The sequence below is a fragment of the Magnolia sinica genome, chromosome 4 (assembly GCF_029962835.1).
Source record: "Magnolia sinica isolate HGM2019 chromosome 4, MsV1, whole genome shotgun sequence".
NCBI classification, from domain to species: domain Eukaryota; kingdom Viridiplantae; phylum Streptophyta; class Magnoliopsida; order Magnoliales; family Magnoliaceae; genus Magnolia; species Magnolia sinica.
Window position 1 is genome coordinate 72145607 of NC_080576.1, and position 72089 is coordinate 72217695.

The 72089-nt window shown below is 40.9% G+C and overlaps 2 protein-coding genes across 4 annotated transcripts; one reads left to right on the plus strand and one right to left on the minus strand.

Annotated features, from left to right (window-relative positions):
- Positions 1-12981: 12981 nt before the first annotated feature.
- On the minus strand, positions 12982-49292 carry LOC131243210 (uncharacterized). Of its 3 annotated transcripts, none has more exons than XM_058242382.1 (5): positions 49029-49287; positions 15274-15525; positions 15010-15153; positions 13824-14570; positions 12982-13343 (listed from the first exon to the last, which is right to left on the minus strand). In XM_058242382.1, the coding sequence occupies exons 1-5, from the start codon at positions 49134-49136 to the stop codon at positions 13107-13109; spliced, it is 1488 nt and encodes a 495-aa protein (XP_058098365.1). In that variant the 5' UTR covers positions 49137-49287; the 3' UTR covers positions 12982-13106. The 3 variants fall into 3 exon arrangements, with proteins under 3 accessions (XP_058098365.1, XP_058098366.1, XP_058098367.1); XM_058242383.1 differs by having other exon boundaries at positions 13200-13610; positions 49029-49292; XM_058242384.1 differs by lacking the exon at positions 12982-13343 and adding an exon at positions 13468-13711 and having other exon boundaries at positions 49029-49291.
- Positions 49293-54083: 4791 nt separating this feature from the next.
- On the plus strand, positions 54084-55022 carry LOC131244167 (uncharacterized). Its single transcript, XM_058243814.1, has 2 exons — positions 54084-54401; positions 54486-55022. The coding sequence occupies exons 1-2, from the start codon at positions 54084-54086 to the stop codon at positions 55020-55022; spliced, it is 855 nt and encodes a 284-aa protein (XP_058099797.1).
- The last annotated feature ends 17067 nt before the right edge of the window (positions 55023-72089 follow it).

Consider the following 72089-nt stretch of genomic DNA (forward strand, 5'->3'; position numbering starts at 1 on the left):
CAAACAAATCCATTTTCTACCATCGAGAACACACGCGGTAGTAAACAAATTGTGAATCGAATGGGCTCGCACGGTGAACTGACCAGCGCTCATGGGTACTGAAGGTCTCCACCTTCGTGGATGACGATAAGTCAGTGTGCCTTTACCCTAATCCATATAGGAGTGTAAGTGTACCATACATATAAGCTCTTAGTTCAAACTTTTAAAAGATTTTACAAATATTTTCAACCGTTAAATTTTTATTTTAACTATTAAAATAGATTTGTTTGTACTTGATGATGATCTGATGGTTTAGATTTGATCCGCCACTTGATAGATTTGATCCACCACTTGATCTACACAGGCATTGGGTCTATGATGGATGGCAATGATGGTGGAGGGATTGGATCATATATGGATACATGGGTAAGGCGAGATAATAAAATTCCAATATAGTGGAGGATATGAAAGACTGTGGGGTATTGAAGTACCATAACTGGTGTTTTCCTAAACTCTTAATTCTCCTTCATATACATAAATCATATTCCAAAGAGAGAAGTCCTTGTAGATAACAAAGAGACTTAGACATCCCACCCCTTAGGCATCACTTGCAGAGAGAGAGAGAGAGAGAGAGAGAGATTCACACCTCCCATTCCTCCGTGTCACATGTCTCACACATGTGGGGTCCATTGTTGGAAGACCAAACCAAAACGGTGCAATCTCAAAGACAGTAAATGCTGAAAGAAGATTCCAGTAACTGGCGTTCTCCTCCATGCAACCGTTCAGTTCCTCCATGCGACTGCTCGATTCCTGATGCAAGCTGTTTAATATTTTATTTTGGTTTTTGTTACTGTAGTATATACTCTGCCCCTGTAGTGTATTTTAAATGGGCATTTGTGTCTTTTCACATTAGTGGGAAAAGTCTATATAAGGGAGCTCTTGTAAGACAGCTCTAAAAAATCAAAGGAAGAAAGACAACAAGACTTTGTTCCTCCTCTATCAAGGGTTGGATGAATCAACCTTTGAAAAGAGCAACATCAAGCAAGCAAGCTTGGGATACTCTTGGCACCATCTTCAAGGGTGTTGATCGAGTGAAGCAGGTTTGCCTTCAAACACTAAGAGCCAAGTTCGAAGCAGCGCACATGAAGGAAAGTGAAAGTATCTCTGACTACTTCTCACGTCTAATTGTTATTATTAACAATTTAAAAAGAAATAGTGAAAAAGTTAAAGATATACGTGTCATTAAAAAGGCACTGCGATCTCTCACAACCAAGTTTGAGCATGTGGTTGTAGCGATCGAAGAATCAAAGGACTTGAAAAAACTGTCCATTGAAGAACTGATGGAATCGTTGCAAGTGCATGAGCAACGAATGCAAAAGAATGCTGGTTCAACACTTGAATATGCCTTAGAGTTTAAGTTGACTCTAAAAGAACAAAAGAATGGTCATACACAACGAGGGGGTCGTGGCACTAGCAATCGTGCAAGAGGCAGAGGGCGTGGATATCATCCAAACCATCAACAAAATCAACAAAAGTTTACCAATTTTCGTGGAAGAGGAAATGGTAGAGGCCGATTCACACGTGGTCGTGGAAATACAAAGAACGTTCAATGCCACAATTGCAAGAAATTTGGCCATTATGCCTCTGAGTGTTGGAGTAAAGTGGATCAAGATGAACGATGCAACTATGCTGAAGCATCACACCATGAACAAGAAGACTCCACACTCCTCCTTGCACAAGAAAAGGCATGCGAACGACCAGATGTGTGGTATCTCGACACGGGTGCAAGCAACCACATGAGTGGTAACAAAGAACTGTTTGTGAAACTCACAGAAGGAGTTCGTGGCGACGTGAGTTTTAACGACTCATCAAAGGTACCTGTGATAGGCAAAGAAAAAGTTAAAATCTATCAGAAGAATGGTGAGCCAAATTACATCTCTAATGTGTTTTACGTACCAAACATGAAAAATAATATCCTCAGTATCGGCCAACTCCTTGAGAAGGGGTATGTCATACACATGGAGAACTGTTCTCTCTCTATAAATGATGCTCACAGGAGACTTGTGGCTCAAGTCCAAATGGCGAAGAATCGCATGTTTCCGCTCCATATTAACACAAAGGCTGAGAAGTGTTTCTATGGACTCGTAAAGAATGATTCATGGAGATGGCATCTTCGCTTCGAGCATCTCCATTTTAGTGGCCTCAAACTCTTATCCTCATCAAGCATGGTGCATGTCTTGCCGGCTATTGAAGTTCCAAAATATGTGTGTGAAGCGTGCACACTCGGCAAGCAACAAAGGAACTCCTTTCCAAGTTGAGTCTCTAGAAGAGCAAAGGAACCACTTCAGTTGGTTCACATTGATATTTGCGGACCACTTGAAACACCCTCTCTTGGAGGTAATAAATACTTTATTACCTTCATTGATGATTTCAGTAGAAAACTTTGGGTGTATTGCATCAAAGAAAAATCTTCTGCTTTCACTATCTTTAAAATTTTCAAAGCTCGTGTCGAAGTTGAAAGTGCTCACAAAATTAAAGTACTCAGATCTAACAGAGGTGGAGAGTACACCTCAAATGTATTTCGAGATTTTTGCAGGGAACAAGGCATCAAGCAGCAATACACTGCAGCCTACACGCCACAAGATAATGGAATTGCGGATCGGAAGAACCGCACCATCCTCGATATGACAAGGACCATGCTGAAGGAGAAAGGCCTGCCGAAGAGCTTTTGGGCAGAGGTAGTTGCATGTGCTACCTACCTGCTCAATCGGTGTCCAACCAAGAGCATCAGAAACATGACACCACAGGAGGCATGGAGTGGCTACAAACCGAGTGTAGCGCACCTAAGGATCTTTGGGTGTGTTGCCTACGCTCAAGATCCAGAAGCAAAAAGAAGGAAGCTTAATGATCGTGGCGAAAAATGCATCTTCATCGGCTACAGTGAAGGATCTAAAGCCTACATGCTCTACAATCCACTAACCAATAAAGTAATGGTGAGTAGAGATGTGGTCTTTAGTGAGGAAGAAGCTTGGATATGGAACAATGAAGAATCGACTAAAGATATTCTAGTCGAAACAGAAGAACATGAAGAAAGGCGTGACCGTCAAGAGAAAACGCCTGCAACACCTTCTTCGGTCGCATCATCAATACACAGAAGTCCAGGAGTACTTTCCATCACTCCTAGAAGTACTCCATCAAGTCAAAATTCAACCAGCTCGTCCTCACCCATGACACCTATAAAAATGAAAAGCTTAAGCGACATCTATGAGCAAACTGAAGAAGTCAATCTTTTTTGCCTGTATGCAGATCATGAGCCTCTGACATTTCAAGAAGACATAAAAGAAGAATGTTGGAGAATCGCCATGAAAGAAGAAATTCATGCCATTGAGAAAAATGACACATGGGAGCTGACTACACTTCCTAATGGCCAGAAAACTATTGGCGTCAAATCGGTGTACAAGATCAAGAGAAATGCTGATGGTGAGATCAATCACTATAAGGCAAGGCTCGTAGCAAAGGGCTATAAACAGAAGTACGAGGTAGACTATGAAGAAGTCTTCGCTCCTATTGCTCGCCTTGACACTGTGAGGATGATTATCTCCCTTGCAGCCTATCAAAGTTGGATAATATACCAACTAGATGTGAAATCTGCATTCCTGAATGGAATTCTAGAAGAAGAGGTCTATGTTGACCAACCTGAAAGCTTTATTATGTAAGGGAGGAATACAAGGTGTATCGACTGAAGAAAGCCCTCTATGGGTTGAAGCAAGCTCCACGTGCTTGGAATGCACGCATCAACAACTATCTTTAAGAGAACGGCTTCGCCCAATGTCCATATGAGCATGCAGTTTACATCAAGAAGAATGCTCATGGTGATATGCTTATAGCATGCCTGTATGTTGATGATTTGTTGTTCACAGGAAACAGTCAACCGATGTTTGATGAATTCAAGAAGGCCATGTTTAAGGAGTTCGAGATGACCGACGGAAGTCTGATGTCCTTTTTTCTAGGCATTGAAGTGAAGCAACAACATGGTGGCATCTATATATCTCAGAAGAAGTATGCCAAGGAATTGCTTGAAAAGTTCAAAATGGCCAATTGCAATGCTGTAAGCACGCCTGTAGCAACGGGCTTAAAACTGACAAAGGACGGAGAAGGAAGAAGCGTTGACTCGACTATATTAAAGAGTCTGATTGGAAACCTAAGGTACCTCACAATCACAAGGCCGGATATCGTCTACAGTGTTGGACTTCTAATTAGGTACATGGAAACACCAAAAGAATCACATTGGCTAGCCACAAAAAGAATCCTCAGGTACGTCAAAGGAACAATGGAATTCGGTCTTTTCTATCCATACAATGATGAAGCAATACTATATGGATACTCAGACAGTGATTGGGGAGGTAACCAAGATGGAAAAAAAAAAAAAAAGCACCATTGTTATGTATTCTATCTCGAAACGACTGCTTTCAAATGGAATTCGAAAAAGCAGAGTGTGGTCGCCCTGTCCACATGTGAAGCAGAATACGTAGCAGAATCGTCCACTGTTTGTGAAGGAATTTGGTTGAGAAACCCACTAAAGCAGCTGAAGCATCCGCAGGAAGGATCCACAGTCATATATGTGGATAACAAATCGACAATCGAACTAGCCAAAAATCCAATGCAGCATGGAAGAAGCAAACACATTAATACCCGATATCATTTTTAGAGAGATCACGTAAAACAGAAAACGATAAAATTAGAGTATTGTCATACTACGGAACAGGTGGCGGATATTTTCACAAAGGCATTACCAACAAATGCATTCAAACGACTAAAAACGATGCTCGGAATGAAGTCAGTTTTGGTTTGAAGGGGAGTGTTGGAAGACCAAACCAAAATGGTGCAATCTCAAATACAGTAAATGCTGAAAGAAGATTCCAGCAACTGGCGTTCTCCTCCTTGCAACCGTTCAGTTCCTCCATGCGACTGTTCGGTTCCTAATGCAAGCTGTTTAATATTTTATTTTGGTTTTTGTTACTGTAGTAAATACTATACCCCTGTAGTGTATTTTAAATGGGCATTTGTGTCTTTTCACATTGGTGGGAAAAGTCTATATAAGGGAGCTCTTATAGTCGTTTGAAACTCAACTCGGTGAGCTTGAAAGCCACGGTAAAATAGCAAAGTTCCTCTTCTCCGGCTAGTACAGCCATCATCCACTACATAGATAGCTCTTCCGTCTTCCTTGCCCTTACTCTAAGAGCTAACATGTGGCTCTCATTCTCTCCTTCACCTGGATAGAATAAGGGGAGACTTTCTGATTGAAGGAAAAACATCAACAAAATAACAGTTCATCAGCAACATTGGCCAAGTAAATCCTAGTCATTGGATTTTTTTTCTTTCTAGAAACCTGAGAACATATGCATGGGGATCCTTAGTGTTCTAAGATCTAAAATTGGTTTTCTAACATTTATATTTTCAGTTGCATTTTGAAAAAACCAAACAATGATAGGTCCCTGTTCCATCTCCCTGAATGAAAATCAGCTTGCTCAATCTATTAGGCAATGGCTTTGTGGAATACTTGTGATATACATTGAGATTGAAGATCGTACACAAAGGATACAAATATCCTTTTAGATGTCAATGAGGCTCCCATTTTCCACCACCCACATACTGTCTTCCCTAATGGCATTCAATTGGTTTGATATTGCTTTCATATGTACGATTGAAGAGAAAAATCCATACATGGCCAAAAGTTAGTACCTTCGAGGTACTTGTTCCTTATTGTATGGGCCCATGGTTCATCTTTGGCAGTGATATCTTAAACTAGGGCTGAAAGTCAGGCGGGTTTGGTTGGGTCCGGTTGGTGCTAACCCTAGCCCAACCCAAGGTTCCTATACCTCAACCCTAACCCAACCCAAGCCCAACCCAAGCGGGCTCGGTTGGGTTGGTCGGGTGGATACATACTAATATTTTTGTTATTACATTAGCCTATTATATTTCAATACACGTCTTATTTTTTGTATCTATGATTTTATTAAATATATATTAATTATTTATTGTAAAGAACTTCATTTTTTCTAAACAAACAAGCTAAAATATATATTTGGGAGGGAGGAATCCTGCATATCTTGTTAGCTTGAGTCATCAGAAATGGCATGGACCAATGAAACCCAACGGCATTAGAATTTCCTATGACTTCAAAACAGACTATCCGCACTCAATTACAATTTATAACTTATATATCCATGGGTTCAGGTTGGCTTGGGCAACCCGAGACCCCAACCCAAGCCTGACCCAATTTTTATTGGGTTGGTGTTTATATAGACCAAGCTTGAGACCAAACCCGATACATCCTGCCCAAGCCTAACCTAATGTCGGGTCGGTCACGGGTCGGTCGGGTTGAAACCACCCAACTTTCAGCCCTATCTCAAACCCAACTTTTCACCTAGTCCATTTTCCATTATGCAGTTGGAGGCTCTGGAATTCATGGGTGGATCATAGGAAGTTCCTTTGAAGGTGCGCAATCTCATTCACCATCTTGGACAGTAGAATCGGTGTTGCCATGAGTGTTGCAACATGCCTGCTGCAATAGTGTTTATGAGACTGAGCTGGCCAGCCTACAACAACGGTTTTGCTTTTGCATCCCTGGTTCCAATTATGTATTTTAAGTTTTAACCAGCAGATCCTAAAGTGCCTCGGTTTGGGTATGAGCCCCAAGATTGTAGCCGCTAAGTATCGAAAAGGAGGAGGCCTCTTTATATTGGATACGTAGGATACTAGCAACAGCAGTTTGCACTCTACAATGGGTGTTGTTCACAAACACCAAACTGGACTTGTTCCTAATGATTTCTTGGCTTTGATCTTTAGAGATGTTAAGGATATTTATCATCTCTTATGCCTTTCTTTAATGGCTTGAAGTAAAATCAGTGTGTCATCAGTAAACAGTTGTGAAACACTTTGCAAGATGGCACGGGGAGGGACGTGATGAGGTCGATCACCATCTTCCTCATGGGATAACTACTCTGAATCCATGGAGCTCTCTGGACTCCTCACAAAGCTTCCTCTATCCACGAGGGGTACTAAAAGTAGAAATAATTTCTAATAAATTTAAAATAATTTGATTGATGATAAAAATGAATTTACAAGTCTTTAAACAATGATCTCAAACCTAGGACGGAGTTTTAGACTTACACTCCAACTCAAACACCCTAAAAACATCACTTACCATAAATAGTAAACTTGTTATTTATAGACAAACTTACTATTTATAGACCTCTATTCCTGACTTCATGGTTTGCGGCCAAATATAGTAAGTGTCCAATTTGGCCCAACCACATTATTCTCCTAATTTTTCTAAGCCCTATTCATGTTGGGCACGACTTCTACAACTCGAATGATCAAAAGTTATACTCAAACTAAAACTTACTATTTATAGTAAAAATGAAACTAAACGGCCTTTTGACCGTCGATCTAATGGAATCTTGCAAATCCAATGTGGTGGCTTAAGTAGGTTTTCCTACCCCAAAATCATATATAATATGTTGAAAAACTCATCCCAATTTACGAGATACTACTAATTTAAGGTTCCGATGGTCCGGATCGTTTCTGCCTCCGATCGGGCTTTCTTTGGTCCATCTTTGCCATGAAAGTGTTTGCAACCCGCTCTACATCACAAGACCAATGTGATCACTCTTGGTCCTTGTTGCATCAAGAAGCATCATTGAAAGGGTTTTTGCCTAGATATAGATGTAGGAGGAGAGTGCTGCCAAGTTAGAAGACATCAATAGCCCTTTTTAAGTGCTCAATATATATATATATATATGAGATGATAATGCAGAATATGACACAATGCAGGTGGGTTCATGGTATACCTTTTGAAGGAAATCTCTTTGAAGAGATGAACTATGAGACTCCTAGATTGGTCTCCACAAGATCACACTCCCACTTTACTATTACACTCAACCACATAGAGGATCATGGGGTTTCCCTTCTCTCTAAACCCCAAATCTTAAAATTTTGACGACGGATAGCACAATAACGCATAGGTGTATGAACCTTTTGGGCTTTTAAGGTTCAACTTAATTATAAGAGATACCATGATAGTGCAAGCACTGAGGAAGTCTTCACGCACATGAGCTCAAACCGCCACATCATCATTACCATTCCACAATATGGTCCCACGTCTCAAAGTATCCTCCATCATATGGAACTTGAAGATCTACCCTTGGATTTGCAGTTGGCCATGACCCAAAACTGAAAACCCTTTTTTAGTTTTTTTTTTTAAAAAAAAATAAAATTTTAAAGAATTGTTTTTCATTTCAAAACTATCCTTTGGACATAATGAAGACATGCCAGCATGACTCACTAGGCCAATTGCAAACATTATCCTTGTATGATAAAATTATTCTCCATATTGAAAATTGTTCCTTGTGGATCCTAGTCAGGAGATGCCAAAAGCCCTTTGGATGGATCTGACAGTGGGTGTACTAACAAGCTAACAAAAGAGGGGGAAAAAAAAAAGCCCTTTGGATGACTCAATTGCACTTGGGCGCTCCCTCATTGAGTATATCTTGGCATGTATCAAAATCATCCTAAGGGAGAACTTCATTCTCTACTCACTACCTTTGATTAAGGGATTGACAAAAGGTCTGATAGCAGTAGATGCTCTCATACTGATCCATGTCCAAAGTGCCAGCTATCTATGTCATGCACACTCTTATACTGATGTGAGCACCCATTTCCTCTGGTCATGACTTGCCAGAAATTGCCTAGTAGTCATCACGTATAGACATGACAACCTTAGTTGATGTAATCCCCAAGAACATCAATGGTTGTGAACTCCTTTCTAATGTCAAGGAACTGTCAGGCCATCTCTCTCCTGTCATTGACCGAATCAATGCTATTAATTAAATGACATATGTAAGGATTAGATGATCCATTATCAAAATAGTCAGTGTGGTGCAGCAGGCTACGCCAATTTGATTGGCTTTCAAAGGGACATAAGCTGACAGATAGTGAATCACCTTCATCTTAACCCACACATCAGGCAGAAGGTCTCAGAAGCATTACCATTTATCAGCACTGAATAAGATGTGGTGGTAACATAAAACATGAAAATTTCAATCCACTTTTGATCAAATCATATCTTGTCTGTAGCTTCCTTGACGAATTTCCTTTCAATGGCCTTCAATATATCAAGTTGGATGCAAAAGCCGACCAACTTACCCTTTTTTTCGCGTGAAAGGAGTGCATGACCTCATTAGTGATGAGAGTGCTATCATGAATCTTGCTTGGAGAGATGAAGGTAGCCTGATAAGGGGATATCATGCTATTTAGAATGCGGCACAAACAAATCACCGTGATTTTAGAAATAATGCATAAAGTAATAGGTTTGTATTGGTCAACTGAGGTTGAAGTCTTCTCTTAATGAATCAAATAACGTGTGGTTGATGTCCCTTTGGAAAAACTCGTGAGCGAAAAAAGTGGTGGATGATGTTGAATGCATGTGCATGGGGTCCTAGAATCCATCTGGGGGCAAACTTTAGTTCAGTGCTTCCATGTCCTCTTACCTTGGTGGGACAACGAAAAAAAAAAAAGTTAAGACATTCTCCCATTCAGAGATGGAGCTCTTGATATAATTAAAATTCTTTTCTTTTCTTTTTTTTCTTTTTTTTTTTTTTTCTGGCTAAGCTATCGATCAAATGAAGATGCAATTAGTTCGAATTTGAACAATTCAAATATCTAGGAACTTGATTATTTCTGCATTGGAAACGGACCCTTATTTTATTTCTATATTCTTTCTAGAACCACTTAAAATGATTAATGATTCCCTTTTTCAATTAGCTCTGGGGATGAGGCACAATTACCACCTCTTGGCCCTAATGATGATATTCATAATTCTTCTCTTGATGATGGTAGCCTTGAAGAATTCATGTTCCTCTCTTGATATATGCAAGTAAAGATATTCACAATGCAGCAGAACGACAATAATATGATGCAACCCCACCAATCTTGTAGTATATGCATCAATCGATACAAATGATCTGACCATTGATCAATGATATAACACTAGATCAATGGTGATCTGTCATAATAGCCCAATCCCAATGAGATGATGGTGATCTGATTCACCTAATTGCTCAATCTTTAGATACACATTCATGTACAGTGGTGGCAGTGACCACGCCCTATAAGGCCAAGGCTTGGGGCCCAAAGCCAGGCCTGGGTTTGAAATCTAGGCTGGATGTGAGAAATGGCTGGTCCAATCATTAAGTGTGCTGCCATTGTACCAAAAGAACAGACAGTTTAAGGACACTTGTGCGTGGTTCTTCAATGTACATGTGTAATTTAAAAGTACTTTTCCATCTAAGGTTAATCAATGGTGGGACTTGTCGTTGTGAATGTAAGGGATCAAACCCAAAATTTTCTTAGATTAAACAAGTTCAACCCCTTAACCATTTCACTCTTTTCCTGGCAGGGTCGGCCCTAGCCCTGAACTGGGTCCAGCCAGAGCTTTTTTTTTCTTTTCTTTTTTAGCTTGTTAGTACATCCCACTGTCAGTTGACACTTCACTGTTAGCCACCCCCACTAGGGATCGATACCAAGACCTCAAGTGTTGAAACGAGGTATCTTTCACTCAGTCTACCACTTGAGCTATGGTCCAGCCAGAGCTTAGGGCATGATGGCCGTTGCCACCCCTACTCATGTAATAACACAGACAACATCATCCCTCGTGCTAAGCCCTTGGCTGGTGTACAAGTGCAAGTTCATCTGCACATGATCATGCATGGTCCACTTCAGTACAATGAGTAGAACTTAATCTGCAAATGGGTTGCGACTGTTGGAGCAGTCCATTGGTTTTTTGGGGTGGTCCTAGTCCAAGACAACATCAGAGGTGGACTCTCAGGAGTTTCAACGCCCGGTCAAGGGTAAGTATCCATAGGTGGTGAAATCCCACTGCAGCGTGAGTGTGTGGGCGGTGTGTGCGTGTAAAAAATAAATAAATATTTTTTATTATTTAAAAAAAAAAAAAAAAAAAAAACATCAGAAATGGAGAAAAAAATACTATCCAAGCAGCTCTTTTGGGCCAATGCACAGTAAGGCCCAAGCACTCAAGAAATGGCCTACTGAAGGATTCTTTAATCAATACTATCTAGGATCGAATGAGACAGTTCATGTGAACAGATGTGCAGTATAGGTTTCCAAATATCACCAGAAGATAAACATTTTGAGGTAGGTATTATGTTGTTCTCGAACCTAAGTTGGGCTGAAACAGTTTTGGCAAACACAAATTAAAAATTTGTAGTCTACTTGTACATCAATTATATAGATTTTTAAGAGATAATTATCAGATAATCATAAAATAAATATCACCATTCAAGTTTAGACCTACTCTTATATCCCTCAATGAAGATGTGTGGATAAGATTTGTAAAAGGTAAGACGCCTTCTCAAGTACAAGAATAATGAAATGGACCGTGAATGATTCCACAATGGAGATGTGCATTTGTACTTATATCAAATCTATCACAAGACCTCTGATGAGAGAGAAACATTTCTGGTCAGACCCCATTTGTAAAAGAGCAAATGTAAAATGGGCCTTTTTATTGGGGATGAAGGGGGCTTTGAACGCTCCCAATTTCTAAAGCGGACGGATTGATTTTCCTCTTACTAAAAATTTCATTGTACACCAAAGGAAAGGAAGATTTCCACATATATTAACCTCCCCCTAACATATATACACAACAACACCCAGTCCAAATGCTACATGGCATTCAAGGAGACTCAAAAAGAAAAAAAGCAGACACCACCAAGGCACACTGACACACATATTAAAGTAGTCACAGAAATCCACTTCTCCAGAAGGAATGACATGTATGATGCACTTAGCTTAATTTACATGCCTCGACCACTTCTAATGATTTTTGAGAACCAATTTATAAATGAAACAAGGACTTTTGCATGATTATAACCCATTTCACATGGACCCACACATGTAGATGTAGAGTTACACTAGACAAAATTGAGGTTATAAAGCTATATTCAATCTTATCCAAACGCTAATTAACCCTCTACCAGATCATATCACCATAGAATAAGAATACTACTACTACTACTAAATAAATCAAAAGGAAAACAAAAAAAAAAAAAAAACTATTAAAGGTATTTCCGGGGATTTCACCTTTTTATTTGGATCTGTTAGCTGGCAGTGCTGTTATAAACCATGGATTTCCATTAAGCTGGGATTTGACAGCCCGCATGTACCATTAGAGGCCCCTATTGAGCCATGCACATAGATATTCGAAACCACCAACTGGTGGTCCCAGCAAGAATATGATATGGGCACAGTATGAATTTGCCACAAGCCATCCTGGCCATTCAATGTATGAACTGATTAATAGTCGAACAACCAATGGTTTTCAATGGTTTGAAGAAAAGAGAACACTATACTAAAATGAACTCAAATGCAGGTAGGTCCCACTCAGAATACACACACGATGGGCAAAGCAAGAGTTGCAACAAAGAGACCTAGCCTTTTCATCTGCAGACAGAGTAAAACCGTAGAATGGCCAATGGTTTTGGATCAAATCCATTTTTTCAATGAGTTGCATCATCTTTATGGAAGAGACTCCCTTCATTCCATAGTGTGGCCCACCACCTAAAAAATGAGTCTTATGTTGATCCACATGGCCTATCTAGCAGACTAGGATCTCTACCCATTCCCAGGCCTACCTGCCTTTTACCCTGTCCTGTTAAAAATGGCGCCACCCTCCCAAAACAGGAATTAAAGGGACATTGCAGGATTTATTCAAATCACAGAACTCACTTCTTTCTCAAACTCGATAACTGAGTTGTCACCTGATGCACCTGCCTGTTTCTGAGCTAAATTTTGAAGTACTTGGGCCCCTATGATAATGCAAATGAAGGCCGAAGACAAAATCTGCCTGCCTCACCTACTACCAGTTAGCACCTGGATCTTTACTCCATGATGATGAGACTATATTATGGGACAACACCCCAGTGCAGTGAAAGGAAGGTAGAATTTATTCACTGGTACCCTCAGGAAAAAGGAAATTTATTCACTAATACATACATATATATATGTACAATTTTTATGGGTTCCAATGACAAGCAAGATAAGTAACATCAGTTCACCGTACAGTCCCCAGGGTTGCCGTCGGAGGTATCCATGGTGTTGTCTGGCGTTGCATCATCACTGCTGTTAAGGGCCATCATGTATTCCAACAATGACGCCTCTTCTGCCCAAGCATTCCTTCGACGGCCCAAACTAGACCTATGCCTATGCAGTAATGGGAAGACGTGCATCAGCACATCTTGGGCAGAAGAAAAGCGGGATAGACGCTTTCTGGTCCTGTGTTTTGTCTGAGTATAGTCCATGGCCAATGGTAGCCATCACCATCATTCATCAAAAGCAGTATCATCATCACCAGCACCACAATCACCGTCATCATCAAAACCAACATCAACAAAATCGTCGTTGTCGTCCCCATCATCATCATCATCAAAGCCAAAATAATCATCATCATCATGGTCAACGTTGTCGTCATCAATACCAAAATCATTGATGTTGCCATTATAGTTGTCGTCATCATCGAGTGCAAAGGAAGCAAATCGGTCAGGTATCAGAGCCTTTCCCAATCGAACAGCAGAGAAATTAGATTTCCTCTGCCATCCAGGCAACTAAAACTAAGGACTGGTTTGGATCCTTGTATTGGTGAATTCAAGATTGGCTGGCAGAAAAGGAAAAAGTTCAAATTTGCATGTGCCAGCCAAAATCCTAGATTAACCAAATACGAGGATCTAAATGGCGACGGAAGAGAGAATTCGTTGCACAGTACATACCTCTGCAATATTTGCTGGCAGCAAGACCGGTTCAGTTGCTTTTGGGGTCCATATCTTGATGTCACTCTCGATCCCACTGCTTGCGAGCATAGTGGCATGAGGATGAGGCTCGATGCAGTTCACAACATCACTGTCACCTTCCATCACACGCAAGAGCTCCCCCCCTTTCTTCCTCCAAATGAAGATCCTACCACAATCTGACCCACTGGACACATATTTGCAATTGGGGCCAAAGAAGCTCACACCCTTCACTGTATCACAATTCCGGTGCCCGCTGTAGACCTGGGGCCCAGGTCCAGTACCAGCATCCTGATTTGATGGCAATTCTGAAATTGGATCGGATGTTGCTCCAGCAACGGCACCCGAGGATGACCGAGATGCTGAAACTGGATCAGGCCCCAGTCCTAAATCCCTAGAGAAAAGGTAGATTAACTCATCATTGTAAGAGACTAGAAGCTCGCTCTGATCAGAGAAGGCCAGGCCTGTAATTCCAACTTGATCATCTCCAATCAGATGCCGAGGACAGAAGCAGTCAGTGGGATTGCCATAATCAGTTGATCCATCCAGCTTATACTTGCGGATATCGTACACCCGAGCATATGCATCCGCTCCTGCAATTGCAAAGAGATTTGGGTTCCTTGGATCTATTGCGATTGCATTTAGATGGACAACCGGCATGTAATGTGACTTATCATGAAAGGAGTGGCAGGTGAAGAGCTCTGTAGCAGTTTGTGTTCTCAAATCAAACTGCAGAAGGGATTTTGTCAGTTGAAGTGTAAACAAGACTAACCAAAATCAGCATCAAGAAAGACTACCAGATGACTGAAACACAGGCTAAACTATTATGTGCATTTTCCGCCATTTCTCAGTGGTGAGTCATCCACCACGCATGTGGCAAACATGTATGCCAATCCAGATCATCCAGATAATGAGCCTGATTATCTTGAAAAATCAGACTTCCAGCGATCCTAACCCCTCCAAAAGGTGACAATTAATGGACAATAAACAGAAAATGGTTGAAGGTCTCAACCAAAGATATCAGATGTTTAGATTGTCCGATCGGTGTGAGTTTTGGGCCATGGTTGACCTCACAAAAGGGCCCACAATTTGGAGTAAGCCAAATTGACCCACTGCCCTTGAGAAATGGTGAAAAGGCGTGTAACGGTAGCAGTGGAATGGAACTCACGTGCTGAACAAGCCCATCTTCGCCGCAGCTGTAAAATATGTGAGGACTGCCGGGCTCAATAGCCAACTTGTGAACACGGCCTTGGTGCCTGCCCAGAGTTGCCGTGTCCACATGTCCACCATCTCGTATCTGAGCATGTCTCACCTAAAGCCACCAATAAAACAATCCTGATTACCTATCCACAAAAAGATGGCTACACGCCTACAACAGACCATTACTGAAGCAGAACACGATAGGTTCCTGTTTAAAAGGAGGTTGAGGTACCTGGCCATCTGCTGCGCAGGTAATGAGACTCCGATCATCTGAATAAGGCATCATCTTCGCTTGGAAAACATTGTTCATGTGCCCAGAGTGAAAAGCCAATTTGACAAGCCCCGCGTCCCAATTCCATAGAATTACCATTCTGTCATCTGATCCGGACACAAGAATGCCGCCATCTGCATTGAAGCTCACAGTGTTCACACAACCTCTGTGCTTTTCCAGTTTTTTATGGATATCGAGTCGCAGAACAAGATCCTGAGCACCCCCAAAGAAAAAGCAAACCAAATGTCATCTCCATTAATTTACAGGGTGAGCGAATAGTCTAAATAGCTTGTACCTCTGAAAGGAGTACAACATTAGATCAGACCAGCATTTTAAAACCCAGATCAGACTGGACAGTTTGACCAGGTTTGGGCAGGAAGTCATCACAGTAACGGGTCGGTTCACCTAGCAATCTATTTTGTGCAAGAAACTGTTTGAAACCAAACCAGATGGTGCCATGTCCAGGTTAGATACTTCGCCTGGTTGGACTGCCTGGTTCAAACGTCTGTAGGTAGAATCTAAAACAAGTTGTATGGTGTTCAAAACCAAAACATACTTTATAAAAACCAAAACACCAACAACTGGTGGCACATGAATTTAGTCATGCAAGCCCTATCATTTTATAGTTTATACATCACTGGTTGACCTGGTCAGACCACTGGCTGGACCTGTTTCTGGACCAAACTACCAAAAAAAATGGGTCGAGGTCCAGTCCAGGTTTTAAAACATCAGGGTCGGACTAAGAAGCTGATTCCTGAGCCTCAGTAAATGTATAAATTTGCAGATGATCCCAGTTAAATCTTTGCAGGGCTTACACTCTTGGTAATCCTGTGCAATGATCTGATGGGAGATGAACCACTCGAGAAAATTTTTCCTAGGTTAGCTAGAATATCAATGGATCCAAATATCATGGTTGCCCATTGTTACCCCTAGGTAGGGAATAAGGTGATTTGGACCCCCTTATGCAGTAGGAATTTGATGGTAGAAGAAGATGAAATTATCAAATTGTTGGAATTGCTTCAAAAGATAATGCCATCAGCGGGAGAGCAGGATACTATGATGTGGATAGCTCAGTTAAATCATTTTATAACTTCATCTCTGGGTCTTCATCGGAAGGGCAAATTACTCGTACAACTTTTTATGTGGCACTATAGGGCTCCTCCCAAAGTGACAGCTTTGGCATGGCTTGTGAGAAGAAATAAGGTGCTCACGGTTGATAATCTTCGCAAGAGAAGGATAGTGATTCCAAACGTATGTTTGATGTGCATGCAAAATGAGGAGACAGTTGATCGTCTTTTTCCTCATTGCCCGTTTGGTAAAGAAGTATGTGATAGGTTTTTCGAATTATTTGGAATGTCATGGGTCATGTCAGGAACCATTGAAAGTTTTTTCTTTTTCTTTTTTTCTTTTCGGGCAAGGCATGGGGGAGGCATGAGGAAGATAGGGGAGGCAATATGGAAAATATCATCGTTGGCTAGAATCTGGACTTCGTGGGAGGAGAGGAACAATCGATATTTTCGAAATTGAAGAAGTCAGGAAGTGGATGCATTCAATGGGGCTAAATTAAATATAACGGGATGGGTGAATGCTTTCAAAGTTGTAGGATAGACTATCCCTTTCATCTTTCTTTTATGTATATTGCAGTTTTTAGGCTTTGGCCTCATATCTAACAAAATCATCACCTTTCTCCAAAAAAAAAGAAAAAAAAGAATCTACTTTTAGGTAAACTGGTCCATGGGTTAGGATTCGCCAAATGGGGAGATTTATGGGCCACACTTCATCAAGGTGAGGCCTATCAGATCAACAGCCTGAATCGTTGAACCAATGGGCTCCAACTTAAGGAATTGGGAGCATCACCTAAATGTATGTTGCTGGGGCTCAAGACCCTATAGTTCCTCCTTACAAATCTAGCAGACTCCACTTCATGCTGCATTACCCAGGTTTTACACCTGGCATTTTCTTAAAAAGAGGAAAGGTATGGACTTTATAATACCTATGATTCATCATCATCATCACCACTGCACCACGCCATTCAAAAAAGAAAAAAATAAAAATAAATAATAAAAAAAATAAAAGAAAAGAAAAGAAATTACCCTACATTACCGCCACCACAACCATAAACTTAACCTAACTATTTGAAGTTACCTTCACATATCATGTTTTGCACATCATTCCTAGGTAAGTAAACGTCTTGATATCCCTTCTCACCACCTCAATCTGAGATCTTTTAGGTTCCTTCATCCTCTTTTCAGGCCCTTCAACTTAATGGAACTTTCCCCTCACTGTTTTCAGCTTTTAAAGATCATGGACGAACCACCTCAATCAGCAGTCCATCATGTTATCTCCTATTGAGGCAACTACTCAGGATATTTCAGGTGACCTCATTCTTGATTCTATCCTTTGTGTGGATTTCATCTTTAAATTTCATCTTGACTTGGAAGGCTTTTCTTTTCTGGTCAGTAACAGTTTCATCTTTGTTTGTAATAAGTTTCAATTACAGTTGAAACTATTTTCAAATTAAGCTACAAATATTAAACCTAAATTACCCTAAAATGCCTGTTGAAATATGTTAAATTTTACTAAACATCTTAATGCAAATTGAGGGAAATTTGTTCTTTCTAAGTTAACCAATATACAATTCAGAAAAAAAAAAAAGAAAAAAAAAAAAAAAGAAAGAAAGAGGTACCCCTTCCTATTTATTGCAACAAAAAAGAACAATTAATGCTGCTTTTCCAGACTTTAATCATTTAGAATTCTAAAATTTATATTTATTTGTGTGTGCGGGTGTGTGTGTTAAAGGAAAATGCTGAAGTCCCCACCTCCACGTGAACATTAGTGAAGTCCCCAAAGTTTTTGAAAGTGTTGCATGCCATGGCTAATCATCAATCTGGACATTCTATTCTATCAAACCAATACAGGCAAGCCATGATCCAAAAATCACAGCGCAGATGATACTAACCATCTGATAAATAGCATGAAAAATGGAAAGTCGAGATCAAGCAGATAAACAAAATTGTTCCAATCATCATCGTGAAACATTTTATTAATGATCCTGCCATGAATTGCTTATGATTCTGAAGAAGCACTTTGGCTTGATGACACTAGCCATCCGATTTATGGCTCATGGTAAACGGATAGTTGAGGCATAATGGCCCACAATCCAAGGGTCGGGACCATCCAATCAGCATGATTTTTCAACCATACCTTGCCCCCAATGGCTTGATTGAATCATCTGTTGAGATTCATGATTAGCCCTGCCCACATGTCACCTATTCAGGAACATTGCCAGCGCCCTTGTGAAGCAAGGTATCCCATATCGGTATCGGTTGGCGTAACGGTGTCCTCCGAAACCGATACGGATACGGGGGCATAACGGGCCGTAACGGCGCAAAAAAAAAAAAAAATTTGCCAAAAAAATATGGATTAAATCCGGAATATTCTAAGCATTCCAAATATGCATTCATTTATAAATTGGAACAAGTTTATGGTGGTGTAACGGTCCACTCTTTGGTGAGAAGTTGTATCGGACTGTCTGATTAATTTTTGAACCAGGTAACCTGAATTTGACTACAAAATTCATATATTTAATTTTCTAAATATCTAATTTATATACTTAACAACTTGATATCATTTCTCCCAATAGTTCTTTTAAAAAACCGAAATTAAATTCAGGTAGATGGTGTTGCCAATTTGGGGCTGACTTGGAGGACCAATCTATGCTCCAAATCAGCCTCAAATTCATGCAATTTATTGCCATTATCCTACTTATGAATTGGTGGACATTTATTGGATAGTGAATCATGAAAAAAATCAAAAGGCCCTATTTTAAAAAATAAATGTCCACAAATTAACAATTAAAACTATTCAAACAATTTGATTTTGGCATTGTGAGTTAGCAATTGTAGTCCATAATTTAATTGCGAAATTTTAAGTTAATATATGTCTCGTGTACAATTTTTTAAGGCCCAGGCGGGACTCGGATTGTGAAGTGTAGCACACGTGTCAAAGTTTTTTGGCCCCACCCGTGATGAATGTACTATATCCACACCGTCCATCCATCTTGCCAAATAATTTTAGGGCATGAGCCCAAAAATGAGGCACATCCAAAGCTCAAGTGGACTGCACCATAAGAAACAATAATAATTAAACGTTCACCATTAAAAATTTATTAGGGGCTACAAAAGTTTTAGATCAAGCTGACATGTGTGTTTTCCCTTCATCCACGTTAGTGTGACCCAATTAATAGGTTAGATTAAAAATAAACATTACAGTGGACCTTAAGAAATTTTTAATGGTAAGCATTCTATAACCACTGTTTCCTATGGTGTGGTCCACCTAAGATTTGGATATTACTAATTTTTTGGATCCTGACCTAAAATGACGTGGCAAAATGGATGGACGACATGGATAAAATATATACATCATAGTGGGGCCCACTCGGGTCTGATTAGATTGGATGGAAAATAAACGTTACGGTGGGCCGCTGCTATTTTTGGTGTGGTCCAGATGATCTTTGGATATAATTCAATTTTTGGTAGTGCTCTAAAATGATATTTGAAAATAGATGAACGGTGTAGATATAATAAATACATCACTGTGGAGCCCATGTAACTTTGATCTCCTTCGAACCATTCGTACAACTCGAAGCTCGAGGAGTGTCAGTGCTCGTCTTAGCGTGACACGTGCCTACAGCAGCTGGTGCATGGTACACCTGCAAATAAAAAAAAAAAAGAAAAGGGAGCGAGAGGGAAACCGAAAAGTAAAAAAGAAAAGAAAAAAGAGGGAAAGAAGAGAGAAAAGAAAAAAGAGGGAAAGAAGAGGGAAAGAGAGAGAGAGAGAGAGAGAGAGAGAAGAAGAAGAAGAAGAAGAAGAAGACCAAGAAGAAGGCCGCAGCCGCAGCCGCAGCAGGGCCGCAGCCGCACCCGCAGCAAGGCCGAGAGGAAGAAGAAGAAGAAGAAGAAGAAAAGAAAGGAAAAAGGTTTTTTTTTTTTTTTAAAGGCCCGTGACAGCCGTTACGGGTCCGTAATGGCCGTTATGGCCCGTAACGACCCCGTAATGGCCGTTACGGTTACAGAATTCTATAACGGCCGTTTCAACCCCGTATCACGTAACGATGTCAACCGTTACCATTACGTATCGGCCGATACAGCCGTATCGTAACGGATACGGGACACCTTGTTGTGAAGTTGGGGATTCAGTAGAACATCCAAATAGGCATGATAACCTTAGTTACTCCTCATCAACAAAAATTTAAAGGTAACTATGAAGGAATTTTAGTTATTTTGATAACCTATCTATTAATTTATATAAAGGAATTTTTCAAGAAGGGTGCCAGTAAGTCCTTTGTCATTTCAAACACTATGATCATTTTCAAACTATACCTTATATTCAATGAGAAATCATTTGTTGTTATTTGAATTTTTCAACAAACTCTTACAGGTGTTAGGGTGCCACTGGAAAATGCGTCCAATGCAATTTTCTCCAATAGGCGCTAACAGTGCCTGCCAGAGGTGTACCTACAATTTGGATTGAAAGCAAGACTGTTGACCTGCTGGTAATCCAATGGCCTTGAAACTTTAGGGAAGCCCTTTCTCGTGACAGCGAGCAAGGGATGTGACACACTCGCACCTATGGGAGAAGCTTCACCACCTCTCAGTACTCTTGTTCTTTCTTTCTTTCTTTTTTGTGTTTTTCCCCCCCTGAAAAAAGGAGCGGGCAGTTCTCCAGAATAATGCAACAAGGTGTCGTAGATTTTACATGTAACATAAGTGGCACCCATAAAGCCCTTTACCCATAGTAAGATTTCAGTGAATCTTTTTTTTCATGTCTCTAGTAATCAACACTGGTATCAAGTTTTACTACATCACAAGGGAAAGTTCTCGGGGGAGAATAATTAAAAAAATTGGGAATGAATTTATTCTATCTAATTATTTGAATTTATACTTAACAATAGGGATTAGTTGGGATATGGCTTACATGATGATGATGATGACTCTACAGTGCTTTCAGGCAGTTTCTGAGCAAAAGATCAGCATTCGAACAGGTGAATTGTTCATAATAAGGTTGAGTAAACAAGCAATCTAGCGGTTGTTTTTGGGTGCAAGTTAGGTAAGCTTCCGTCATCATACTTGGGTGATGCAGGACATGAAATTAAATATGGAATGCAAGAGATCAAGCTTGAGATTACATCAATTTTAAATAATCACAAAATTCCACATCCTACACAACTTTAGGGCTGGATCAAATAAAATTATAAGTCAAACAAGCCCAAAAGAGTGTAAGAACCATCCATTCTTGCAAAGGATTGTTCCCAACTCAAGAGATTCACTAAATTTCAATTTGAGGGAAAATCTAGGGTTTGCAAATTGGGGATAATTAGGATTTGAAACTTTTTAGGGTTAGGGATTTGGATTAAGGAGTTTTTAAAGTCAAAAGAGAATGAAATAGAAGGGAAGAGACCACTTGGGAAGGTTGCGCACGCTAGACAGTCAGGGGGCCTCGACGCACGTGCGTGATGGATCGTCCGCATGTGCGTGGGGCCCACAAAATCAAGAAACGCCTCCTAGGCTGGGATCGACCAAAGATGGACAGGTTCCATAGCAAGTTTCGTGTCGATCCGATGCATAGTTTGTGCGTAGCACTCCGCCAAAGTTTCAACCCCTCAGATAGGCCAGAATCTAAAATCTGCTTGTGCACTGCTGTAGGAGAAAACTTGGTTGCAAAAAAGAGGTGAATCTGATGATGGGAGGGGTGTTGAAGGTGATGGAATTTGTACGTAAGAAGATGGAGATGGTGAGCGGATGTGGCTTCGCACCATGGTAGTTAGCCCTTCGAGGAAGGGAGAGCTTTGCACCCAATTCGATTCTTCAACCCAAAGAAAGAGAAGAAGAAAACCCAGGAATTTTTATTCATAAACATCATTGCGATACCTACATGAGATAGCTATATTTATAAGAAAACCCTAAACCCCAAAAAAGACAAAATTACCCTTGCGCCATGTGCACACTAATACTAAAGTTTAAAGCAAATAACTACTAATCTAAGCAATCAAAACCGTTCATGAAGTTTCTAATAACAAAAGTAATCAAAACTCAAAATCCTAGATCATCTAAAGTAGTGGGCCACGATCATGAGATCCGATGGTAGAATCTATGTGATGATCGGGTCTACTCCAAAACTCCAAAACGCAGCCCCCTAATTATGATGCCCTCCAAAGATGCCGTCATCAATCCAAATCGAAAGTGGGGCCCGCCTCCTCCTCGAATACGTGCGTAGAGGGGGCGTGTGCATGATGTCCCCATCAACTCTCCCCAGCTGCGAAGGTTTCGCCACTGGCAAAACAAAACTCCTGAACCACTCAAAGATGTCTGAATCAAGTCCCTGAAGCTCCTCCTCAGTGAACCACATGATGTCTGAAGCTGGGCGTGACTTCTACTTGACAAGAAACTTTTGAAAACCGTCGTCCAGCGTCGATACAATCTGATGGTCTAAAATATCTTCTATCTCCTCTTTGGATGTGGGAAGAGTAGGTATAGGAGGTAAATGTTGGGAAGATGGGTCGGGAAGAGGCCATGGGTCAAGGGAAAGATCTGGAGAACTGGGATGGTTAGGTGAAAGGCTGGACAATGCGTCAATATTCCCTAGAAATGAAACTAGATCCTCCACATTGAATGTGGAACTAATTCCCATGGAAGTTGGAAGATCTACCACATACGCATTGGGACCGTTTCGTTTTATAATTTTGAATGGTCCAACGCTACGCGCATATAATTTTCGAACGGCTCCCTGAGGATACCGCTCTAGCCTGATGTGTACCATCACAAAGTCCCCTACATTGAATTCCTTGAATCGTTTATGTTGGTCTGCAAAAAATTGTACTATTCATAACTAGTAGTGATCTTTCGCCTGATTTCTTGATGCAATGAATAAATATGATGTGCAAAGGACTCTGCGAACTCTGCGGACTCTGATGGCCTATGAGACGGACATAGGGACAAGATCAATAGGCTTTCTAGGTTTATCACCAGTAATGACTTCAAAAGGACTTAAACCTGTGGATCTATTGACAGAACTATTAAATGCAAACTCGGCGATGGATAGTGCAGTGTCCCACGTCCTGGTGTGCTCCCCCACTAAACACCTGAGTAAATTTCCTAGGCTCCTGTTGACCACCTCAGTTTGACCGTCAATCTGAGGGTGGTAGGCAGAAGAAAATTGGAGCCTAGTGCTCATCATATGCCATAGTGTCTTCCAAAAATAACTCACGAACCGCACGTCACGGTCAGACACTATGTTTTGGGTAACCCATGAAGTTTGACAACCTCACTGAAGAACAATTTGGCAATATGGGATGCGTCAAAAGTCTTTGAACAAGGAATGAAGTGAACCATTTTAGAAAAACGGTCCACGACAATAAATATGGAATCGTGCTTTCGAATGGTCTTGGGAAGTGATGCAGGACAATTAACCACTTGCTCTAAAAGCTCGAACTGTTAGAGTATGGCGAATTAAACCCTTTATCTCATAGCTCAGGCCCCACATCACATGGGTTAGGACCTCCGCTGAACCCCCTTCGTGGGCCCCAAATCACATGGGCGGCCCACCCCGAGCGTGTCCCCGCATCCCACGGGCTACCCCACTCGAGCCCGGTGTGAAATGCGGATTAATCATCCCTGGTGAGGAGTCTCAAACACGAGATCTCCCCCGTGGGCCCCAAATCACATGGGTCACCCACCCTGAGTGTGTCCCCGCATCCCTCGGGCGACTCCACTCGAGCCCAGTATGAAAATGCTCCTGCATTAATCACCCCCGGTGAGGGGTCTCGAACATGAGACCTTCCGCTCTGATACCAATTTGATGCAGGACAATCAACCACTTGCTCTAAAAGCTCTAACTATTATAGTATGGCGAATTAACCCCTTTATCTCATAGCCCAGGCCCCACATCACATGGGTTAGGACCTCGGTCGAACCCCCTTCGTGGGCCCCAAATCACATGGGCCGCCTACCTCGAGCGTGTCCCCGCATCCCACAGGCTACCCCACTCGAGCCTGGTATGAAATGCGCATTAATCACCCCTGGTGAGGAGTCTTAAACACGAGATCTCCCCCGCGGGCCCCAAATCACATGGGTCACCCACCCCGAGTGTCTCCGCATCCCACGGGTGACTCCACTCGAGCCCAGTGTGAAAATGCTCCTGCATTAGGAAGCTCAAGCACGAAGTCCATATTGATATCTTGCCAAGGGGCGAATGGAACTAGTAAAGGTGTGTATAGCCTCGTATTCTGCTTTTTCTGCTTTACCAGTTGACAAGTACGACACTGCCCTATAATTTTGACCACGTCTCGCTTGAGGCTTGGCCAATAAAATCTATCCTCCATTAGGGAAATGGTCTTGTCTCGACCAAAATGACCTGCAACCCCTCCTGAGTGTAACTCCCAGACAAGAAAATCGCAGAGGGAGGTGCGAGGTATGCACAAACGGTCACTCCTAAACAAATATCCATCCAATATCAAATACTCACTGCTAGCTCCTGACGGAATCTCTAACAACAATGCGTACACGAGCACTCAGAATAATCCTCTCTGACACGCTCAAGCCCCGTGACTTCAACACACATGGAATTGAGGAACGCGACTCGATGACTCAACGCGTCGGCAGGCTTTTTCTCTACACCGGCCTTCTGCTTAAGCACAAAAGTGTACTCTTAAAAGAACTGGACCCACTTGGCGTGCCTAGGGTTTAATTTCTTCTGAGAGTTTAGATATCTCAAGGCCTCGTGATCTAAGAACAAGACGAATTCTTGCAGCAATAGATAATGACGCCAGTGGCGCAACGACTGCACTACTGTATAGAATTCTTTGTCATAGGTGAAGTATTTTTGCTTCGCCTCATTCAGTTTCTCACTGAAAAATGCGACAGGGTGCCCTTCCTGACTAAGTACTCCTATACCAACTCCTGATGCGTCACATGCAACCTCAAAAACTTTTCAAAAATCCGGAAGTCGCGTGATTGGAGCCTCGGTCATCTTAGCCTTTATCTCATTAAAGGCCTTCGAGGCTACCTTCGTCCATTGAAACTCTCCTTTTTTTATGCAATCTGTGACGGGAGCCATAATGGAATTGAAGCCTCGAATAAACTGCCTATAGAAGGTGGTCAAGCCGTGAAAGTTACGCACCTTATAAATATTGTGAGGTTCAGGCCAATTGATAATGGCCTTGACTTTCTCGGGATCCGCCAACACACCCTCAGCTGACACAATAAAACCTAAGAAGATAACACTGCTAGACATAAACGCACACTTCTTTAGGTTAGCGTACAATTTTTCAATTCTGAGGATCTCACAAACTTGCCTCAAATGGTTGAGGTGTTGTTCCTTGGTCGTGCTATAAATCAGGATATCATCAAAGTAGACGACCAGGAACTTCCCCATAAAGGGCCTCAACACTTAGGTTATCACACACATGAAGGTACTCGGAGCATTAGTCAGCCCAAAAGGCATGACTAGCCACTTGTATAGCCCATCCTTTGTCCTGAAGGCCGTCTTCCACTCGTCGCCAGGGCGTATACGGATTTGGTGATAACCACTTTTGAGTTCAATTTTTGAGAAGATAGTAGCGTTGGCCATCATGTCCAATATGTCATCAAGACACGGTATGGGAAACTGATACTTGATTGTGATTTTGTTGATGGCTCTACTATCAATACACATCCTCCATGTGTCATCTTTCTTAGGTGTAAGAAGGGCGAGCACGGCATATGAGCTCATGCTCTCTCCAATAAAACCCTTTTTTAGGAGCTCATCAACCTGCCGCTTCAACTCTGCATGCTCCTTTGGATTCATCCTGTAATGAGGGAGGTTTGTTGTATATCCTCATAAGGGGAAGTTCATTCGGTAGATCCTCAGGAAAGACATCACAAAACTCATCCACTACTGGAATGGCCTCAGTGGATAACTCTACACTAGCCTCTGGTGCACTCTCCCTGGTCACAAGGGCGTACACCATCGAGTCTGACTCAGTCTCTCGCTCAAAGTCTTTGGCATTTAAAATATGGAGAGGCTTAGACCTGGACTCTAATTCCTTCATTTCCTTCGAACCGCTCACACCACTCTGTGGCGGACTCCTTTTCAGTCGTGTTCTTGGGTGGGAGAGGATTTAGCTTGACCTTCTTGCCCTCAAACAAGAATGTACACACGTTTAAACGACCAAATATGGTGACATCCTTGTCATAGAGCCAAAGTCTACCCAAAATGATATAACCAACATCCATGAACAACGTCACGCCAAAATGTGTCTTTATATGATCCAAACCGAATAGGAACAAGACAACGGTGCGAGACTGGAATGAAAGTCTCATCAACCCAAGACATTATAGGGTTGAGGATGAGCTTCAAGCTTCAAGCCCAAACGGCTCACAGTACCAGTGGATGCCACATTGGCACAAGTACCATCATCCACGATCATCTTGCAACTCTCATCACCACATTTTGCATAGATATAGAAGATCGTACTGCGGCGACATCTTGCAACTCTTATCACCTCATTTGCACAGGTATAGAAGATCGTGTTGTGGCGACATCTTGCAACTCTTATTACCACATTTTGCATAGGTATAGAAGATTGTGTTGCGCGCCAATCGTCAGTATTCTTTGCTTGTGCAAAGGCGCAACAAACAACTGCAAGTGTCGCAGTTTCTTACGCTCCCTCTTCCTCATCACTAGGGATCTCCGCTGGCTCGTATTCTTCCTCCTCAACGTCACTTACTGAGGGCACTACTTCTACTTGCCCATCAATAAAGAACACCTTGGTGCCCTCTTTCGTGCCACACCGGTGGGCAAAGTGACCAAACCCCTGACATCTAAAACACCTAGTATCATCGCTTCTACGCGAGCTAGACCCAACAACTCCTTTACCTTTATCATCCTTGGGCCTAGACTGAGAACTACTGGAAGGCTTATATTGATATTTAGTGTCAAGCTTAGCCCAGAAGGGTTAGCCTTAGCGCCAGAATCACAAGACTCAAACCGCCTTCCCATAGATGCCTTGAGGTATTGCTTGACCTCCAACACCACTTGATACATCTATTCAAGAGTGTCTATGTCTTTGCCGAGCAACTCTCTCCTAATGTCAGAACAGAGGCCCGTCTTAAATCGAGCAAGAGAGTACGGGATCCTCCTCAACCTCACACCGGGTTAAGTACTCTTCGAAGTTCTCAATGTATTCAACCACACTCATGGAACCCTGTCGAAGAGATTACCAATCTTTAACCAGCCTAAAGTGATAAGAGAAAGGGAGATACTTCTCTTTTAGAATTTCTTTCATTTCTTCCCAATGGACTATTGGGGGTTCCCTCAACCTTTCTTTCTTTCGTTCCACGGTAGTCCAAAACCTCTTTGCTTGGCCCACAAGCTTCATCTTAGTAAATCAGACTCATTGAGCATCCGACATGTCGTACCACTCAAAATAGTGGTCCATATCCGCCAACCAATCTAAAAAAGTTTTAAGGTCCAAGTGACCATTAAACATAGGAGCCTCTACCTTAACTCCCTAGAGGAGTTGCGCACTGGGTCATAATGATCACGATGCCCCTTGTGAGGTGGATGCACGGGTGCGCACCCAAGACCATTTCCTTTGCCACTCCCATTCCCTTGTCTATCCTCCTGACCACCGGCCTGAGATTAGGTATCTTCACCAATGGTGGTGTTTGCTCGGGTGGAGGTTTCAACTTGATGGACGCGTGTATCTAATTGGTCCAAACAATTATTAACCTATTGTGAAGATGATTTGATGCTTGCATCCATCTTTTGGGTTATTCTCCTGAGATACTCGGTAAGTTGCTCGATGGGGTGCAGACCAAAGCCGTGTCCAGTACGTGTGGGCATGCACTACACAACTCAAGGGGTCCAAAGATGCAACTATATGTGCCTAGACTCCACTATATGCACCCTAATGACATTAGATGAACCTATAGGACGCTATATGAACAAAATTACGCAACCCTACAAAAATCCAGCAATATGGCTATCAAAATAAGTGGATAACAGAAAATTCAGCAAGGTGAATTGCTAACTTTCAGATAACGGAAAATTCAGCAAGGTGAATTGCTAACTTTCAGATAACAGAAATTTCAGCAGCCTATATCATGAATTATGGACCTCTAAACAGCCCTAAATGAATGGGTGTGGTGCATTAAAAAAAAAAAAAAAAAAAATGAATTAACCCCTGATCATGCATTGTATTCCCCTATGACAACCTTGTGCTCTGATACCAAATTTGATGCAGGACATGAAGTTAAATATGGAATGCAAGAGAACAAGCTTGAGATTATACCAATTTTAAATAATCACAAAATTCCACATCATACATACTATTAAACATTCAAAAAAGGGGAATCTATGGGGGTCCAAGCCTACACAACTTTAGGGCTGGATCAAATAAAATTATATGCCAAACAAGCCCAAAGGAGTGTAAGAACCATCCATTCTTGCAAAGGATTGTTCACAACTCGAGATTCACTAAATTTCAATTTGGGGGAAAATCTAGGGTTTGCAAATTGGGGATAATTGGGATTTGGGACTTTTTAGGGGTAGGGATTTGGATCAAGGAGTTTTTAATGTCAAAAGAGAAGGAAATAGAAGGGAAGAGACCACCTGGGAAGGTTGCGCACGCTGGACAGCCAGGGGGCCTGGACGCACGTGCGTGGAGCCCACGAAATCGAGAAACGCCTCCTAGGCTGGGATCGGCCAGAGATGGATAGGTTCCGTACCCAAGTTTCATGTCGATCCAATGCACGGTCTGTGCGTAGTACTCCGCCAAATTTTCAGCCCCTCAGATGGGTCAGAATCTGAAATCTGCTTGTGCACTGCTGTAGGAGAAAACTTGGATGCAAAAAGAGGTGAATCTGATGATGGGAGGGGTGTTGAGGGTGATGGAATTTGTGTGTAAGAAGATGGAGATGGTTTGGAGCGAATGTAGCTTCTCACCACGGTAGTTAGCCCTTCGAGGAAGGGAGGGTTTCGCACCCAATTCGATTCTTCAACCCAAAGAAAGAGAGAAGAAGAAAACGCAGGAATTTTTATTCATAAACATCATTGTCATACCTACATGGGAGAGCTATATTTATAAGAAAACCCTAAACCCCAAAAAAGACAAAATTACCCTTGCGCCATGTGCGCACTAATACCAAAGTTTAAAGCAAATAACTACTAATCTGAGCAGTCAAAGCCGTTCATGAAGTTCCTAATAACAAAAGTAATCAAAACTCAAAATCCTAGATCATCTAAAGTAATGGGCCACGATTATGAGATCCGATGGTAGAATCTATGTGATGATCGGCTCCACTCCAAAACTCAATAACACAGTCCCCTAATTATGAGGCCATCCAAAGATATCGTCGTCGATCCAAATCGAAAGTGGGGCCCGCCTCCTCCTCGAATACATGCGTAGAGGGGGCATGTGCATGATGTCCCCATCATTGGGCCTTCCCCTTTTGTGTTGGTAAACCAGCCAAGCATCTTTGGGATGTGATGGTGGGGGTAGAGATGGAACGTTCAAGTTGGAAGAGAATATATTGTCCCTTGGCAATTGGATTGCATTAATCAAGGATGCCCTAGCAATGGAAAGTAGAAAGATCGAAGGGGAAAAGAATGAAGAAAGAGAGAGAGTGAGGGAGAAAAAGTTTTCAGCACCAAGTGTTAGCCCAAAAGACTAGCGCAAACACACATATTAACATGAGAGACATAGTGTTCTACAGAAGTACACGGATAAAATTAACACACAATTATCTAAACTTTCCTCCACTCCCCTTCAAGCTAGAGCATGTATATTGATCATGCCTAGCACAGAACACATACAAAGAAGATGATCACGATTGGCATGAGCCACCACTCCCCCTCAAACACAACATGGTGGAATACGATCTTCAACTATTGCTTGTCAATAGGTTGAGCATTTGTCATCCGTTGAATCTTCTCTTCAAATAGAAGGCCATAACCAAACTCAACAATCATCGAGCCACCAAACCACCATTCGTATGCAAACTCCTTTCAGAGACACATTTAACACTACACAATTAATGAACTATTCTCACAATGATTGAGGGAGGGAGTACATTGACAATGGCATGTGAATTATCACATGCAACACCACAAAACATGTAATAGCCTGTTTGGTAGCTTGTATTTGGATTGCATTGGAATCCAGATCACAATTACACTAGAATCAAGGTAATTTCGAATCCTCAGTTGTGTTTGGCAGGAATGCACTGGAATCCAAACCTTCCATTTGAGAGTTTGGATTTGGAATGCATTGGAATTCTTTGTATATACACAGGACTTGAATTTGATTAACTAAATCAGCTTTAATATCCAAAGCTAGTATACAACTAGACATGTGATATTTGCATAATAATTGTAATAAGCCTATTGAAATATATACTTTCGCCAAAAATGTGGAAATTTCAAGCCTCAAGTGCACCACGAATGTAAGGATCACAAATGAGCAACTCACCAACATTTTTTAACCGTCCATTTAGATGGCCAACTAATGCAGGGGCATTTTCACACCAGGCTCCAGTGGGGTTGCCTGTGGGATGCAGAGGCACACTCGAGTTGGGCAGCCCGTGTGAGGTGTGTGGCTCGTGTGAGGCGGTACCCATGTGATTTGGGGCCCACGAGGAGGGTTTAGTCGAGGTCCTGGTCCATGAGATGTGGGGCCTAGGCTATGAGATAAAGGGATTGATTTGCCATATTCTAACGGTTCGAGCAAGTGGTTAATTGTCATGCATTAAAGTGGTATCAGAGCGAGAGGTCTTGTGTTCGAGACTTCTCATTGGGGGTGATTAATGCAAGGGCATTTTCACACCGGACTGGAGTGGGGTAACCTGTGGGATGCGGGGACACACTCGGGGTGGGTGGCCTGTGTGAGGTGGGTGGCTCGTGAGAGGTGGGCCTTACCCATGTGAGGCGGGTGGCTCGTGTGAAGCGGTACCCATGTGATTTGGGAGCCTACGATGGGGGTTCAGCCGAGGTCCTAACACATGAAATGTGGGGCCTGGGCTATGAGATAAATGGATTAATTCGTCATGCTCTATCAGTTCGAGCTTTTAAAGCAAGTGGTTAATTGTCCTGCATCAAATTGGTATCAGAGCGGGAAGTCTCGTGTTCGAGACTCCTCACCGGGGGTGATTAATGCATGGGCGAGTGGGGTTGCATGTGGGAAGCAGGGGCACACTCGGGGTGGGCATCCCGTGTGAGGCGGGTGGCTCGTGTGAGGTGGTACCCATGTGACGTGGGGCTTGGGCTATGAGATAAAGGGATTGATTCGCCATGCTCTAACAGTTCGAGCTTTTAGAGCAAGTGGTTAATTGTCCTGCATTAAAGTGGTATCAGAGCGGGAGGTCTCATGGTCGAGAGTCCTCACCCGGGGTGATTAATGCAGGGGCATTTTCACACCGAGCTCAAGTGGGGTTGCCTGTGAGATGCAGGGGCACACTTAGGGTGGGCGGCCCGTGTGAGGCGCGTGGCTCGTGTGAGGCGGTACCCCTAGGCTATGAGATAAAAGGGATTAATTCGCCATGCTCTAATAGCCCTGTGAGGCGGGTGGCTCGTGTGAGGCGGTACCCATGTGATTTGGGGCCCCCTCTCTTTTTTCTACCCGTAATAACGCCCGTTACTGCCAAGGCGTAACGGTCAGAAAACGGCTCTTTTTTTTTTGCTTTTTAAGCTCCAATTTTTCATATTTGTTGATACTTTTCTCCTCCAAATTCTTCCTAAACCATTCTATTGCAAATTCCGACCACTCAGCTTGAAATTAAGGATCAAAACAAGTTATATTAAAGATTTTCTTGACTCGAAGCTCCGTGGGGCCATTTTTCAATAATTCTTCAAAAATAGGTATTTATACATTTTTATTCAATGTATTGTTGTTTTAATGGTAGAATATGATGTGTTAATCATAGTAGAACATATTAATGTTCATTTAACAAATTACGGTTGTGATTTTATATATTTTTTTTTCGCACTATTTTCGGCCATTTAAAAAAAAAATCAAAAAATCATTGTTTATTCAATTTATTGTTGTTTTAATGGTAGAACATGGTGTTAATCATAGTAGAACATATTAATGTTCATTTAACAGATTATGGTTGTGATTTTATATTTTCACACTATTTTCGGCCATTTAAAAAAAAAAATTTGAAAATTTATTTTTTATTAAATGTATTATTGTTTTAATAGTAGAATATGATGTGCTAATCATAGTAGAACATATTATGTTCATTTAACATTTAATATATTGTAGTTGTGATTTTATATTTTTTTCCTATTTTCGCACTATTTTCGGCCATTTTTTAAAAAACTTCGAAAAATTATTTTTTATTCAATGTATTATTGTTTTAATGGTAGAATATGATGTGTTAATCATAGTAGAACATATTAATGTTCATTTAACAGATTATGGTTGTGATTTTATATTTTTTATATATTTTTTTCTATTTTCGGACTATTTTCGGCCATTTTTTAAAAAATTCGAAAAATCATTTTTTATTCAATGAATTGTTATTTTAATGGTACAATATGATGTGTTAATCATGGTAGAACATATTAATGTTCATTTAACAGATTATGGTTGTGATTTTATATTTTTTTCTATTTTCGCACTATTTTCAACCATTTTTTTAAATTCTAAAAATTATTTTTTATTCAATGTATTGTTGTTTTAACGGTAGAATATGATACGTTAATCATAGTAGAACATATTAATGTTCATTTAACAGATTATGGTTGTGATTTTATATTTTTTTTTTCTATTTTTGAATTAGTGACTCTATGTTTATATTTTCTTATTTTGGACAGGTTTTGGAGCTTCTTAGGGTTTATCGGTTTAGAACATAAAATCATCTTTATTTTCGAGATTTAAATTAATTCATTCATTCTCCTATAAAAAGTAAGCACTGTATATAAGTTTCGAGAATCAAGTAGACTCATAATCTCACATAGGTCATTTTTTATTCAATGTATTGTTGTTTTAATGGTAGAATATGATATGTCAATCCTAGTAGAACATATTAATGTTCATTTAACAGATTACCGTTGTGATTTTATATTTTTTTTTTCTATTTTTGAATTAGTGACTTTATGTTTATATTTTCTTATTTTAGACAAGTTTTGGAGCTTCTCAGGGTTTACCGGTTTAGAACATAAAATCATCTTTATATTTGAGACTTAAATTAATTAATTCATTCTCCAATAAAAAGTAAAAATTGTATATAAGTTTAGAGAATCGAGTAAACTCACAATCTCACATAGGTCATATCTACATAAGGAAATGTCTGGGTCTGGCCAACAAGTGAGGATATTGGATGGCAACATTGTCAGAGGGTAGGTGGTACTAAGCACCAAGCACCAAATGAAGTACAACTATTGTGACAAACTAACAACTGGTGGAATTACGCATCTCAGACAACATTTGGCACATCGAAAGGGTCAAGTTGCGGGATATGCCAGAGTACCAAAAGACATAATGATTTTAATGCAAGCCAATTTAGATGAGTCGAAGGGCAGACGTGCTGCTGGACAGAAGAAGAAAGAAGAGATTTTCGAGGCGGCCTGACAGGAAGTGTTTGGTCCTGAATATATGGGCGTTCATGATGAAGATATTATTGATTCTGACAAATACTCAAATCGTGAATTAACTATAGCTAGGAGAGAGAGCTTGTGTCTTGCTCGTGAAGAGGAAGAACGTCGCTGCATGTTTGGCGCGAGCGGGTCAATATGTGATACGGGGGGGGAGTGCGACAGCATCTGCAAGTGGGGGTTGGGGGTAGGTTTGGTGGATTACGACGTATGTATGGGAGTCAACGAAAGGCGTCTTCACGTGATGCCCCTATACATTTGGATGAAGAAATGAGCCCAAGAGACTATTGATCCAATCCTGTTTAGGAAAGAATCAACTAAACAATAGAAGATAAAACAGATGTGGAGTAGAACTTCCATTGAGAAGCTAGGTAAGGCAGCAGCAAAGTTATTTATACATGCCAAGATACCTCCTAACGCGGCCAATTCTCCATATTGGCAGGTGGTAATTGATGCAGCAGCAGAAGCAGGTGAAGGAATTAAAGCTCCCACAGCTAAGGAGAATTGGGGGAAATTGACAAATGCAGAGTATGCGGATGTGAAAGCATACATGGCTACCTTTAAACCTATATGGCATGCTAGAGGATGCACGATCATGTGCAATGGTTGGACTGGCCCAACCAGACGCACCATGATCAACTTCGTGGTGCATTGCCACCTGGGAATTGTATACCATAAGTCAGTTGATGCCTCGGCCGAAACAAAAAATTCTAATTATATTTTTGGACTAATGGATAAAGTTGTGGATGAGATTGGAGAGGAGAATGTGGTGCAGATTGTGACAAATAATGAAGCAACATATAAGAGTACAGGACATAAGTTGATGTTAAGGAGACCCCATATATTTTGGTCACCACGTGCTGCCCATTGTATTGAGCTTATATTGGAAGATATTGAGAAGAAGAAGAGTATTAAGGAAATGGTCGAAAGGGCAGGAGAAGTGACGACATTTATTTACAACCATAATCAAGTAGTCGTAATAATGAAGAAGTTCACGAAAGGACGAGGGTTGTTGAGGCCTGCAGCGACTAGATTCGCAACAAACTTTATAGCATTAGAGAGTTTACACCAGCATAGGGGAGAGTCAAGTGAGATGTTCGCTTCCCGAGATTGGCTCAACACAAAACATGGGAAGAAGTAGGGGTGGGCATCGAGCTGAGTCGAGTCGAGGTGGGCCAAGCTCAGCTCGGCTTGTCCATGCTGTAATCGAGTTCGAGCTCGAGCTCGAGCTCAGCCTCGAGCTCAACATTGAAGCTTGGCTTGTTTGTCAAAGTTGTCGAGTCAAGTTCAAGTCGAGCTATTGGTTCGAGTCGAGTCGAGTTTACCTCGAGTCAAGCTTGAGCTTGTTGGATGAGAAAGTAATGGATTCTGTTCTTAATCCTCCTCCATTGATTTAAAAGAGAAGCTAAATAAAAAAAAATTTAAAGAGGCATTTTACATGACGCTCCACCAAGCGAAATTCATTTTTGGTTTGGCCCAGCAACCAAAACAGAGTGTAGTCCATCTTTCAGCAGTCCAGAAAATCCATCGTGTGGGCCCTATGATAGAAGAACCATGGGGCCAAAAGCATCCTCAATTGTATGTTCTGAATTACCCATCATTAAGGCCATACTTTCCAATGGATAGGATTTTGAACAGACCTGGGACCACAGAAAAGTGGGACCCACCTGTATTGTTGCTGCTCAGACAAAAACGCAGTTTCCGTTACCTTGCAGATGATCTGAGGACTCGTAGCTCATAACATATTCAAGAAGGATATGTCTATTCATGTGAGTGCCCCATACAATATACCCTTTTGGATTCAAGAGATCATCAACACCAACATCAAACTCTTCGCTGCTGGGGTGAAAGAAAAGAGATCCTACTTCAACTTTCTCAGCATTCCCCACAACTTTAATATATTTATTAATTGAGCCGAGTCGAGCTCGAGTTCAAGCCTTGAGTCGAGTCGAGTTCGAGTCGAGTCGAGTCGAGTTGAAATGCCCCCTGGTCAAACTCGGCTTGAACTCAACTCGAGCTTCAAATAATTAGGTTGAATCGGCCCGAATCGGCCATTCAAGCCGAATCAATCCGAGCTAACTCAAGCCGAGTTGAATGAGTTTTTCGAGCTAGCTCAACTCGTGAACAACCCTAGGAAGAAGACACCAGGGACACTGGTTGAAGTTGTGAACACCATACGGGACAACAAATATTGGAAGAAGGTCAAGTCGATCCTAAAGGTGATGGAGCCACTAATGAGGGTACTCCGTCTTGTTGAAACTGACGAAGCACCTACCATGAGCTTCTTCTATGATGCCATGGATAAGGCGAAGTTGGCAATTCAACATGATTATAGAAGCTGGGAGTCTTATTGGAAAATGATCCACAAGAGATGGACAACACAACTCCATCACGATCTTCATGTAGCAGGTTACTACCTAAATCCTAGGTACAGATATGCCGAATCATTTGTTGCAGATAATGAAGTTCATGTCGAGCTAAAGAATGTGATAAAGAAATTAGAACCTGACTTAGATATGCAAATATAGGCGTTGAATGAATTAGATACATTTGGAAATTGCCTGGGTAGCTTTGGAGATGCTTTTATACAGCATGCAGTATCTAGGTTGCAACCGGCCGAATGGTGGATGAATTTCGGAGAGAGTACGAAGGCTCTCCAAAAAATTGCAGTAAAAGTTTTGAGCCAGACAACATCTTCTTCTACCTGCGAAAGGAATTGGAGTTGTTTTGCTCATTCAAAGAATAGGAATAGATTGCAGACTAGGACGTTGGATAGACTTGTCTTCATGCACTACAACATGAGGCTAAAAATGCGACGACACTATAGGAGCATTACAGGCGCCAATGGCACAAACTACTGTCCAATAAACTTGGACAATATTTATGATGAGGACAAGCCGCTTCTACCATGGTTGGAAACAAGGGAAAAGCATATTAAAAAGGATAGCGAAGAATTGGAAATTAATGACCCACTAATACGCACAGCGCAACAAGAGAGTCGTGCAGCTATGTTGGACCCAGAAAAAGGGGCAACTTTTATGCAAAGTACGGCTCAAGATCAACGGAAGAGTACGAGCAGTAGCAGCATCCCGAATGAGTCGGATGATGGTGATGACGCCCCTGCCCCTAGTGCTGGCACTTCTGGTGTTGCTCAGCACACCATACATCCGTCTAAAGATCGTGAGACCGATGAACATCGACAAGGTAGTACACGAGGTCGGACTTATGAGTATACTGAGTCACGATACAGCCAGCAGGATGAGGGTAGGTCTAGTGGTGCACCGGATCCGGGAGGTCCGAAACATCAGCAGGCCCATGGTCCTGGGCATTATGATGGATATTCTTATGGCCAATTGGATTATGATGGTTATACTGAGCCTGTTCCAACACATTCATGTTGGAGTAGCCCTCCCAATCCATATCCATATGATTATAGATATCCATATCCAAATCCAAGTTACTCATCACAGACACACTCTCGATCTCAAGATTCTCAACAGCCTAGTTACGGGTACTAGTACGGCTATTCAACGGGCACTGGTGGATATCCTTACTAGGGGTTGGAGTCGTTGCCTAGTTGAGATCAATCATCCTCTGGTTTCATTGACCTAGTATTTCCTTCTGGCACTGGATATTATGGATATGCAGCACCTCCACGTATTGGACAGCCGCAGCCTGATGATGACGATGATGTGGAGGTCGAGCAACCACAAAAAAGCAGATTTTCATTTTGGTGGTGACTGGTGAATTTTATGATGGTAATTGTAAATATATATTTGTGTTAAGGTAAGTATTGCTATATACCCATTAGTCCATTACAACACCACACATTCACCAAGCAAGCACACACTTGACACTGCCGAACTTGTATTTAAAATAACTCCCCTGACAGCCGATCAAGTTGCAGGGGAGTATATCAGATACCACTAATTATTTTTTTATATTCTTGACTTGAGGATGACAAGACATGAATCACAACCACAGGATAGGAGGAGAAATCTTTGACATGTTGAAAAATGAAGACTTTAAAATAGAATGAACATTGCAATTTATGCAAGTCTGGACTCTAGTCTAGAGACCTCACTCCTCTAGCATGTTAATAACTTAATATAGAATAAATTATGAAAAATAATTGCAAACACGTACACAGGTAAGATATTTTGATATTACATTCATTCTAATATATCTATCATTGATATTAGATAGTTAGAAAATTAAACATACGAGTATTGCAATCAAAACCAGGTTGTCTGGTTCATAAATTCATCAGGCAGTCCGATACAACTTCTCACCAAAGAGTGGACCGTTACACTACTATAAACATGTTCCAAATTATAAATGAATGTATATTTAGAATATTCCGGATTTAATGGATATTTTTTCCATAATTTTTTTGAACAAAAATAAATATATAAATAAAAATAAAAATTGCACCGTTACAGGCCCTGTATCGGCCAATACAGAGCGCATCCATATCGGTAACAGTGGGCACCGTTACGCCCACCGATACCGCAACAGAACACCATGGCTATGAGATAAAGGGATTAATTTGCCATGCTCTATCAGTTCAAGCTGTTAGAGCAAGTGGTTAATTGTCCTGCATCACAGTAGTATCAGAGCAAGAGGTCTCGTGTTCGGGACTCCTCACTGGGGGTAATTAATGCAGGGGCATTTTCACCGGGCTCAAGTGGGATTGCCTATGGGATGCAGGGGCAAACTTGGGGTGGGCAGCCCATGTGAGGCGAGTGGGGATCAAATTGAAGGAGTTGAGACTGTGCCACTTGCAACTATTAGCTACACCTTAAGCTAAATTGTAGAAAGTGATGATTGGCGCAGGAATTCAATTTTCCACACTTATGCCAAGTGTGGTAGCAAAAACTGTACGGTGATCATTGATAGTGGAGGTTGCATCAATGTGGTATCTGCTCGCACCATGAACCACTTAGGCATGCTAGTCGTTCCTCACCCTTAGCCCTATCGAGTCTCATGGTTTGATGCATCTTCAATTCCGGTTTCTCAGCGTTGTCCCATTCCCATCTAGTTTGGTTCCTACACGGACATGTTGTGGTGTGATGTTTTGCCTATGGATATAGGCCACATCATTTTGGGCAAGCCTTGGTTGAATGACAGGGACGCAACATTGCTTGGTAGCTTGAATACGTGTTCATTTCTATATGGAGGCAAAAGGATTGTCTTGAAGCCTCTCACCCAAAAGCATCTCAGAAAAGAAGGACGTCAAGAAACGTGGTTCTGAAGGTGTGACGAAACTCAAGCTTAAGTCTCTTCCTATAGTTAATGCCAAAGAGTCTGAAAGAGAGACTAAAACTATTTTTGACGTTGTATCATGTATGCCCACGTAGCAAGTGAGGTCACACCTAAGGTTATTATGGAAATGTCACTTGAGGTTACACTCGAGGGTAGCGTAGAATTACCATATGAGGTGAGTCCGGTATTAGAGGAGTCTAGTGTTGTTATTCCAAAGGAGATACCGGATGAGCTTCCACCCGTGCGGGACATTCACGCATTGGCTCTCCCAAACCTTCATCACAATCAAATTGAGTCTTGAGGCGAAAGTGAATTTGGAAAGACAAGTAGATGAGCCTAGGACCCCTATAGATTGCATACCCATGTCTGTGTTCCATAGGCCTTCAAAGTTTGCACATGTATCTACACAACATATGCATGACTTGCATGTGGATATTAGAAAAAGAATCAATACAAGTAATGAAACATACAAAATGATTGTTGACTCACCCCATAGGTTTAAAGAGTTTGTTATGGGTGATGAAGTCATGATTAAAATGCGTCCAAAAATGTTTCCACGGAGAACCATAAAAAAATTACAAGCCCGTAACACTGTACCATATAAAATCTTTAAAAGACTAGGTTCGAATGCTTACTTGATAGATCTTCCACCTAACATGGGTATCAATTCCACATTTAATATGGAAGATCTTGTACCGTTTCATAGACATTCCCCTAACCCTCACATGAACTTTGATGATGATGCCCCTGACATGTCCCATAACCTATGGCCATTACTTGACCCCTCTTCTCAACTTTTACCATCCATACCTACGAGAAGAGAGGATATAGAGGATATCTTATATGAAGAAGCAATTTCCACACAACATGGAGGTTACCAGGAGTACCATGTAAAGAGGAGGGGCACAGAGACAAAGCTTCAACGACGAGACCCGGATCTCCTCGAGCATCACTGCAGCTTTATTTCGCCTGAGGCGACATCTCCTCGGCCGAGGGGAATTGATGAGGACATTCGAGCACCATACCAGAGGAGGGTCGAGCCAGTCTCCTTATGGCTAGATGGTCATTACATGGGGCCCACTTGCCCAATTCACATTCCTAGTTACATTGAAGACCCCATGTGCATGTTCATGCATCTTTGAAGACCCTGCACTGGGAATATGCATGTGAGCTGCATATAGGAGCTTGATAGACACATCGGACCATTGAATTGGGTGGACACGATGATCGGACTGTTGGATCATCATCATCGGACATCCTAATCGTGGACCTCGGATGGGGACATCAGGCGCACACGCACTCCCCCCTACGCACGTACGCAAGGAGGGCCCCACCATCGATCTGGATCGATGACGACGTCCAAGGAGGGCCTCTTAGTTAGAGGACTGCGTTTTGGTTCCTTGGAGTGGACCCGATCGGCATGTGAATCCCCCCATAGGTTCTCATGATCGTGGCCCACTATTCTAAATAATCAAGCACTTTGGGTTTTGCTTATTATTGTTATTAGGAATATCATGGACGGTTTAGATTGCTTTGATTAATTGTTATTTTTTATTACTTCATCTCCAAGTAAGAGGATGCGCACATGGCGCGAGTTTTGGGGTAAAGGGTTTTATTATAAATCAGCACCCCTTGTAGTCTTTTTTTCCCAATGAAGAATAATAGAATTTTTGCGTTTTTCTGCTCCTCTAAATTCCCGAGTTGTGGAGATTCAATTGAGTGCGAAACCCTCCCTTCCTTGAAGGGCTGACTACCATGGTGCGAAGCCACACCTATCCAGATTCGCCCCGACCTTCTTCCATCCATATTTCTCTTCTTCTACAAGCATTCCATCTACAAATTCATCAATATTTGCAGGCGTTTTTCTCTCTACAGCAGATTTCCAGAATCTGGCCCTACAGCAAGGCTGAAACTTCGACGGAGCACCACGCACGAGCCGTGTATCGGATCGAGCTGAGATTTGGGGGTTTTGGAGTCCATCCCTGGCCGACCATGGCCAAGGTAGTCTTTTTCTGAACAGTGGGCCTCGCACGCATGCAGCCGGGATCACACGCACGTGCATCTGGGCCATTGTTGTTGTCCACACATGCGATACTTCTCTAGTTCATCTATTTCCCCTCTTTCACTCCTCTTTTACCCAAAAATCCCTAAACTTAAACTTAAATTACTCAAATCCCCAATTTTAGGCCCTTTCTTCAACCTTAGGGTTTCCCAAATTGAAATTTCTGAATCCCTTGGATTGGGAAAATTATTTCTGTGCATGTGTGGATGAATTTACTATCCTTTAAGCATTGTTTGGTCTATAATTTTTAATTGATTCAGCCCTAACATGTGTAGGCTTGGACACTCATAGATTCCCCTTGTTGAATGCTTGACTTTATGTGGGATGTGAAATTATTGTGAACGTTTCTAAATTAGTATGATCTAAAGTCTGAAATCTTGCATATCATATTTAATTTCCATGTCCTGCATCAAATTTGGTATCGGAGCTTAGGGTTCTTGTAGGGGAATGCATTGCATGTTTAGGGTTTAGTTTATTTATGTCCATTATGCATCAAGTATCATCATATAGAGCTGTTTAGAGGTCCATAATTTTTTATATAGGCTGCTGAATTTTCTGCTATCAGAAAATCCGCATCTCTTTGCTGGATTTTCTATTAACAGATTTTTTTAGGCAAATGGGTTGCTGAAAATTGAGTAGTATTGTGTCATTTTCTCCATATAGAGTCCTATAGGAGCATTTAGTCTTATCTAGGCGCATATAGTCGTAGTAGAAGTTCCTTAGACTGAGTTAGTAGTTGTATGCCCACACGTACGGGTCGTGGTTTTGGCTTGCACCCTACACTAAACATGGAGCAATTGCAAGAGTCAATGAATAAGTTAACTCAGCAGTTTGAGTCTTTGGGCAGGCGCATGGAACAACATATGGACCAACGCTTTGAACAGCTTGATGTGCGCATTACCCAACTAAAGACCTCCGCCAGGGCAAACCCCGCCATTGGGGAAGATGCCCAATCTCAGGCAGGTGGTCAGGAGGATAGACTAAGAAATGGAGGTGGCCAAGGAATCGGTTATAGACGCACACCCGTGCACCCACCCCGTGAGGTACATCAAGACCATTATGACCCCGATGCACAACTTCTCAAAGGAGTTAGAGTAGATGGCCCCACGTTTGATGGTCACTGGGACCCTAGAGCTTTTCAAATTGGTTGGCAGACATGGACCACCTTTTTTAGTGGTACGACATGTACGGCCTTGTGGCTAGAGACAGTGCACTAGAGGCTAGTGTAGAGTTACCCACTAAGGCCATTTCGGTAGTGGATAAGTTTCGTGATATCTTTCCTAATGATCTACCGAATGAGTTTCCCCCTATGAGGGATATATAGCACACCAGGACGTGAGACACCGTACTACCTATAGCCAAGTTTGCGTTTAATAGTTTTATCGATAGGTCCACAGGTCTAAGTCTTTTAAAAGTCGTTACTAGTTTATAAACCTAGGAAACCTATTGATCTTGTCCCTATGTCACTGTCTCATAGGCCGTCAGAGTCTGCAGAGTCTTTTGCGCATCACATTCATTCATGGCATCAAGAAATCAGGCAGAAGATCATGACTAGTAATGAACATTACACACTTTCTGCAGACCAACATAAACGTTTCAAGAAATTCAATTAAGAGACTCTGTGATGGTCCTCATCAGGCCAGAGTAGTACCCTCAGGGAGCCGTTCGAAAATTACACGTGTAGCGCTGGACCATTCAAAATTATAAAAAGAAACGGTCTCAATGCGTATGTGGTAGATCTTCCACCCTCCATGAGAATTAGTTTCACATTCAATGTGAAGGATCTACTTGCATTTCAAGAGGCCACTGATGCATTGTCCAGCCTTTCGCCTAACCATCCTGATTCCCCAGACCTTTCCCTTGATCCATGGCCCCCTCCCTACCCATCTTCCCAACATCTACCTCTCATACTTACCCTTCTCACACCCAGAGAGGAGATAGAGGATATCCTGGACCATCAGATAGTATCAACATCAGACAGCGGATTTCAAAAGTTCCTGGTCAAGTGGAAGTCACGCCCAGCTTCAGACAGTACGTGGCTCACTGAGGAGGAGCTTCAGAGACTTGATCCTGACATCTTGGAGCAGTTCAAGAGTTTTGTTTCGCCAGTAGCGAAATCTTCGCAGCCGGGGAGAGTTGATGGGGACATCACGCGCACACGCACGTCCCCCATACGCATGTACGCAAGGAGGAGGGCCCCACCATCGATCTGGATCGATGACAACGTTTAGGGAGGGCCTCATAGTTAGAGGACTGCGTTTTGGTTCCTTGGAATGGACCCGATCGGCATGTGAATCCCACCATGGGTTCTCATGATCGTGGCCCACTATTCTAAATAATATAGTACTTTGGGTTTTGCTTATTATTGTTACTAGGAATATCATGTAGTTTAGACTGCATTGATTAGTTGTTATTTTTTATTACTTCGTCTCCAAGTAATAGGTTGCCCACATGGCGCGAGTTTTGGGGTATATAGTTTTATTATAAATAAGCACCCCTTGTAATCTTTTTTTTCTCAATTAAAAATTTTGCGTTTTTCTGCTCCTCTAAATTCCTGAGTTGTGGAGATTCAATTAGGTGAAAAACCCTCCCTTCATCGAAGGGCTGACTACTGTGGTGCGAAGCCACACCTATCCCGATTCACCCCCACCTTCTTCCATCCATATTTCTCCTCTCCTACAAGCATTCCATCTGCAAATCCATCAATATTTGCAGGCGTTTTTCTCTCTACAGCAGATTTCCAAAATCTGGCCCTGCAGGAGGGCTGAAACTTCGGTGGAGCACCACGCACAAACCGTGCATCGGATCAAGCTGAGATTTGGGGGTTTTGGAGTCCATCCCTGGCCGACTATTGCCAAGGTGGCTTTTTTCTGAATAGTGGGCCTCACACACGTGTGGCCGGGATCACACACACACGCGTCTGGGCCATTGCTGCTATCCACACGTGCGGTACTTCTCTGGTTCGTCTATTTCCTCTCTTTCACTCCTCTTTCACCCAAAAATCCCTAAACTTAACCCTAAATTATTCAAATCCCCAATTTTATGCCATTTCTTCAACCTTAGGGTTCCCCAAATTGAAATTTCTGAATCCCTTGGATTGGGGAAATTATTTTTGGGCATGTGTGGATAAATTTACTATCCTTTGAGCATTGTTTGGTCTATAATTTTTAATTGATTCAGCCCTAACATGTGTAGGCTTGGACCCTCGTAGATTCCCTTTGTTGAATGCTCGACTTTATGTGGGATGTGAAATTATTGTGAACGTTTCTAAATTAGTATGATCGAAAGTCTGAAATCTTACATATCATATTTAATTTCCATGTCTTGCATCAACCCCCATAGGCCACGAAATATATTAGTTGTTTAGATTGTTTACATGCTTCATTATTTTTGGTATACCTTATTTGTGTTGAGATTAAGGAGTTAGAAACAACTTTTAATTTATTAAATGTCTTTATCTTGAGAATCTTATCTGAGAGCGTCTTTTTGTAAAATGTCTTTTCTGAGACTATAAAAGAGAAATATGGGTGTGAAGCCCTAATACCATTATTTTGAAGAAAAAAAGGTAGTGTTTTCTTTCCTTCATGTGATTTAAATAATACTCCATGTGATTTTGAGCTTGGGTGTGGTATGATTCCATTCCCCATTCAATAGATGTACGAGGTCTCCATTTATCATCTTCTTTCTCACTTCTTTTCTATCCAAAAGAGGTATTTTTCCAAAAACTACATCTCTTTTCTTCCCTTCCTATCCAAGACCATCCAAATCATATTTTTCTTCAACTTCTCATCATCCAATTTCAACCGCAACCGAAATCAACCATTGAGGACCCAAAAAGCCTAGCCAATGACCCACACGTATGAGCCCCTAGGCTAACCGCATGGACAACCGCTCAATCCTTTGATTTCCCCTTGCATCCCCCATAAAAACCCCTTGATTTCTCATCCATAACCCTACCACAAACCCTAGATCCCCAATTTCATATTTTCCTCAATTTCTAAAAACCCTAATTCTAAAATTCTCAATTCCCATAAACCATAATTTTCCAAATATCAGATTTTCCCCTTTCTAACCCCTAATCGTAAAGCCTAAAAATCTGTCCCTTGAGTGTGGAACGTGTCTATGCTAAATTGAAAGTTATATCCTTCCATCAAGCCTAGTTTTAATTTATTTATGTAATTCCTTAGCATGCGAGCATATGATTTAGATTAAATCAGATTTTATTGCATATTGTTTACTCTTAATTACTTTATGGATTAGCATCTTTTGTTAATTGAATTACTTTATGGACTCTTTCATAATCTCCACGTTGCATGCTAGCATTAAATCATGTGTCCTACATCACCAACTTTTGGACAGTTCAAATCATTCTATTAATTTGATTTGGTGTTGCAGTTGATCATTGGATTGTTTTGGGGTAACATTAGTGTGTCACGTGTATAGCGGATTAGTAGTCTAGTGACACCTTTGTTACACGTGCGACTCTCTTACCTTTAAAGAGATAGCCAAAAAAGGCATTTCACTCGGATTACACCCGAATCGTGGCAAAAAGTTGAGATTTCAACACACCAAAACTGTGTAATTCAAATACCTCTTATTCCATTATCTCTAAATACTTGGCTGCCAAATGCACGAAGGTGGTTGTTGGATTTGAAATAAACCCAAATACTACCAAATCTGAGTTGTCAAACTACCCATGACTTACACTACAATTGATAACAAAGGCCTGACAAAGGAAAAAATGATGAATGATAAATGAAAGCTCCAATGCCTGCAAAAATCCTCTATATCAAGTTGGCTTGAGCATCATCATCGTCATCATCCAAGCGGACTAAGCCTTATCCCAATTAATTGGGGTCGGCTACATGAATCATGTTCCGCCATTCCACTCTACAAGGGTCGGACCACAGGTCATCAAGTCTTTTTTTACTACCTCCATCCACGTCCTTTTGGACCTTCCCTTGCCCTTTTAGAGCCTTCAAAATATACCAACTCACTCCTAACCAGCGTAGTTCTTGGTCTCTGTTGCACATGACCAAACGATTTATGTCTACTTTCCCTCATCTTATTATTTGTTAGTATTACGTTCCCATGAATGCATTTATTTCTAATTTTGTCCTTTCTCATCTTGCATTGATCAATCTCAACATCCTTGTTTCAGCTACACTCATCCTATGAACATGTTGTCCTTTAACTACCCAACATTCTTGTCCCATAACACAAGACCGGTCCAATAGCTATCCTATTGAACTTCCCTTTTAAGTTTGCACGATACACGATAATCACATAAAACTCCAGAGGCACATCTCCATTTCTTCCACCTATCTTGAATTCTATGGGTAACATCCTTTTCAATAGTGAAAGGTTACGTTAAATTCTCTGTTTCTAAGTGGGGGCCTTCCCTCCTTGTTGATCAAGATCTAATTTTCTCTTCTCTTGAGTTGTAATCTATTTGGGCTGTCCCATTCTTTTCCTATTATGTTTTGCAGGCAAGCTTTTTAATAAAATCAGCCTTTACTCTTCGAAAAAAAAAAAAAAACTTATGCCACTTTCTAATACACTCAGCCATCTCATTCCACGTAACTTTACTTCTTCCTCAACATTCCACTTTCCTCCTTCCATCAATTTATTTCTAATTAACATTGTTTTCTCCTTTTAAATTCCACCTAGCTTTTTAACACATTAATTTCACTCCCTTTCTTCCATCTCTTATCGTAAATATCCACAACAACCAATGTCATGTAATCAGACTCTTTCCTAGTATAATCTTATAATTACATATTAATCTTTTATTTTCCTAAATAGAAAGGAATCTATTTAGCTTATATATGATCCAGTATTGAAAGTTATTGAATGTTTATTTCCCTTTGTAAAGTACGTGTTTGCTAGTGCTAGATATCTATTTAGCTTATATATGATCCAGTGTTGAAAGTTATTGAATGTTCATTTCCCTTTAGTACGTGTTTGCTAGTGCTAGATTGCATGCCATAGCAACCAAGGATGGCATCCCCCATCTCATTTCTTCTCCTGAAACCATATCCTTTATGTATGCTCTCATATCCTCTACTTCCTTTTCTTACATTACCATTTAAGTATCCTCCTACAAATATATTTTCTTCATTCAGAATTCCTTGCATTAGTCCATCAACATCCTCCCATAATTGCCTTTTAATTCTACCCTCTAACCTCATATGTGGTGCATATGCACTAACAACATTGATTATTTCCTCTTCTAACACAAGGTTTATTAATAAAACCTATCATTTGCTCTCCTAACATCTATAACCTTATCATTTAAATCTTTGTCTACCGCTATCCCTATCCCATTTCTTTTATTATCCTTTCCAATATTCAAAAGTTTATATCCATCGATTTCTCTAGTTTTGGCCCCTTTTCACTTGGTCTCCTGAATGCAGGCTATGTTACATGCATCTCCTTCATTTCATCGTATCTACTAACTCTATACTCTTACCTATCAATGTTACTATCTTCCATGTGGCAAGAAAAATCCTATTCTCTTGGATGAGCTTCTTTACACATGCACGTCCAACACGGTGGGGAACCCTTGCCTACTTCTCCCAGCAACCGGGTGTTGTTGTGGCGCGCCGGTTGTGGGGAAAACCCTAATCAATCCTTTCCCATCTACTAAGTACGTACTCTTACCTATCAATGTTCATATATTCCATGTGGCTCGAACATTGCATCAAAAATTGTGTTAAATAGCATCTCATTTACTCTGTACCATCTTTAGTTCAACTAAGACGTGATAGTTCAACTAAGACTTGCCACGTCTTAGTTGAACTAAAGATGCTACAGTTTAAATGAGATGCTATTTTTTAAAATAAATTTCTATCTTTAACTATGACATGCTTATAGGCTAGAACATAGTGGATCAAAGAATAGAAGTCGGATGCAAGAGCAGTGGTCCTGGAGTGCAAGAGGAGTGTGTGTATTTTAGTGGTGATATTCAAGGATAAAATTCATTAAGACATACAACGAACTTGTGACAAGGTTTCTATCTAACCAGATGATAGAAAGTCTAAATGGAATCTGACTGGAATTTGTGAGTCGTCTGTCCAGAATGTTCCCATCGGCAAGGACCTCATCTGAATGGCAAAGGAAAGATGGTGCAGGAAGGGAGTCTGGAGAAGGGGACTCGAGGGGGATCGCCTGGAGAGAATCTGGTGATGAGAACAGGATTGGGAAAATTGGAGGTAGCATGGGAGAAGCGAATCATGAGGAGGATAAAGGGAAGGAAACTGGATTTCGGTGGGTAGATGAAATCTGGCGCCAGGAAAGAAATATGAAAGGAATGGGAATCTGACGAATATCCCACCCTGTACGTTTCAGGTTTCCCGGAGGGGTGGATACCAATAAACTTTGAGAGAGTATTCTGCAGGGCAAGAGCTGTGATAGAGGTGGTAATACCAAGAGATCAAAAATCTTCCGTATTTCGGGGATTTGCCTTCGTGCGTATGAGTTCGGAGGAGGAGCCGGCTCATGCGGTGAACATGAGCCAGCTTACCTGACGGATGGGTTGGATCTTATGAAAGTTCGACCAACATGACTCTCGGTTAGCAAGAGTAACCTATAGCAAGGTACGCCAATTCCCTATTTGAGATTTTGCCACAGAGACATCAAGACCAGCAAAAATAAATAAATAAAACACGAGGCTTTGTATGATCCTCGATGAGCTATGAGATAACAGCAGGTGCAGGCATTGAAGAAAATGGACATGTAGAATCTGAAAAATTACCTCGGATGCCCCTGCACGAAGGGCGAAGGACCTGGGAGAGAGCTCCCCAAGCTCTCGCTGCCATAGCTCCTCGATTCCACGCCCTTGTGCCGTTCTCCGTCTCCTCATTTCCTGTTCCTGTGGCTACTTGCTAGCGAGAGAGAAGAAGAAAATAAATAAATATTGGGGTGGGGAGCTTAGAGATATCTAAGAACGGAAGGGAAATGGGATCGGTTTATGGCAACGTGGCTCTCCTCCATTCCCCGCTATAAGACACCACATGTCTATTGCCGCAGGAGCCTCTCGTCTGGCCCGGTCTGAATACCTGTCTGGAATGCGGACACTGCTCTGTGGGACCCACCATGATATATGTGTTTCATCCAGGCCGTTTATTTGAGATGCTTTTAGGGCGTGATCCCAAAAATAAAACATATCGAAATCTCGAGTGGACCACAACACAATAAAACATTGGTGATTGAACGCCCACCATTAAAAACTTCCTATGGCCCACTATATTTTCATCTCTGCCATCTAACGGAAACGGATTGGCTACTCCCCCGCCATCAGCCCGGTGGCCGGTGATCGGTGCTCTGTGGGCCTCACCATGATGTATGTGTTTCATTCATTTTTACAGGGCTTGATCCCAAAACAGAGGGGGATATAAATCTCAGGTGGACCCCACCACAGGAAAAAACAATAGTGTGGGATATCGTCTGTTAAAATCCTCTTAAGACCCACTGTACTATTTATTTGACATCCAGTACATTGGTTAGGTCATACGGACCAGATGAAGGCTAAAAACAAATATCAGCTACCGAAGCTGTTACGACCCCTAGGGCCGGTTTGGCCGGACCGATCCCACGGTATTAGGTGGGTTGGGATTCAAAAAACATCATTATTACCCATGGCAGGGACTGTTCCCTGTTATCATGGGATAAGCTTAATTTCCTTTTTGCTTGTAATATGGTGGTACATTGAAAGGATATACCCACCATCATTTGAAACTATTGATAATAACATGAATGTATTATATCTAAACCGTTCATTTGTTTTGTAACCTCATTTTATGGCATGGGCCTAAAAATGAGGCAGATCCAAAACTTATGTGGCCCCAAAGAAGTTTTCAACAGTAAGTATTCAATCCCCATTGCTTTCTATGATGGGGTCCACTTGAGCTTTAGATCTACCTGATTTTTTGGTCCATGCTCTAAAATGATCTCTAAAAATAGGTGGACAGTGTGGATGTAGCCCACACATCATGGTGGGACCTACACAACTTGCTAACATTGAGTGATATTAGCACGGACCGATACAATTCCATCTAGCCTACTTCCAAGCTTTTCCACTCTTCCCAAACATGGAGTGGAATTGGCACAGGACCAGATGCAATTCCATCCTACTTAAGCCCATCTAATCCAGCCGGCCAAACAGGCCCCTAAGAAGTTTTTGATAATCTACCGTCATTCAACACTGTTTCTTGTAATGTGGTCCACTTGAGATTGGGTCATAACTCATTTTTGGTCTCATACCATAAAATGATCTAGTAATATAGATGGACGGCATGGATGAAACATATACATCATGGATGGCCCACAGAGCACCGACCACCAGCCATTGGCAGGTGGCAGCAGCGGGAGTAGCCAATCCTTTTCCCATCAAGAGAAAATGGCCACTGTAGACAAAACCTTTTACCCAGCGGTTTTTATGAAGGAATACAAACTTAAGTGACCAACATAGGCCGTGTTTGTTAACGCTGAATTTTTGCACTTAACGCGGAATGGAGAAAATTTTCCGTGTTTAGTGGTGTTTGTTAATGCGTTGTTAACGCGAAAGACAGAAAGCGCTAAGTGGTTTTTCACTGAATTCTTTCAGTGATAGGAGTCTGGCTTAATGGTGAACGCGGAATGCACTCCGTGATTTTTCATTAAGCAAAAATTTTTTACTTCCAAAAGTACCCCTTTTCAAGTTATTACGGAAAGTCTTTCTTTTCAATTGCTTGCGCAATACAAAATCAACCTTTAACCTGCAGATCTTCTTTATGCCCCACCATGATTTATGTGTTTGATCCACATCGTCCATCAACCTTTTCAGATAATTTAAGGTGTGATCCAATAAAAGAAGCAAGTCTAATGATTAATTGGACTATAAGGTGGGGATTGAACGTCCACCGTTAAAAACTTCTTGAGAGCTTGAGAAGTTTCAGATCAAGCTGATCTTTGTGTTTTCACTTCATCCATGTCTACATGACCTAATGAATAGGTTGGATGGTAAAAAAATCACAGTGGCCCATGTCACTTTGATCTCTTTGAACCGTTCGTACAACGGATGCAGATTGCGTACTACCCCCCGCCCGTCCCTAGCTCCGAACGGGCTGTTCTGTGGGCAGGCCCACCGTTATGTATCTTTAAATCCAAACCCTCTATCCCTTTTCTCATATTATTTTAAGGCATCAAGGAAAAAATGAGTTAGATCCAACAATCAAATGGACCACATCATAAATGACTCTTGCATTTAATGCAACTGGTGCATTTTAATGCAACCAAAATTATTATTTGGTGTGGTCCACTTGAGTGTTGAATCTGCCTCATTTATGCATTCAAGCCTTAAAATAATCTGAAAAAGGGGACTGACGGTTTGGATGTACATATACATCACGGTGGGCCCGTCCACAGAACTGCCCGTTCGCAGCCAGGGACGGGCGGGCGTAGTACGCAATCCCCGTCGGACGCGGATTTCCTGCGAAAGGCTTTCGCAAGAACTTCCTACGACGGGAAGTTAGGTGGGGCCCGCTGAGATGTTTAAGATAAATCCAACACGTCCATAAGTTTTGCAAGATTATGTTATGACATGGACCCATAAATGAAGGAAATCCAAATATCATATGGGTCACACAACAGAGGATAGAATGTCCACAGTTGAAACAGGCGTGGGGCTGAAGAAGATTGAATCAGGATAATTTTCATGTTATCAGCTCATCACAGTAGGAATTAATTTATGAATGGTATGGATGTTATATAAACAACAAGGTGAACCCAGGAAGGTTTCAACGATAGGAATTTACCTATACACATTTACCTAATGTACGGATCACCTGAATCTTGGATTTAGATCATTTTATGGCCCATCATCTAAAATGATATTGCAAAACTGATGGACGTAGTGGATTTCCCATAAACATTACAGTGGGTTCCACCTAACTTCCAGTCGCAGGTAGTTCCTGCGAAAGGCTTTCGTAGGGAATCCGTGCTCATCCGCGTCCTGGTTGAAAACGGGAACGGATTGGCTACTCCCCCTGACACCAGCCCCGTGGCTGCTGGTCGGTGCTCTGTGGGACCCACCATGATGTATTTGTTTCATCCTTTCCGTTAATCCATTTTTACAGATCATTTTAAGGCTTGATCCCAAAAATGAGAGGTTTATAAGTCTCAGCTGGACCACACCACATGAAAACAATATTGATTGGACATCCATCATTAAAATCCTCCTCAGGCCCACTGTACTGTTTATTTGACATCCAATTAGTTGATTAGATCATACAGCCCCAGATGAAGGGAAAAAACAAAAATCAACTTGATCCAAAACTTTTATGGCCCCAAAATGTTTTTTAAAGGTGGACGCTCATTCAACACTGTTTCCTGTAATGTGGTCCACTTAAGAGTGGGATATAACTAATTTTTGTTCTCAGATCGTAAAATGATCTGCTAAAATAGATGGACGTCAAGGATGAAGCACATACATCATGGTGGGTCCCATGGAGCACCGACCACCGGGAGTAGCCAATCCGTTTCCGTTGAAAACGGACGCAGATTTCCTGCAAAAGCCTTACGCAGGAAGTAACTGCGCAGGGAATCTGGGTGGGCCCCACTGAGATGTTTGTGTGAAAGCCACACCGTCCATCCGATTTTACAGATCATTTTACGTTATGCAACCAAAAACAAGATATATTCAAAATTTTAATCGACCACGCGAGAGGAAACAGTGGAGATTTACTGACCACCGTTGAAACATTTATATGGCCACTAAGGGGTCTAATTTTTGGTATTTTCACTTCATCCCAGTGAAAATAACCTTTTAAACGGCTTGGATGGAACATAAACATCAAGGTGACCCCCACCATGCATCCTAACGTGGGAACGTCCTGGGAAAGAAATCCCAGGACACCTCTAGGACGGGAACGGACTGGCTGCTCCACTGCCATCGGCCAGCAGCTGATGGTCGGTGCTCTGTGGGCCCTACCATGATGTATGTGTTGCATCCATGCCATTCATCTATTTTTTCAGATCATTTCGTGGAATGGGACAAAAAATTAGGTATATCAAAATCTCAAGTGGGCCACATTACAGGAAACAGTGTTGAATAGCGTCGACCATGAAAAAACTTTTGGAGACCATAAAAGCTTTGGATCAAGCTGATCTTTGTTTTTTCCCTTCATCTAGGCCTGTATGACCTAATTAAAAGATTGGATGTCAAATAAATAGTACAGTGGGCCTTATGAGGATTTTAATGATGCTTATCCAATTATTATTATTTTCCTATGGTGTGGTCCACCTGAGATTTATATCCCTCTAATTTTTGGGGTGATGCACTAGAATGATTTGTAAAAATGGATGAACGGAATGGATGAAACACATACATCATGGAGGGGCTAACAGAGCACGAAGTTCCTACGAAAGGCTTTAGCAGGAAATCCGCGTCTGCTCCTCTTCGCACGAAGTTCCTGCATTGGAAACCTATATGGGGCTCATCGAGCTCAAGTTGTACGAACAGTTTTAAGGAGATCAAAGTTGGCGGGAAATAATCTGGTGTAGTACCAATTCACGTTTATTTTTTTATAAAATACAACAGGCTTCTCATTTACTTCTCCACTGCATCATCAATTATTTTTTCAGCATCTTTATAAAAGATTATAAATATTTCTCTTCGACAGGTATTACAGTCTCTTTATCTTTCAAATTGACTTGATTTTCATGAGTTTTTGTCTTTTCTATTTATTTTAATCAAGTAAATTTATTAAAAGATTTTTACTCAATTGTTCTTCGTTAAACAATTCTCAGTTTATAGTAGACTATTGTAGCGATGACTTCAAGGGATAGTGGCAGGGCAAGATGGAGTGATTTGGAGAAAAAAATACTTATTGATTGTTGTCTTGAAGAAGCACATAAGGGTGGTAGGTCAGGTTCAAGCTTGACCAAACAAGCATGGAACAAATTAATAATTGAGTTGAAAAAGCGTACAGGAAAAGAATTTAATCAAAAGCAATTGAAGAATTTATGGGATTATCTGAAAGTACAATATACTGCGTGGATAAAATTAATAAGCATTACGGGACATGGGTACAATGCATTGACGGGCCAATTCGATTGGCCTGAAGAAAGATGGGACGAGTACATAAAGGTAATTATGAAATTTTGTTATATAGTTAAATAAGAATTTGCCTTTCATCAAATTAAGACATGATTTTATGATTTTTTTTTGTAGGCAAATAAGAATGCAGCTCAATTCCGAAATAGACCACTATCATTTGAGAACGAATTGAGGGCCTTATTTGAAGGTTTTGTTGCAACTGGTGCTGAAGCCTACACAACACATAGCGACAATCTTCCCGAGGAGTATTTTGGGTCGTCATCTCAAATACCTTCAAATACACCTATGAGTGAAAATGAAATCAATTTAGGCAGTCTCAATGTTAATATAAATTCAGCTACTAAAGAATGCCAACAGGCACCGCTTGTCGATTTAGAAGCTCATCAACGCAAACGGCACAAACCAAATAGCAAGAAGGATATCCAAAGCAGCGTAGATGCACTCATACATCAGTTGGAAAAGACAGATGCAGAAGGACCCACTATCAAAGAATGTTTAATGAAATTAAACAGCATGTTATCAATAAGAAGACCAGATCCATTATACTTTAAAGCTCTAAAATCGTTTACCCAGAAGAAGGAGAACAGAGAAGTGTGGATCCTTCTAGAAGAAGAAGAGGATATGAAGCTTTGGATAGAGACTTTAGATTAGTGTGTGGTTTATTTTTTCACATTTTTTACATTAGTTTTATTTCTTTTTCTTTAATGTTTTGACATTAGCTTTGCTTATAAACTTTATATTAGTGTTGTTCAGTTTGAATAATTTTAATATTAGTTTAATAGTTTTATTTCTTTCACATGTCTTTAATTCCACTGTAACTCTTGATTTATCGATATGCTGAAGATTATTATATAGAGCATATCGATTTTTGTCGATATAAGATATTTAAGAGATTTGTTAATCTTAACTAGGTAATTGTTTAAACATCTAATTGAAGTTTTTTACTTTCGATGTTGACAGAATTATGGCATTAACAAATGAACAGAAGAAATTATTGAAGATTATTGTATTAAAGCTGCTATTTAATTATTTAGAGACGTTTACCAACAGAATACAAGCAAGTTCTCCTGCATTACCTGGATCATATTTTGTGAAAGAATTGCTAGATGGTCCATCTTCAGTTTGCTATGAATTGTTTAGAATGGAGAAAGATACATTCAATAGTTTGTGTAACTTGTTTCGCATTCGAAGGTGGTTATTTGATAGTAGATATGTATCACTCGAGGAAAAGATTGCCATGTTTATAATGACAATTAGTCATAACCTTCGGAATAGATTGGTAAGAAATCGATTTGTACATTCAACACAAACGGTGCATAAGTACTTTCATGAGGTATTATTTGCTATGCTAAAATTTGCCAAAGAAATGATTGTCACTCCATCATTTGATCAAAATGTCCAAGAAATCAGAACACACCGACATCTTCGGCAAATATTTAAGGTAAAACTTCATATAAAAAATATAAATATATTTACTTATAATTGAATCATCGTACTTAAGGGTTAACAATTTACCTTTAATGTTTAGGGTGCCGTTGGTGTGTTAGATGGAACCCTCATTCCTGCATGTATCCCGATAGATAAACAAATACCTTATAGAGGAAGAGGAAGGGATGAATGTGCTCAGAACGTTATGGCCATTTGTGACTTTAATATGATTTTTACATATGTCATAGCTGGATGGGAAGGGGTGGCACATGATTCAAGGGTACTTATGGATGTTGTACTTGATCCAACAAAGAAATTTCCATTGCCCCCTCCTGGTAATATTTAATATACTTTTTCATATAACTTGGTAAAATTATAACTTGAAATTTTGCTAAACTGTCATTTGTTTTTATGTAGATAAATACTATCTTGTTGATGCTGCTTACACTCACACAAGAGGATTTATGGCACCATACCGTAATGTTCGGTATTGGTTGGGTGACTTTCGTAGTGGTGGGCGGCCTACTAGTAAAGAAGAAGTTTTTAATCATATGCATGCAAAGTTACGGAATGTAATCGAAAGGTTTTTTGGCGTGTTGAAGGCGCGTTTTGCAATTTTGAAGCGGGTGGCACCATATTCCTTCCCGACGCAAAGAGACATAGTTATTGCATGCATGACACTACACAACTACATCAGAAAAGAATCCATCTCCGATTCACTCTTCCAACAGTACAACGATGAAAATGTTCTTTCAGAGATAAATATCGAATCAGAGAATGATATGCCTGAAGTGGAAGGAGTATTTGGAAACTTTGAACAAACTATTATGTCCAATATGTGAGAAGAAATTGCCGCCACACTTATATATGCAAATCATTAATTTTTTATCTGTTTTTATGAATAATGATATTTTAATTTTCTATTAAGTACTTTATAGTTTATTTGAATTCAATAGAATAATTTTATTTTCATTTAATAAAAAATAATTTCTTTATAATATAAAACATTTCAAAACAGGAGATAGATAGGGGTAAATGTGTCAAATTAACATATTTCAGACATTTCAGATGTTTGTTAACAAACAGATTGTTTCAAATTCAGTACTTAATTTGCAGACTTCAGCCATAATTACCAAACAAGTTTTTTGACTTCAGATTTCAGATTCAGGCTCCAGATTTCAGATTCAGGCTTCAGATTTCAGATTCAGGCTTTAGACTTCAGATTTAACAAACGGGGCCTTAGACTAGCACGTGCAGACAGCGACTTTGAAGACGAAACTACCCCTCCTTTTCACTGCGAAGACGAGCGCTCCTCCAACTGAGAGTTCTACGAACGGCTTAAAAGAGATCAAAGTTACATGGCCCACAGCTATGTATTTATTATATCCACAACGTTCATCCATATTTCGAGATCATTTCGGAGCATTATCAACAAAAATAAAATCATATCCAAAGATCAACTGGGCCACACCACACAGAGCAGCGGAAAATTGATTTTCATCGTTGAAACTTTTGTAGGGCCCACCATAACATTTATTTTCCATCCAATCTATTCATAAGGTCACAAAGACCTGGATGAAGAGGTAAAACAAATTTCATAATGATCCAAAACTTGTGTGGCCCCTAAAAGGGTTTCAACGGTAGACGTTCAAGCAGAATGGTAATGGCGTCTGGGCAGGGATACGGATATAGCTACGGTTATAATCCGTAGCCATAACCGTAGCTCGGCGATCAATCGTAGATCCCGTGATTCCACCGCAAGTCGCTGTCCCTATCGGCGATTTATCGCGGAATCCGCGATTCCACCCCGATCTATAGCTACGGATTATAACCGTAGCTATATCCGTATCCCTATGCACTTTCTTTTTTCTTTTCTTTTCTTTTCTTTCTTTTTTTTTTTTTTTTTTTACATGGAGAATTTTATTCCACCTACATTTTTTTCTAACACATATTTATATAAATATGTAAATATAAGCATATAAAAAAAATTTCTCTTTTTTTTTTCATTTCTTTCTTTATTCATATAAAAAAATATATTTTCTAAACCAAAATTAGTTACTTGACATACCATATATAATTTTAGGGTTGAAAGTTGGGCGGGCTTAACCCGACCAACCTGTGACCGACCCGACATTGGGTTGGGCTTGGTTAGGATGTATCGGGTTTGGTCTTGGGGTTGGGCCATACAAACAGCAACTCGATAAAACTTGAGTTGGGCTTGGGTTGAGGTCTCGGGAATTGCCAGGAAATGCATGGAAATGACCGTGAAATGAAATGGAATCGCCGGAATTGACCGTGAAATGCATGGAAATGACCGTGAAGTGAAAGGAAAAGACCGTGAAATGCATGGAAATGACCGTGAAATGAAACGGAATCGCCGGGATTGCCCGTGAAATACATGGAAATGACCGTGAAGTGAAGGGAATTGACCGTGAAATGCATGGAAATGACCATGAAATGAAATGGAATCACTGGGATTGACTGTGAAATGCATGGAAATGAACGTGAAGTGAAAGGAAATGACCATGAAATGCATGGAAATGACCGTGAAATGAAACGGAATCGCCGGGATTGCCCGTGAAATGCATGGAAATGACCGTGAAGTGAAGGGAATTGACCGTGAAATGCACGGAAATGACTGTAATCAAAACGGAATCATCGGGATTGACCGTGAAATGCATGGAAATGACCGTGAAGTGAAGCGAATTCATCGTGAGCGAGGGAAGCTAGAAATTGAGCGAGGCAACGTACAAATTAAACAAGACAACCTAGGAAATGAGCGAGGAAACCCGGTCGACCTCGCAAATGGCATTTACACCCCAAACATTTGAAATTGTTTTTTGTTCCTCTAATAATTGAAATAAGGAGAAACAAGTTTTTAAAATAAGGCAAAAACCAACTTTGGTGTATGTTGAATCTTTTCGTATTTCAATTTTTGACTCAAGGTGAAGGGCTATTGATAAACATAAACTGGAAATTGAGCGGGCCAAACCGAAAAATGAGCGAGATAAACTAGAATTTGAGCGGGCCGAACTGGAAATTTGAGCGGGCCAAATTGGAAATTGAGCGGGATAAACTGGAAATTGAGCAGGCCAAACTGAAAATTAAGCGGGACAAGCTAGAAATTGAGCGGGCCAAACTGGAAAATGAGCGAGACAAACTGGAAATTGAGCGGGCCAAATTGGAAATTGAGCAGGATAAACTGGAAATTGAGCGGGACAAACAGGAAATTGAGCGGGCAAACATGGAAATGAGTGGGACAAACTAGAATTTCAGCGGGACAAATTGGAAATTGAGTGGGCAAACATGGAAATGAGCGGGACGAACTAGAATTTCAGCGGGCCAAACTGGAAATTGAGCGAACAAACATGAAAATGAACGGGAAAAACTAGAATTTCAGCGGGCCAAACTGGAAATTGAGCCGGCAAACATGGAAATGAGCAGGACAAACTGAAAATTGAGCGGGACGAACTGGAAATTGAGTGGGCCAAACTAGAAATTGAGTGGGACAAACTGAAAAATGAGCGGGCCATCCACCTCTAGAGCCATGAACAGACCTGAACAAGTTGAGAAGGGCTAGCTTTGCCAACTTCAACTGCTCTTGTGAGTAGTTAATAAACTCTAAAAGATTGAAAATTCATTGTCCTTACACAAATGTGCAAGTCTTGAAACATGGCAAATATTAGACTGGTCATAGCATTTTTTTAGGTACGTTAGAACTGTGCTTTGACATAATAAATACCCTGGGAAATAAGCCACTTTCAAAATACCCACCAATATAGCTTCTCCAATTTTACCAATTATAAAGGTAAGTCTTTAGAATTTTAAGAAACAAAACTATGTGAGATTACTTCAGGATCATTTGAATTGGGGGCATCTAGATGCATTGGATATTTCAATTACCAGGCATTGCAATGCTTGGATGGCGTAACTGCTGGCAATTGAACATAAAACAATGAAAAGATGAAAAGCTGCAAACATAACATAAAATAATGGCTCTTCGATATAAACCCATAAAACTTGTAGTAGAAGACATAGAACATTGTGGGGATGTTCTATGCACAATGAAGCCAAAATGTGAACTATTTAGACCACCTAAGGTGGATCCCACATTTATAGGGCTAGGGTATATCGAAGATTCTTCATCAGTTATAGGGGATGCGCCTAATATAAGTTTCCAACAACCCAGGGTATATCTACCAGATTACTCAATTTTTATGAAAATGTTCCTCAAACGAATATGCTAGCTTATCCTCTTGAGGCTGCATGCCTCTAGAATGCCAAGAATATCACCTGATTGCTGAGAAACCAGTTCTGAATGGTCTCTCAATTTGGTGCTGGATGTCTTGGAGGGACCAAACATCCAACCTTTTCTGATTCAAATCCTTTTGGATGAAAAATCAGAATAATATTGGGATACTCCATTATGAACCAACTCTATTGGTTCATCGATAAATCCGTGACCACTTCTTTGTTAATTATGTAGTGAATTGGTTGTAGTATCACCCGTGGAGGATTATGTTATATACATTGACGATCTCCTATGTCCTAATAAGACTCCTCAGCTCATTTGCCAGTGTTGTTTCTGCCCTTTTCTTAGGATTATACATCATATGTTGTAGGAAGAATTTCAATCCTTTTATGAATAAATTCCATCCTTGTTGGGAGTATTTGAAATTTTATTAGGGTGAGAAGTTGGGGTTCTCCATCTTTGAATTGGTTGTGTGAATAATAGTAGAATACCTTGTTTGCTTTTAGCGCTTGTATGTAACGGTTATGGGTTATCTACAAATGTGATGTGAAGAGTTGATCCAAATTACTTGTCTTCTTTTTTTAGCAACTAGCCAAGGAAAACGTACCTAAATAAGACTTTAATTTCACTACTAAACTATGGAGGTGTCCTAAAAGAATACTTTATGGATCTTCTGAGGAATGCTTTGAATGATGCTCAATTTCCAGTTTGTCCCACTCAATTTCCTAATTTTCAGTTTGGCCCGCTCAATTTCCAGTTAGGCTTGCTCAATTTCCAGTTTGGCCCGCTCAATTTCTAGTTTGTCCTGCTCAATTTCCAGTTTGGCCTGCTGAAATTCTAGTTTGGCCCGCTCAATTTCCAGTTTGTCCCACTTAATTTCCAGTTTGTCCTGCTCAATTTCCAGTTTGTCCCGCTCAATTTCCACTTTGGCCCGCTTAATTTCTACTTTTCGAAATTCCTCCATGCTACAAGTTCTCCAGATGCAAATAACTGAAAAATCATGAAAACATGTCCCTCATAATGTTGTTATGTTTTCTCTGCCATCCCACCGAATCCATTTTCCATGTAACCCGAGACCTCAACCCGAGCCCAACCCAAGTTTTATCGGGTTGGTGTTTGTATGGCCCAATCGCAAGACCAACTCCCATAACATCCTGTCCAAGCCCAACCTAATGTCGGGTCGATCACATTTTGGTCGGGTTGAACCCGCCCAACCTTCAACCATAAAATCATATATGATACGTCAAGTAACTAATTTGGGTTTGAGAAATTTAGGACTGTGGACCCCACCTTTTATCCAGCTGTGTTTTATGAAAGAAGACAAACTTTGTTTTGCAACTTAGACCTCCACGTGCGGATTACGAATTTCAGGATGAAAATACCCCTTCTTTCATGGAAATGGATTGGGTACTCCCCCTGCCACCAGCCAATGGTGGGTGATCGGTGGTCTGTGGGCCCCACCATGATGTATTCTTTTCATCCATGTCGTCCATATATTTTTCCACATCATTTTATGATATGAGACCAAAAATAAGGTATATCCAAGTCTCAAGTGTACCACATTACAGGAAAAAGTGTTGAATGAGTGTCGACCATTAAAAACTTTTTGGGGGCCCACTGTGATGTCTGTGAGAAATCCTCCCCATCTAAGTTCATTCATAGGGTCACAAAGACCTGGGTGAAGAAGAAAAACAAATTTCATAATGATCCAAGACTTCGATAACCCCTAAAAGGGTTTCAATGGTAGACGTTCAATTCCCCAATGCCTTTTACAGTGCGATTTACTTGATAGTTAGATCTATCTTATTTTTTGTCCCAAGCCTTAATATGAGGTCGCCAAATATATGGTCGGTTTGGATATAACATAGACCTCATGATGTGACCCACAAAAGGCGGTAAGGATTACAATAGCAAAAAAAAAAAAAAAAAAAACTGGGAACTTGTAGCTACAGTTTTCTATAGCTACGGATTACAACCGTAGCTATAGACGTAGCTCCGCGATCAATCGCAGCTCCCGCGATTCCACCGCAAGTCGCTGTCCCAATCGGCAATCAATCGTGGATCCCGCAATTCCACCCCCGATCTATGGCTACGGATTATAACCGTAGCTATAACCGTATCTGTATCCTTTATTTCGTTCTCTTTTTTTTTTTTTTTTTTTACATGGAGAGTTTTATTCTACCTACATTTTTCTCTAATGCATATTTATATAAATATGTATATATAAGCATATAAAATTTTTTTATCTCTTTTTTTCATTTCTTTCTTTATTCATATAACAAGAATATCTTCTAAACCAAAATTAGTTACTTGACGTACCGTATATGATTTTAGGGGCTAGAAGTTAGGCGGGCTCAACCCGACCAACCTGTGGCCGACCCAACATTGGGTTGGGCTTGGGCAGGATGTATCGAGTTTGGTCTTGGGGTTGGGCCATACAAACACCAACCTGATAAAACTTGGGTTGAGCTCGGATTGAGGTCTTGGGATGCCTGACCCAACACGAACCCGATTAATATATAAGTTTCTTATAAATTAATTATAATTGAGTGCAGATCATCTATGTTGAAGGCAAAGGAAATTCCAATGCCTCCCCTCAAGCTAACAAGATATGCTGGATTCCAATTTCCAGTAGGTGAAATGAGTTTAGGCATTGTAAGCAGTTCCTTACCCATTACATTGTATATTAGATCAAATTTAAGCACTCCCTAAACTTAAAACCCGCACTAGGAGTTAAAAATGAAAATTCGCTAAGAAATCTCATATAAGCGTCGCTGAATGGATATTCCATGATAGATAACGTCGCTAAATTTAACAAGCACCACAGCCTGGAGCCTCTGGTTTTTCGCTCCCATGGCCTCGACCTTCATACCTAAGAATTCGATGTGGGTCATCTCCAATTCCAAAGCGTTTTGGAGCTCTTTAAGAGCGGAACCATACTCCTGCAAGCTATAATAATGAAGGAAACGTGCCTCGAGCTCTCCTTCCCTATCTTGAAAAGCACTGACCTGGTTCTTAAGGCCATCGATCTCTTCCTCCACGTCAGATCCGTCTTTGCCAACGACTTGCCTGATTTCCTCCTCCCTGGCTTCATCTTGACATTGAGTCTGTGAGATTTTCAAAGAATTTGAACCTTGAGTTTATAGAAGGCAGTGATCTTCTTCGACTTCTTCTTCATCGAGACCGTTCATTTGGTGTTGTTGAGGTGATTGGGCTTTACTTCTGATGACAATGGAGAAGAGAAAACCAGCCAAGGTGAGAGCCAAAGGGATGCCAGCTTTTGACCAACCATTTGATAGCCAGAACCGCGGAACTGATCCGGAACCAAACCATTTTTCACGGTCCAGTTCCTGTTCGGTTCTATGGTGCTAACGGTCCGGTTCCGGTTCCAAAAACTGTGGAACCGTCAGGAACGGTTTGGTTCCGGTTTCACCCCAGAACTGGACCAAACCGACCCGTGTGCACCCCTAGAAATGACCGTGAAGTGCATCGAAATGACCGTGAATCTAAGCAAAATCGCTAGAAATGACTGTGAAATGCGTGGAAATGACCGTGAAGTTAAGTGAATTGACCGTGAAATGCATGGAAATGACCATGAAGTGAAAGGAATTTACTGAAAATTGAGCGGGACAAACTAAAAATTGAGCGGGACAAATTGGAAATTGAGCCAGCCAAACTGGAAATTAAGCGAGACAAACTGGAAATTGAGCGGGCCAAACTGAAAATTGAGCGGGCCAAACTAGTAATTGAGTGGGCCAAACTTAATTTTCAGTTTGTCCCACTCAATTTTCAATTTGGCCTGCTGAAATTCTAGTTTGTCCTGCTCATTTCCATGTTTACCCGCTCAATTTCCAGTTTGGCCCGTTCAATTTCCAATTTGTCCCGCTCAATTTTCAGTTTGGCTTGCTCAATTTCCAGTTTGGCCCTTTGAAATTCTAGTTTATCCTGCTCATTTCTATATTTGCCCGCTCAATTTTCAGTTTGGCCCACTCCAGTTTCCAATTTGTTCTGCTCAATTTCCAATTTGGCCCTCAGAAATTCTAGTCTGTCCCGCTCAATTTCCAGTTTGGCCCGCTCAATTTTCAGTTTATCTCACTCAATTTTTAGTTTGGCCCGCTCAATTTCCAATTTGGCCCACTGAAATTCTAGTTTGTCCTGCTCATTTCCATATTTGCCTGCTCAATTTCTAGTTTGGCCCGCTCAATTTCAAGTTTATCCCGCTCAATTTTCAGTTTGTCCCGCTCAATTTTTAGTTTGGCCCGCTCAATTTCCAGTTTGTCCCGCTCAATTTTCAATTTGGCCGACTGAAATTCTAGTTTGTCCTGCTCATTTCCATGTTTGCCCACTCAATTTCCAGTTTGTTTTGCTCAATTTCCTTTGTCCAGCTCATTTCTATGTTTCCCGCTCAATTTTCAGTTTGGCCCTCTCAATTTCTAGTTTGTTTTGCTTAATTTCCTTTGTCCCGCTCATTTCCATGTTTGCCCACTCAATTTCCAATTTGGCTCGCTCAATTTCCAGTTTATCCCGCTCAATTTCCCGTTTAGCCCACTCAATTTCCGGTTTGTCCCGCTCAATTTCCAATTTGGCCCGCTGAAATTCTAGTTTGTCCCGCTTATTTCCATGTTTGCCCGCTCAATTTCCAGTTTGGCCCGCTCATTATGAGCTTAATACAATAGCCCATAATGATGTGTTCTTGTCGTGGGTCCTATCATGTTCTGATTTTTTGTTTCTTATCCAAAATTTCAAGATTGTCAAGTTCCCATCATGTTTGGATTTTTAAAATAACCCCCTAGTTCAAAGATTTTCAAGGTCATTTCTATGCATTTCACAATCAATCCTGGCGATTCTGTTTCTTATTTCACTCTGGAATAGGAAGTTAATGTATATATTGTCCCCAGATGTGATATTGACATGTAAGAGTCTACATGTGAGATGAGTCACCAAAAATGATGTGGACCAATAAAAGCATTTCATGGTCAATTTGCTCCACTTCACGGTCATTTTTCCATGCATTTCACGGTCAATCCTGGCGATTCCGTGTTGATTCACGGTCATTTCCATGCATTTTACGGTCAATTCCCTTCACTTCATGGTCATTTCCCTGCATTTCATGTTCAATACCGGTGATTTCGTTTCATTTCACGGTCAATTACCTTCACTTCACGATCATTTCCGTGCATTTTTTTCTAAACAAATAAGCTAAAATATAGGACTACTCCATTACAAGTCGCATTTTGTATCAAGCAATTGATTTGGGAGAGGAAAATCTGGCATATCTTGTTAGCTTGAGGGGAGGCATTGGAATTTCTTTTGCCATCAACACAAATGATCTGCACTCAATTATAACTAATTTATAAGGAACTTATATATTAATTGGGTTCATGTTGGGTCAGGCAACCCGAGACCTCAACCTGAGCCCAACTCAAGTTTTATCGGGTTGGTGTTTGTATGGCCCAACCCCAAGACTAAACTTGAAACACCCTACCCAAGCCCAACCCAATGTCAGGTCGGTCATAGGTTGGTTGGGTTGAGTCTGCCCAATTTTTAGCCCTAAAATCATATATGGTACGTCAAGTAACTAATTTTGGTTTGGAAGATATTCTTGTTATATGAATAAAGAAAGAAATGAAAAAAAGAGATAAAAAAAATATTATATGCTTATATATACATATTTATATAAATATGTGTTAGAGAAAAATGTAGGTAGAATGAAATTCTCCATGTAAAAAAAAATATATAAATAAATAAATAAATTGGATAGGGATATGGCTATAGCTACGGTTATAATCCGTAGCCATAGATCGAAGTGGGAACCGCCAAATCCAGACAGCGACTTGCAGTGGAATCGCGGGAGTTGTGATCGATCACCGGGCTTTGGCTATAGCTACGGTTATAATCCGTAGTTATAAAAACCGTAGCCATAAGTTGCTCTTTTTTTTTTTTAATTTTTTCCTTTTCCTGTTGTAATCCCCACCGCCTTTTATGGGTCCCTTCATGAGGTCTGTGTTATATCCAAACCGTCCATCTATTTGGCGAGCTCATATTCAGGCTTGAGATAAAAAATAAGATAGATCTAACTATCAAGTAGAACACGCTGTAAAAGGCAATGGGGAATTGAACTCCTACCATTGCAACCATTTTAGGGGTTATAGAAGTTTTGGATCATTATGAAATTTGTTTTTCTTCTTCATCCAGGTCTTTGTGACCTATGAATGAACTTAGACAGGGAGGATTTCTCACAAACATCACAGTGGGCGCCCAAAAAGTTTTTAATGGTCGATGCTTATTCAACACTGTTTCCTGTAATGTGGTACACTTGAGATTTGGATATACCTCATTTTTGGTCGCATATCATAAAATGATATGGAAAAACATATGGACGGCATGGATGAATAGCATACATCATTGTGGGTCCCACAGACCACCGACCATCCGCCATTTGCTGGTGGCAGGGGGAGTACCCAGTCCGTTTCCGTGAAAGGAGGGGTAGTTTCATCCTCAAAGACGCTGTCCGCACGTGCTAGTCTAACTTGGTAACTAAAGTTTGTATTCCTTAATGAGGATTAGGGTAACAGGGAATCCCTGTTTACCTGGTAACAGAGGATCCGGACTCATTTTATATATATATATATATGGACGAAGGAAAAATACAAAGATCAGCGTCATCCAAAACTTTGGTGAGCCCAAGAAGTCTTAAATTTCCGGTGTTCAATCATTGTGATGCGGTCACTTGAAATTTGCATCTGACGTGGATAAAACTTATATATGATGGTGGGCCCATATAGCAATGTCCAGTAGCTACTCACTATTCAACCGTCTCCTTCAAGTGGGTTTCACACCTATGCGGATTGCGTGATCTGCACACCTACAGGGCCATTGTGGTGCATGTATTCTATCCATGCCGTCTATCCATTCTGCTGGCTCATTTTAGGAGGCATGTATTCTATCCACGCCGTCTATCCATTCTGCCCAAATGGACTCATTCTTGGCTGGGGTTATTTGCAGGCCATTGTGATGTATGTGTTTTATCTATACAACTCATATATTTTGTCATGTCATTTTAAGGTATGAACACAAAAATGACGCAAGCCATACCATAGGAAGCAGCAGTGATAATGACACCCCCCATGATACTTATTTTCATAACTGTGATACTTATACATGCGTGGCCAAATATCTCACAAAACCCTAAAATCCAAACCGAGTCAAAGCTTATACACAAGATCAAACCCAGGCCCACTTAGCCTTAAACCTAAGCCAGCCTAAAGATAAGAAGCCCAGAGAGGTGCTAAGGTTGCAAACCATGGGGCAAGCGGCCTGCACCATGGATTATTGCAAAACTCAAGGTTCATTGAGGTGGAGAAGAGAAAATTCTACCCCCTACCTCAAGTGTTGCACTTAAGTCCAAATGGCCAGTTTTCCATTAGACTTTCACCTTTTTACACCCCATACCACCCTTCTTAAGCAATTGAAAGATCTCACATGGCATACCAATATTGTAACCCCTCTGATTTACACCGCTCGAGTATAAGGGCCCATTTGGCTGGTCGGATTGGAAGGGCTTGGATGGTATTGGAAGGGATTGAAAGTCAAATCCTGGGACTGGCCTGGCGTGCCAAACAGAGCCGGTGATCTTAAGACAATCCACCGACAACACCATCATTACCTTTAAATCCCATCCAATCCAACCTAATCCTTTCAAATTTGCCTGGGACGTGTTTGGTTGGAGGGATTGGAAGGGATGAGAAGGTTTAATCCCAGGATTGGCCGGGCGCGCCAAACAGATTGGATATAGCAATCCCATGGATCTCCAGACAATCCACTGACAACATCATCATTACCTAGAAATCCATGCCATCCACCCTAATACCATTCAATCCCTCCCAATCCACCCGGCCAAACGGGCCCTAACACTCTTGCCTTAGAGACCCAAATGTCACACTATTAAATATCACACGTAAGTAGACTTGCCACAATATTATTCAGTCAGATAGCAACGTATAAAATTAGAGTAGCGATAAATCAAGGCAGGTATTAGAGTTAAGCTAAGCAATCATGCCTGAAGTGAATGACTAATATCCAAAATATATACAATCCAAAATAATACCCTCAGCAGAGGGTGTACAAACCAAACTGAATTAAGAGAAAGACAGACTCTTCGAAAGAAAGCGTTAGCGACCTATTGGTTGAGCTCATAGAATTCAGCTACACTAGCCGCCTGCTCCTCATGGACGTACTGCTTGCCACTCGCAAGCAGGTCACTCTCATAGGGCTCACCTCCACTCTTTACTCATACATCATCACGGTTGAAAAGTTGAAGCATGAGTAACCAACTCAGTGACAAAATCCCCTCAATATTTCACACATGACATATAGATCAAGTATAGTATCAAGGAAAAACTTTCACATAATTGCGGTATACAATGCATCTTAATTAAATGCAAGAAAATGTTCATCACTCTGAGGATGCACATCTAGCTAGACCAAATGAAAGAGAATAGGTCTTTCAAACAATTGACTCATTCTCATTTACACAAAACTCAGTCTTTCAAACAGTCAACTCTATTCGCATTTACAAAGGACGGGGCATTTTAAACAGTTGCCCTAGCCTATAATAGATCGACCATTCGAACAGTGGTCCAAGAGCTAGCAGAAATACCCCATGATAGTACATGCTACTGTAGCATCTAGATTAGCCATTCAATAATGCACAAGTACCATGAATACATGATTAGGCTAGCCTTCATTAGTCTAATTCGTAAGCAACGCATTTAACCCTACACAAGATATCTAACAATTCCAAAAACGATTCCAATATAATCATGTGCAACTATACCACAAGTTATAATGCGTATCACGTGAAACGATGGAATAAGGGACATTCGAGTAAAGTAATTCATGCTCAAGAGTGCATGAGTGTGTCGCGAATCCTATGCCTAGCACTAAACATGCTATGTGTTCATACATGAGGATTCAATGTTAGAGATTCTAGAATTTTATTCTAAAATACCACACATGAGATAGATTAGTAAAGTATTACATGAGTCATGGGCAAATTAATATGGCTATCACAAACTTGAGACTATCCTGAGACCTAAAATGTCACAAGAAAGCTTAAAAGGTAAAACTTAACCTTGAGGCTAGAATCCTTGACCCCCACGTGGCCTACGCGACAGAATTTAGGGAAAGGTCCTCCAAGTCTAATTTAGAGCACACCCTTGTCTTAATGACTTAGTTTAGACCCTAATCGAGTGTTGAACAAAGATTGGGAGATTTCCTACCTTTGTTAGTAAAATTGTGTGAATTATCTACCATGGCACACGAAAGATTAGCAAAGCTTAGAATTATGGCTAAGTCCTAGAGGATAGATGAATAGGACCACTTAAAAAGTCTTGCCTATTTAATATAACTTACCAATTTAAACTAATAAAGCAAATAACACTTAGGCTTCCAAGCTAAGTGGGTCTAATCACATAGGTTACAAAAGATACAAGAATGTAAGCAACTAATTTATAAGAGAGATAGTGATCTTGTGTGTGTGTGTGTGATCAAGTAGATGTTTAGCATTCAATCCATTTAAGCATTCATATAATTTAATGAATTAAACTCATAAGCATAAATAGAAATGTGCACAAATGATAATCACAAACACAGCATATATAGTGGTTCAGCTACTTGCCTACTCTACTCTCGGCAGACGCACTCTCTTCGAGTGTACTGGAATTTCACTATTGGAGGTTTTAAATCAGGTTCACTTCTAACCTTTACAGTGGTTTCTCATAAGCTAACTACTAACCTGCACGTGCACTCCTATGTCAGAGGTACAAGTTTCTACCCATGATGGTGGCTCACGCGAAGACATAGTTGGTTTTTTATCGACTAACCAACAACTACTAACGGTCCTAATTCAAGGCCTTACGTACACTCTCATCAAAGGCTCCCTATGGAGACTAACATGTACGCACCCGTGTCTGGTAAATTTGGCCCTACACAAGAGCTTAGGTCCTACACAAGAGTCTATTTGAGTTTGGTCACAAACTCTACACTCAAGTCTACACAAAGGAATGTATGTAACATAGACTCTACAATTGACAACTTACTTGTTAAATTGAGCCCATTTGTTATGCCTTATTAATATATTTCTTCAATGCTCTCCCTTGCTTGAATAAGCTTTTCATTTGCTCCCACGACAATTGAAATCGAATGATTCAGTTTCACAATCAAACACCTTGCATGTGATGTACCGATGAGGTGACCAAGGTGATGGAAAAATGGTGGAATCTCCTACAACTAATGGATTGTTGATTTCTAAAGGGGATTCGCCTAAATGGGAATTCTAAACTATATAAATAATGATATACAGATAGACTTAGTTTCTAATCTCTAGAAAATAGTGGAGATCAAGTGCATCTTCATAATAGAGGTTGGAATCCTCATGTAACGCCCTGAAAATCGGGGGTCGAGCATAAACTCAACTCTCGAGTTTCAACGCATCACTTATGCAACATAGATAATGATGATTTAATGTTGTTCGTGTTAGTGCATTAAAGATGAATGAGATTAAGCCAAAATAGCATATCACACTCCAGAGACGAATAAATTTACGCAAGCGAAAGATTATGATTCATAAATATAATGTATAAGTTGTTGTAGTCTCCAAAGTGTGAAAATGTCACCAGGTTAACCATATACATGTATACTCCCAAAGTGATCAAAATGAATATACAAGTGTGTCCCAAAATACAGAACAACAGTGCAAGGGCATCTAGTCAGTGTCCCTGTAACCCCAGCGATCAGGACACGGCTCACATGAACCTGCCCGATAACTACATGTAGGAGAATGCCTCCTCATCATCCTCGAAGTCTGGCTCCGTCTCGTAGGCATTGCCATTACCTGCAGCTAAGACAAAGTCTGGTTGGTGTTTAAAACACCATCCCGAAACATGAGAGTGAGTGATGAACTCAGTGGAACTATAAAGCAAAGGTTAACATGCTATCAACTCAATCAAGCAGTAATGATAAAGCAGTACAGCAAACATGTCCTAGATACTCTTGTTAATGCAAGAATGATATGCGATAATGATGCATGCCCTCGCCTACACTCCCTCAACGTCTTCATCTTACGGCGCGTATGGCAACCACCCGAAAGTGCTCTTCCTTGCCAAAGCACATGCAATGCGGTGTATACTCATGTTAGCCAATACTTAATTAGATTTATTCATACAGCAATTTTAGGAAGCTAAGGTACCTCCCTTGTATCATTTCCCAAACAATGATCCATTCTAGGGTCGTCGGTCCTAGCTAGTCTCATACGATGTTGCGGTTCTAGGTCGCTACAAAGGGCTCGTCACCTGATCAGTGTAGGCCTAGTTTATACTCTAGTTGCTACGGAAAGGCTCGTCACCTCAACACAGTCTCAGAGTATGCTCGAGGTCACTACAAAGGGTTCGTCACCTGATCAATGTAGGCTGACAGCTCGAATACAGTGTCCCATACCACCGTATTCGGCTCACGAGGCGATGTTGCTCACTGGTCACTACGGGGAGGCTCGTCGCCCCAGCGTAGGCCGACAGCTCGACCACGGTGTCCCATACCACTATGTCCGGCTCATGAGTCTTAACGGATCAAGATACTAAGGTTAATGGGGTTTCCACTAGCGAGTTTGGGACCTTAGGTTCAAGCAATAGCATCCATACATGGTGAACATACATCGGGTCAATCGGGTTACTTGATGAGCTCGACTAGTACAAGCGTACGTCGAGATGATCAATATGAAGTGCGTAAGCACTCCGTGTGGCCTAACCACTATCGACAAACTCCGTACGACTCGGATTGCTCGAACACATCTGTTGTGGCAAAGCTAACTCAGCCACTCGTTCGGGAACCGTTACCGATAGCCTAGACTACGTAGTAGTCTCAAACACATGTAAATATAATAGGATAACACATGTGGTAGGCATATCAAAGTTAAACAATTAATTCAAGTAATGTAACCAATTGAACATTTCACAAAATACAAGATAAACATACTTTGCACA

Bases quoted from the DNA above. Each gene is read 5' to 3' on its own strand.
- LOC131243210 (XM_058242382.1), bottom strand. From the start codon at position 49,136: ATGAGGAGACGGAGAACGGCACAAGGGCGTGGAATCGAGGAGCTATGG. The intron at 15,526-49,028 runs GTAATTTTTCAG...GGGGGTGCTCAG, and splicing joins TTCGTGCAGGGGCATCCGAG to GATCTTGTTCTGCGACTCGA. The intron at 14,571-15,009 runs GTGAGTTCCATT...TCCCTTCTGCAG, and splicing joins AAGATGGGCTTGTTCAGCAC to TTTGATTTGAGAACACAAAC.
- LOC131244167 (XM_058243814.1), top strand. From the start codon at position 54,084: ATGACTTCAAGGGATAGTGGCAGGGCAAGATGGAGTGATTTGGAGAAA. The intron at 54,402-54,485 runs GTAATTATGAAA...TTTTTTTTGTAG, and splicing joins GATGGGACGAGTACATAAAG to GCAAATAAGAATGCAGCTCA.